Source organism: Stylophora pistillata, chromosome 9, assembly GCF_964205215.1.
Source record: "Stylophora pistillata chromosome 9, jaStyPist1.2, whole genome shotgun sequence".
NCBI classification, from domain to species: domain Eukaryota; kingdom Metazoa; phylum Cnidaria; class Anthozoa; order Scleractinia; family Pocilloporidae; genus Stylophora; species Stylophora pistillata.
The window spans coordinates 10,572,709-10,644,797 of record NC_142527.1 but is presented as its reverse complement, the minus strand read 5'-3'; the positions used below and the strand labels follow the sequence as shown (position 1 = coordinate 10,644,797).

Genomic DNA, 72,089 nt, shown 5'->3' with positions numbered 1-72,089 from the left:
TCGTAGCACAATAAATACATGAGAGTTGTTGATGTTTTCTTTTTTTAGACTGTCTTATTCTGCTTTTTGCGACTCCTTGCTTGCCGACATTGTCTAAACGTCCACTTTATGCAGTTTTTTCTTTGCGTGTGATCAAAGTCGGGAATCCCAAGCGGGCAAGATGGCTTACTTTGCTTACTCGAGTAGCCAGTCAGAACAGAAGATTCGCTTCATATTGCCAACGGGCACTGCTAGCTATATGATAAGAGTTGTTATAGAATGATTTAATGAATTTGTTTGTCTCTGGATGTAGACGTCCATTACGATAATGATTAACAGCAGCATGAAACGAAATCGAAATAAAGTCTGAAGCGGAGAGTTTGTATGTTACTGAAGGGTTCAGACATAGCAAACGTACCAGGGAAAACGATGTACGATGTAGTCATAAGTGTCTGGAACTTCAATCCGCCAACATTTGGTCTCATTCTTGCCATAAGTACCTGACTGAGGGTATACAAGCTCACCACTGGACGCTGTGATGTTTGTTACTCCATCGGGACAAACTATTATAAAGAGAAAGTGTAGCCGGGTTCAAATGTGGATTTCATTTCTCACCCAAATTTAAGGAACTCATGGTGCGTTAATCTTCGTCAATCTTGCTGAGTAGGCACTAATAGCCTGAAGTGCATTTCAATTTTCGAATAAGTAAGACAATTTCACAGACTCGAACCTCAGTGGTGTGAACGAATTGGAATTTCTTCAGCGGAACCCTTTACATACATGCTAGCCTATCAAGCGAATAAAATTTGGTTTTGAGGTCATAACCTTACAAGAATTTTAGACCTAATTTTTTTTTAAATCTAATGTAGATAGAAATTACACGTGCAGGCAATTTTTTTTTTGAATGGAACATCTCAAGTATTTAAATTTATCAAATACTGAAGGTCCTTTCAGTATTAAATGACGTCAAGTTGTGCATGCTTGAGTTGTAGACTAACTTTTGCTTGAACTTTGGACTTGCGATTAGTGCGTGAAACTTGTGAAGATCGTTTGATCCCAGACGATATAGTTTGAAGACTGTTTTTTCTTTTATAAATGATTAGTAGTTTCTATTTACTTCCGTAATAGCCAATCAGTTTGCGCGAAAAGCACTATTCGCCTATGTGGTATGTATTAATTACAGTTGTTTAACGCGTTGAGTACAAAACCGTTGATATTGGAATCAACAAGAACTATATTGAGAGCTGAATAGATTTACACTGATTTGTATATTATACTTGATTTATGAGTTTGAAACTTACTTGAATCACACTGTCCTTTGCCAAAGAATAGTAATAAAACTGAACCAAGAGAAAATTTATTAGCCACTAGACTGAAAAAAAGGCAAGATATAGCTATTTATTAAAAACTGGATCATTGAATAATGCAATTTAAGACATTTTATTGCCTTAGCCATTATGGTAGTATGAGCCAATATACCATAATCTAATATCCGTACATTGTAACATTCGGTTTCTTCTTACAAAATAAAGTCAAGAAGATTTGTCTAATATCTTGGGGGTGTTTTTTTTTTTTTTAAATAAAACAATTATTCCACCCGCGCTTGTTGGATATGAGATGATTATAGCCAACTCGGCGCTACGCGCCTCGTTGGCTATCTATCATCTCATATCCAACGCGCGCTTGTGGAATAATTGTTAAATAGCCTGGTTTATTTGTGACTTCTTAACGAAGAAGTAAGGATATCGCGAAAATAATGGGACATGATTTTATTTTGGCGAGAATGGATTGGGACAAGTCAAGACTTTGACCGCAAGAGAATAAATAAAGTGGAAAAAAACGAGATGAAATAAGACTGAGGATGAAACACAAATAAATTCGAAACTGAAAGTTCTTTCCTCAGTTGATGGAAAGTTTACAATTATGAGGTCTATATAATAGCCGCCCTAAGGCCCTTAGGTCGAAATTCCTCGGCTGAGCCCTTACCGTGTGACTGTCTAAAAACGAAGCACTCCTTTATGCACTGATTTCAACAGACGATAGACTTTCATGGGCTTTCACTTTCAAGATTCAGCTTATCAAAACATTACGAGCCAAAACGATATCGTTCACTTCAAATATCATGCTTGCGGCCTGGCAAGGTTGAGCAGGATTATCTCACAGGGCGTTCGCAAAGGGAAATCTACCAGCGATCCTTTTCACAGTAACACAAATATTTACAAAATAAAGATGAATGAAATGAAAATCAAAGTCAACCTGACTTGAAGCGAGGGAAGTGATACAGTTGCGTCGCTCTTTGGTAGAATGCGAATGTTTTAATACATGATGGATGGACAACTTACCTATGACAGAAGCAGCTGTAACCAATTGGTGGGAATTAAATACCTCCATTCTTTAACGCGTATGGTAAAGTTCCTTTTGTCTAAAACAGTAAAAGATCAGGATTCATTGAGTATATTTTGAAAAATGCCCGCTGCACAGTTTGTAAAATAACAGCGATCCTCTTACCTTTCCTTATAAAAATTAGTGGCATCTCAAAGGGTCATGGTAACAGGCCTAGGTCAGTGGGTTACAATGGAGCTTTAAAAATCGCGCGTAATTTAAGTTGTTTGGATCTGCACACGTAGCATTTATTTTATTGTCCTTAGACAATCGCCCTAGGTTAGAAGTGAATCTCAGCCTTGGTGAGCTTTAATGATCTTCGCTCATATAGACAAGCTTAACAGTCTAAAACATTCTATATGATTGCATCATCTTCTATTTTTAGATCAGTATCATTATGAATGAGCACATGACCAAGCATAATGAGGTAAACAACGGCGCATTCTGGAGTATTCTAGAAAGTCACTCCACAAATGGCAAAAGATATAGGAAAATGAAACCTGTATTCACACTAACGAGGCTTCTCAAGTTGTTTGCCATGAACTTCTCGGAGAACGTGTCGGACAAATTTTGCAAGGTAATATAATGTATTATAAACCCAGTAAAATGTTCTTGACTAGCCTTTATCTCAATTCTATTTCTACCGTATTTCTACAAACCTCTACGAGGTTTCTTTTGAAATTTGTTCATGACTTCGTGGTTAATCGTGTCAGTGCTTGAAGTGAGGTACATTTAATGAAGGGAAACATACTATGTACATCAACTGTATTGCTCGTTTCTTGATGAGTAGTCTGCCTGAAAGCGTATCTTTTCTCTGGTAAGCAAAACATTATAATCATTTTTCATTCTGATTAACAACTCCGTAGAAAGTTTTACAGAGTTTAAGTTTTTCACTGCTCATCAGCCGCTAGATTCGAGCACCAATAGGTCTTAATTGAGGTCCAAAAGAAGCAAACGCCTTGAATTGGTTTAGTTTGCTAAAATATGGTACTTTCTGGAGTCAGTGTACTATGCCAGTTGTGTGTTATTTTTAGTGGATGCTGTTCGGTGTTGTTGAGAAGGCAAAGCGCGGTACAACACTAATGATAATACTTCTTTCAAATCTGCTTGCGTAACTTGGCCCCAGAGGTCGAAATCGATATATTATTATTATTATTATTATTATTAGCTGGAATTTCAGTGCTGCATGTGTTTACCGTCTCTTACGGCGACGCACCTCAATTTAAGCACAAGCAGTGTTGAGTGTCGTCGCGATTTCTGTTCTTAGAAGACGCAAATTTGGCCGACTTCATGTTCAAGTTGTTTTACAGAAGACAGCTAAGAAAAGAACAGAGTTTTAAAACGCACATAAAATGCCGGCTAGTGTTCTGCCCTTTAGATCTTTTGTTTCATTTAAGTCCTCGTTGCCGTCGATGTCGTGGTTTGCCCAAGGTCGCTTTTAGCAGTGGTATGAAAAATCTAAGGAAATGAGTTACCTGTTCAGTAGCGTGCAACATGGAAGGAAATTGTAGCGGATCGCTTTCCGACCGTGCTGCTTACAACCACTGCAGCGAATAAGTTGGGAAGAATACTCTCGACTGTTTCTAAACGATAAGGTGCCTTAATGCTTGTGATTTTTATTCAATTGGAAACTTCAGTATTGGTTTGAGGTTAAAGGCCAGGCCAATATGAAAATCGCCAGACGTTTTTGAGTTTCTATAATCAGTATGTTTTACTCTATTTGCTCATCAATTGTATTTTTTTAACGTACATTTACTCCATTACCTTCTGACTGAGAAGATTCTTTGCGACTAAATAAATGGCTAAGCTATGAAAAAATAACGTAATGGGAAACACATTCCCAATACTTCAAATACTGGCATGGAGGCCTGACTAAACCACAGAAACTTAGTAGAAAATATTATCTTTCAGGGAGATGAGTACCACCAATATTTAAATGTTCTCTCTGATCAGCAAGGCGTCTTTTGAATTTGGCAATAGTCGATCTATTCAATGATCGCAATGTCGTACACTGCTCTCGGAAATATTGACACGATTCATTTTCTTATATTAGAATATCTAGATTCTAATGAAAAACAAGCTTAGTTGAATTACTTTGGCCTCGTTTTTCTCTTGTTAATAGAGGTGGAAGTGGTTTAATGAGAATTTTTCATGATATTAATATTTCAGACTTTAATCTTCGTTTCAGATTGATGTCACGTTCTTGACACTAATGACGATAGATTTTTCTTCTTCGTCAGAAAGGGGATTGCACTCTGAAGAGTCATTCTCAAATTTCCGATCTTCAAAGCTACTTGATTGGTCATGTCATAAGAATATTACAGAACCCTGTGGGGGGAGTATGTGAATTTTATATACCTAATCTTCCGACACCGCGCCTTCCCCCTCCCCTTTTAGTGATAGATAATGATCAGTCGCTAATTATGGAGTAATGATAGATGATTTTTATGCGTATGTTTTCTTCACCTCACCCTGTGAAACAAGCACCCTTTACGCTGAAGGGAAAAGGCTGAAATGTCTGAAATTCGTCATTTTCAGGAGTAATCAGAGTGTACACACAAATTGACATGTGGTCAGCCGAAAGACGTGAAAACTTTTCAAAACTTTGGAAAATAAAAAACACCTTTTTCGTTTTTCATGGGATTGTGTCATGGGATTGTCTTCTTGGCACAAATCAAAGTGGCATAAAAACTTGACGGATTTCCGTGAAATTTTTCTCATAGAACGATAAAGAAAACCGTCTGGGAAAGTTCTGTTTCTCGTGATTTATCTTCGCGTTTCGGTAAAACTTTGATAAGAAATTTGCGGCCGACTGAAATTAGAAGGCAACTAATATGAATACCGAAAAAATCTCGAAAGGATTTTAAAGATGAACCCTTTATGACTGAAGTTGTGCAGAAATTTCAACGGCACGATTGGATTTGATACCCGATTCATTCCTTCAAAGCGACTTCTTCCGTTTGGAAAATTTGTGCTTTCGATTATATGTATATAGATTTATGCGCAATATAAATTATAAAGTATTATTAATAAAGTATTATTAGTTGATTTACGACAAGATCAATCTACAAAGAAACAACTTGAAAAGATAGCGCATCCTATAACCTTTCCGATGATTCGTAGTTTATGGTCGTGGTACTTCAAATTGCGCGTTCAATACTTTTCTTTTATTGCAAAGGACAATAGCTAGCGTTTCCTCAAAAAGGCGAACAAATGAAGAACGTGAGAGGATACACGAGAACTGAGGCGACGCGAAGTCTGGTTGATTGGCTAAGTCGATTGGCTCATTTAGGTAATTTCTTTGTGTAACGAGACGTCAATTTACTTTTTATACTAGATTATGCAGCACCATAATAGTTATATTGTATGCGGTTTGAAGAATCTCGATGAAGCAAACGCCCTTAGCATAATTAAATTTACTTTTGACGTGCTTATTGGGACATGTCTTCCTCAGGTTGGTAAAACAGGTCATTATTTCCTTAACATGTACTTAACTCAAATAATACCTTCAGCGCATCATGTTTTTCAATGTGAACTAATATTTTCTGCTTCTATTCTTCTCAGGATCTCGAGGGTCTTAAACTCATTCAAATCAAAGCGAGCAATACAGTTGATGTAAGTTGTTTAACCCTTTTCCAGCGGGCAAAGAACCTTACAATTAAGCCATACAAAACTTAAGCTCACTTTGTTCGTCGTTATATGAAGTATCCCTTACAATATTTGCGATCTCGAGACACCGTGGGCTCAGACTTTGGGGTCACGTGACCTAGATCACCCGCTCGTGTTTGGATGCGTTCAAATCGATTCGTTTTCTCGCGTTTATAAGTGTTTTTCGAGCCATTTTCCATCTACAGAAGCCCTCAGGACAGCATCATTAAGCTGGAATGTGAATAGAGGCAAGCCTCTGAAAGAAAACAGAGGTGATAGGTGGTTTCATGTAGACTGGACCCCCAAAATGCTTTCATGCAAGCTTGGCCACAGGCGGCCCAAGCTCTCTTTGAGAACCACACAAGGAACACAATTTATAAGGATTTGTATGGGATTTTCTACAAGATATCCACAGAGATAGTTAAAAGTGAAAATATTAAATAAAAATAGCTTACCTTGTTCCATACGTGTGTTGTTTGCTACTGGTGTCGTTATTTTAACGGTTTCACTTGATTTAAGCGATTATTTTGAATCCTGGTTTTCAACCACATAGAGAGAAGACAAGGCCAAACACTTCTGCCCGGACAGCCTGCCGAACGAAGTATAAAATCCCAAGCTAAAATGTACCCACGGCCACAAATCCACCGCAGAATTCAAGGGCAAAGGTTGATCTTTCATTTGTATTCTCTAACCACACAATCTCAGTCCAGCGATCGGCACCAGGCGGCTTGTTGTGTCCTCAGTGAAGCGATAAAACGATGGTACACGTCCGCGTACATTTCAATCACGACACAAGGACCGTTGAAATCGGCTTGGTAACCTCGTCATGTCGGCAAATCATGACTCGCGGGGGTACTAGACCTCAACAACATCCTCTGGGATGACATACTGGCCTCGTCCCACACAATTATTTCGAGGCCTTTGATTCGGTCTCGAACTACGGAATTTTCAGCCGAGCGATCAATCAATTGTCGCCAAGGTAATTCTGCCGTGGATAAGCCATAAAACGAATGAACAGTTGACGCAACGCTGCTATCATACACTTGACAAGCAATGCCGCTCGAACATATCACACCGATTTTCTTTCCCGCACGTTTCGCCTTTCCAATAAATGCTTTTACGACCTCGCTTTTACCAACGCCAGCCTGGCCAGTGATCAATAAATTGTGACCTTCAAACGCAAAGTCCACTTTTTGACTCTGGTCCACATACAACTTTAGATTTTCTAGCACCGATCAGATGCCAGAACGACTGCGACCGTTTGGAACTAGTCTTGTAAGACAATGTCCCCAGGGGCTCTTCTGCCCTGAACTTGAAATCGACTCACAGCCCCTGGGTCTCCGAGGATGCGAGTTCACAAGTCGGAAGTCGTGTGGATGGCCACCAGGACCTACCAAGGCTTTTTGGGCCAGTTTTGAGTGGCAAAAGTCTCGATCGATGTGATATTTTGCTGGTAGGACTGGGTGGCCCGACACGATTCTGATAATTTGTTAAAATGGAAATGCGAGGTGTTGCCTTCTCGAGTTGTGGTGGAATTTCCCAGAATTCTTTTCGGTCACAAACGAGGCAAAGGTTGTGTTTGCGACACCAACTTTCGTCAAAAGGAAGAACAAGGACTAGCGGATAAAGTGAGAAGGCATTTTCCAGCCGAACAGCAAGATCTGGCCCTGAGGTATGTTTTGAATGCAAAATTTTGATTTCTTGAGCAAGTTTTGATCTTAAAAGATGGACACATTTTCAGTGTTGCTCTTGGAGCAGAATGCTAGATTTTTGGGATTTGTTGTTATATGAACGGTTCACTGCAATGGAAATCGGGAATCATTGTGGGTGTTTAAGGCTGCATTAGGTGTCACATCACACAGCCTTGCAATGTACACACTTACATAATGTTGTCTCTTAATTTCAACAAGAAGCAAATAACAATAGTAGTGTGTGTTTTTACACCCATGTATGCTTATGTCTGCCTGGCTTGCTGGAAAAGGGTTAAGGGTTAGGGTTAGGGTAGCGAGCACGAGAAAATCTAGTAAGAGATGTACCGTAGTTTCTCGGTTGCAAGTCGCACTCGGTTGCAAGGCGCACTCGGTTGCAAGTCGCACTCGGTTGCAAGTCGCACTCGGTTGCAAGGCGCACTCGGTTGCAAGGTGCACTCGGTTGCAAGTCGCACTCGGTTGCAAGGCGCACTCGGTTGCAAGTCGCACTCGGTTGCAAGTCGCACTCGGTTGCAAGGCACACTCGGTTGCAAGTCGCACTCGGTTGCAAGGCGCACTCGGTTGCAAGTCGCACTTGGTTGCAAGTCGCACTCGGTTGCAAGGCGCACTCGGTTGCCAGGCGCTCTCGGTTATAGGACGCACCCCAAACTTAGCAACTTAGCCAAGCCAAGTTCTCAAACTGAAAATTACACGAAAATACTCGGTTGTAAGACGCACCAAAAGGTTGAGAGTTGAAACAAGGATGGATGGGACTGAGAACGTTTCATGGTTGTTCTGGCGGTAAAAGCAAATGGCGAAAAACTCCCACGGAAAGTCATATTCAAAGGTGTTCGACATCTAAATATCAACGTGCCACCGAGGATGCAATGTTCAGTGCGCAAAAAAAAAAAACAACTGGATGTACGAAGAAGGTAGGTTTTACCTACACATTGTTTATTCAGATAAGGAACTTTTTGAGCGAGCGACACAAATACGATTCTAGGAATTTGAAACGAGGTTCGAACGATTGTTTTGTTGTGATAGATATCATGTTACCGAGCACGTGCTGTTAAGCAAATATGCAAATTTTCGTTTGTCTGCTTTTCTACGGAAGTTGATAAGCGTTCTAAAAGCAGTGTTCCTTTCTAATTTGTAGGAATAATTATAAAGGAGTGGATTCTACGCAATCTTCGCTACACCGCAGACCAAATAGCTCTGCTCGCGAGGGATTCGTTTCGTGGTCATTTGACGGAGGCCGTATAAAAAACGGTTCTTTCAGAACCACCACAACGGCTCTTCTCAGAGCTACCCCGGTTCTTTTTAGAACCATCAGATCTAAAAAAGTCAATGACCAACAATTAATGTCCTTTTCATGTCTTTTTAACAGTAAGTTCTGCTAAAAGTGTGGTCTTAAGATTTTGTTACGCAAAAATACTTGGCGATATGACGCACCCCAATTTCAGCACTAACTTTCCAGCCAAAGACAGAATTTGCTTGAAAAACCCGGGCGCCTTGTAACCGAGAAAATACTTAAGTAAACGATTGATATGAAAACAAAAAAGTTATGTAATTTTTTAACAATATCTGAGAGACTCGAAATCGCGAGAAATCAGGGCCATTTTCGGCTTCACTTTGGCCGCAACTGCATGAAAAAAATCCGTTTACGTTTTATGTTAGAAAATCAAAATTGATACCTTGCATGATTTCGACAAATAGCCGTGAACTTGCCACTAAAAGCGAAAGCTGAAAGAATCGAGCGTCGCTCATATATTCCCATTCTCATTCATGGTGAAGTTTCTCCTTTTAACAACAGCAATAGATCGGAGCTAACTGCGCATAATTTCAAGATGACAAATGTTTAAATACCTAAATCCGGTCTGTAAGGTGAAACTGCGCGTCAAGCTGAGACAATGTTCTCATCACTGATTGGCTGAGAATTTATGAGGAATCTTCCTCATGGATTAAATTGGAATGTGCGCCACTTTTATTATGAAACGACCATTTATGGTCTGGATATACAACATATCGAAAGCCTACTTAAAGCAAGGTCACTGCGGAACATAACCTTTGATAAGCATTGTTAAAATTCAAAATTGTTTAAAATTCAACCGACAAAATAGCGTAATAAATATAACAAAATCCTCAGTGTGTTTCAAGTTCGCAATATGCTTTGTCTGTCACCTAGAAAATTGCTTAAAGACGGTAAGAAACCTCTGAATTATAATTGCTTAGGTTAGACAAAGATCTTGGGATAAAACGATAAAAAATGTGTGGTTTAAGTGTAGAGGTGATAAACGTGGATAAAAAAAAGATAATTAACAATTATTCCACGAACGCGCGTTGGATATGAGATGATAGATAGCCAACGAGGCGCGTAGCGCCGAGTTGGCTATAATCATCTCATATCCAACAAGCGCGAGTGGAATAATTGTTTTATTAAAAACGCCCTTAAGAAATTATTATTTTGTAAGAAGAAACTGGATTTTTTAGCTCCCTTTTGATTTTAAGCTGACGCGTACGCTTACCATATTTGTAGATTATGGTATATTGGCTGATATACCATAATGGCTAAGCCAATAAAAAGTCTTGAATTGCATTATCCAATGATCCAGTTTTTAATAATGAAGGTTATCAGAATTGGTCCATAATAGCCCTTAAGAAAATTACTAGCCGGAATAAATGCCTCACGAAACTCAACATTATCGTTTTTGTAATCCTCACTGTCCTCAAGGTCAAATATTTCAAAGTCTATCTGGACCTGCCTTCCTTCAGGAACAATGAAGAACTATTGTTCTTTGTAATCTGAAGGGTAATTCTGGATGTCAACCTTCGGTGTGCCAAACGTAATGGTTTCGCCGTCAGATGCATTCAAGAAGTTTTCCTTACCTTCTGCAAAGTAAATTTAGATTTTACTGCCTGAGGGGGAAATTGTCAGCACACCGCTACCAAGTTCTCTCTTGTTTGACCTACCTGTGCTTCGCTGGGACCTTACGGTTCTTTAAATTCTTGTGTAATAAAAACATATCTTATTAAACGTTTTGTTTTGTGGTATCGCTGAGCATTTTTGCGAGTTATGTCATAGTTTGACGAGCCCGTAGGGCGAGTCAAAATACAATCATGAGTAAAGATACTCAGCGGTATTACACAACAAAATGTTTATTAAGAGATTTATCATCCAACACGCCAAACTGTTATTTCAGTGCGGGCGAATTACGCGAATATTTATTTACAGGGATTGCGGACAGATGTATGCGAATCGGGATGCCGATGGAATTGCCAGTCAGTTTTCGTTTTCTCTGTCGTGTTGCTATTTCTATTTTCTTCAATAGATGGTAACATTTCATTGTCGTCTTACTGCTTTTCTTCGTTCGATTAATCTAATAAACTTGGATCAATATTCGCCAGCCATTCCAACTCTTCGTCTTCAGAACAATTTAAATTGTCTGCCATTTTTTTCGTAACTTCAATTCAATTCATAGCTAGCGCGATGCGACAAATCCTGTCCAACCGGTTGTCTGGAGTACAAATACCGCGAGATATTTGTACTCGTTTTGTGCATTATTTGCACTCAACGAAGCACAGGTGGATAATGATGCAAAACATATCTTTAAGTGTCGGTATGGTTGGAGTTATACGATAACCAGTTCTGTAGACGCACCAGTGGTCCACGTAGATCACGCTGTGGTTTAAGTTATACTTTAGAGGTATACTTTAGAGCCGGGTGAAAAGAATTGACTGCGGTTATGAATTGAGTAAGCTCCTCTCTGGTAGAGGAGGTAGCGCCGATACAATCGTCGATGTAGCGACCGTAGAGTTCCGGTTTGGGGTCAGTGGATTGGCTAAAAAATTGGTGTTCAACAAAACCTACGAAAAGATTGGCATAGCTGGGTCTCATTTTGGTACCCATGGCTACGCCGTTGGTTTGTTTGAAAAAGGTTGTCCCCGAATGAAAAACAATCAAGTGTGAGTACTAGTTCAGCTAAGCGAAGTAGGGTTTCAGATTTGGGTTCCTTAACAGTACGTTGATCAAAAAAATGTTTGGGAAATTTCCGACAATTCTTTATCCTTTTTAGATATCAAAGTTTCAATTGAAGGCAACGGTTTATCCACTAGTGTGTATTACAAACCTACAGACTCACATAGTTACTTGTTGTATTCATACAACAACAAACATATGAAACATATGTATGAACTGCGGTTATGAAACGTATATGTGCACGATCCTTCGCAGTTAAGCACTATTTGAGCAATAGTGAAAATCAGACCTGAAAAAAATTTCAGGCCTGTACGGGATTCGAACCACTGACCTCTGCGATACTAGTGCAGCGCTCTACCAATTGAGCTAACAAGCCAACTGGGAGCAGGCCATCAAATTAATTCGACATAAACCCGTAGATGATAAATCAAACAACAACAAACATATGAAACATATGTATGAACTGCGGTTATGAAACGTATATGTGCACGATCCTTCGCAGTAAAGCACTATTTGAGCAATAACAATTTCTCCATTCGCTCTGACGAAGGGCTAACGCTCGAAACGTCAGCTTTTTTATTCGTTACGGTGGCCAATTTACAATTTTAACTTAGTTGATATAACCAATTATTAATTTACTCTTGCTTTAGCTCATCCAACTGATTCGAAAGTGAGTAAAAAAAAACTCAGTCTAATATATCACGTTGAGGCTTGGTGGTAAAATGTCTGCATTGAATTTCACGAAATAAGGGAGCAAGGGTTTTTTAGCGTGGTTTTCTTTTTTCTGTTGGGTCTTTCCTTTCTTCTGATGAGTAATATAACCTGTGCGATGGGACATTTTAAGATCAAGGGATACAAAGGCCAATCAGTTGTTCCTCTACACCTCTCCCTAAACTAAGTCTCGACCTGATGCACTCACCCCAGCTTTCTAGACTCACTTCGAAATGTGTTTAATGTATGCCATCAGGGCCTGGTTGTTCAAAGGAAAGATAACACTATCCAACGATTAAATCGCTATCCGACAGATAAGTGACTGAAGAACACGTAGCATTATCCATCGGATAAAGTTTTATCCCGTGGATAGCGCTATCCAACATTCGAACAACCGGGGAAAGATCTTTGGAGCCAGCTCTAGAGCTATCTATTCAAACATTATGGTGTGTTTAGTTGCTTGTTCGTGTCATGGATGGTCTTTTGTTTCTCTTCTTGTTATGTTGGTTTGGAGAGGTTTTTCTTACCCTGTCCGGAGGCAGCAATGAAGGTTAGATTATATACTTTGTAATGTGCAGCATCGTCCGACACAAAGCGAAAGAAGACAGTTGATCCAGAAACAGTATTTTGCCATGATTCATCAAACTAAGCCACGCCGAAGACATACTCATGTACGAAGTTGTAACTGTAACGTACACAGAGTTTATCTGCCTCTTGTAAACTACTTTCAGAAGGGCTATATTGGACATAGTCACATTCACAACTAGCCGAGCAGCTTTCAATGTCCAGGCTGGGAAAAGAAAGAATAAAGAATCAAATCATTGTTCTTTATCTAGCAACAACGCAACATGAAAGCAGAGTGAAGATAAATGTACTGCGGGAGTTCTCGATCCATTTGCAGTCTAATAGAACCAAGTTGTTATACTCTTGATTTTCTTTCTCCTGTATGGTGGTTGATTGTCAGCTGGGTTCAAATAATGTATGATGCTACTCTCTGGACCTGTTCCCTTTCCCCCCAACTTCCACTTTTTTTTCTGCGTAGAACAAGGCAAATCAGCTTGCTTCCTACTTAGGCGAGTATTCAATGAATTTGAATTTATTTACGGTGTTTGTGCCAGGAAAGCTTGCTCCTCATGGGCTGACTGATTAAGATTACTATTACTGTTACGATTATTAACATTGTTCTTAATTTTATTTCAACCTGACATGTAATATGCAACCTGGCAGCTAAGCCAGGTACTTCATGCGTTATAACACTCTCGTAAATACTTTGATTATAGAAATGACTCCTTTATTTGATGTATCTTAAAATGAAGTAGACGTAAGAAGCTGGAGGTGTATTACAATGCTTCCTGCTTTGATTTTTTTCCTTTTACAGCGATCATGCTGTTTATTAATATGCAAAGTATAAGGTTGAATATAGATGATTGAATCATCGTTTTACGGCGCCACAAATCATGTTTCGAACCCTAAGAATCAAGTGCTTCTTAGAACTAATGAAAGGGTTCTTTTTTTTTCCGAGGTTGTCCTTGGACTTTGTGTTTTTTCGCATTCAGATGTTTGTTACGACAGTAGTTAATAAAGTCACGCCTTAAGCTCTTAGCCTCAGAGGTGACATGTTATTGAAAGGCGTAAAAATAAAAACGTACCTGTAGAAACGAAAAAAAGAAAAAAAAAAAAAATGCCGTCGTTAGCATCGGGTACCGTAATGCTCCAAAATTTAGTCTCATTCTTTCCATAAGTCCCTGACTCAGAATACTTGAGGCTACGACTGATAGCTGTGATGTTTGTTATACCATTGGGATATGCTGAAGTGAAGACAAAGGTTGTGTTTACATATTGACTACATTTATCTCCCAAGTTGAGGAGACAAATCTCTTCCATAGGTGTATATTATTTCCTTGTATACCAATTGGCATATTCATTTCGAGATCGGTAAGTTGGATCGTTGCTTCTCGATTTTGTTCTTGTTAATAATAACTTTAGGCGCGATGAAAAATAAGTACACCCGCCGCCGCAGAAAGTAGTCGTTGAGATATCGATTGCTGACACGTAAGCGAGTGACAAATTGTCATATCTGTTCATTGCAACCAGCCCTTTAAAGCTTTAAAGCTTCACCTGTCTATTTCTTGAAACTAAATCGCTCCTTCGGAACAGGTAAATTTCTGTCTTTGGAACAGAATCAAAGACAGAAAAAAACCAAAAACAAAATAGAAAATTTGTAAGGCGAGCAAACTGCAGCTGCATTCTGTAAACGGATTGTTCTCTTTATCCTGCACATCGTTCAACGATACAATCACTATTCACGGCTGAAATATCCGACTCAGAAATTATATTCTTGTACGCAAAGTGTAGGCTTTCCTATTTTGCGATACAGAAAATATTGAGAAAGGAATGCATCCTGGTTAAGCGTGGCACCTATACAAGAGTATGAAATGGACAAAATTGGTATGAATTCATCGCATTCTTTTTTGGCAATTGCTGTCAGTAATAATAGGTGACTTTAGGCACTTTTTGTCACGCTTTTGAAGAAGACGAACTCCCTTGGTCAGTAATAGACTTAATTGAATCACTTGCCCCTTTTCCAATGAAAAGCGCCAGAACTACAATGAGCTAATATGACATTAAAAGATTATATGACACAAGAAGTCGAGAAAACCAAAGTACAACTTGTCCGGAGAATGGTAAATGGAGTATTGAGACAGACGTTATACCTAATTTATGCTTCTTTTAATTTGTATTCTTGTGATCGCATGTGTTTTCCTCACCTCGCCACGTGAAACAAACAACCGTTTGTTCAAAAGTGAGCAAATTCGTCATTGGCGTCTAAACACTGGACAAGGGGTTCGTCCTATTCGAGCTTAACCTGGTTTCGTTTTTTTTTTTCATTTTAGCAAGATCTCTGGCGTCTTCAACTGAACGTGATTTGGGATACCGCTAGTCCTCTTGAATGGCAGTTTATTTCACCCAGCACCTCCCCCAGTGGCATTTTGCAGTTTGTTTTGCAGAGAGTGTATGGAGGCATTAACACTCCCGGACACTCTGAGAGCAAAGTGTCTTACCCAAGAACCCGGCCAGAGCTCGAAAATAAACCTCTTGACATAGAATCTTTGCCACGGCGTCTTTTAACATATTGTTACCATAAGACTGGGGAACCCAAAATAGGTGAGGTAGCCCACCTGTTTGTATTATCTCTTATTTTATCTTGATCACGTTTCCATGATAGGTTGGTTAACCCTCCTATGCGGATTTTCCAAGTCTGCCCATTAAGGTAAACCTATCGGCTGAACTTTGGAGTAGCTTAAACACCTGGTAAAAAGTGCTTCTTTTTGCTTGAGAAACCAAAACCACCTTAAGCCTGTCACATGTTCAAGTGTGAATATCATTAGTTTCGCTTTAGACGTTGATCGTTTATGGCAAGGGGTAACAACGAATATGTGTGAAAATACGCGCCAACAGAAACACGTCCATAATAATCCAGCAGAATACGACGGAAAAAAAGGCTACGAAACCGGAGCACAAAGAGTCTCTCTTCTCTTTTAAATAATTTAGTTCTTAAAGCACGCACGAAAAAGCTTGGGGTCGGCATGAACCTCGAGCGAAGGCGATATGTGATTGCTACAAAAACCGAGCAGAAGAAATATCTGGTGGTTACTGAATCATCGAATCATCATAGCAACAAACATACGAGGAAGCAGACGTGTATCCAGGTAAAAAGGTAAAGCCTACTTACGAGCCATGTGGCCCATCGGGCCGGCGCTTAACTCCGTTTTCCGTTGCACGAAGCGGCTAGGAGTAATTCTCCCTCCCCCCCCCCCTGGATGGGATGCTAGTCCATCGCGGGGTTACCCCGCTTGATAAACCCCAATTGATTGCAATTCCAAATCTGCTTTAACACGGCTTCATTTGAGTTCACACAAAAATAAAAAAAATTCAATAAATTTTAATTGTCCGCAGTTAATTTAGATTAAAGATTAAAAGATACTAAGTATTTCACACTATTGACGTGCTGTAATAGCGTTATCCCAGAAATTAAATCAAAGGAATAAGTTGAACTGGATCACACACCCACTAGAACAAAAAGAATCATTCCGCCTGTTCTTTCTAAGTTAATCCTCACCCTTTGGCATGGAGTATGCTGTTTCATTGAAATATTTCCTTCAAGAAAATAATTTCGCTTTGTTCATAGTTATTTAAAAAGCATTAGTTATGATATGTTGGTGTCAGATAAGTTCTGAGTAGTCGAGTTAATTAGAGCCCCTGCTGCTTAAACTACAGGTAAATAGTGCTAAAACATAAGCGTTTTCAACAGCTGTAGATACATTTTATATACGGTTTTGAAAAAAGTGTTCACACCTTTCACTTTTTACAATTTTTCGCTCGCAGTTAAACACATGGTTGTATCATGCACACTAACAGAACAATTGTGACCCTCCGTGGCAAAATTTGTACTGAAGTGAACATACGGGTGCAGCAAAATGACACTCTAAACAATAGGCAGTGGATGAAATGACACGGCGGCTTTTGGGCGACTTTTTTTTTATTATTTTAAGGCTCACGGATTATATTTAAACGTCAAATCCGTGAGCCTCAATTATAAACGCAAGGTCATGTGCATGCAGGATTCTTGCACTATGCTGTTCAAACTCCTGGACGAAGTCTGTGCGATCACGCCAAACCGGTCGGAGATAATGAATCAGGTTGACAAAATCTGGTGCTGTCTTTTTACAAAATTATTCAAAAAATTCTCAGAGTCTCGCAAACTTCGAAGGCGATATGGGACTAAACACGAATTACACCAAATCTTCAAACTAAGGCCGCATAAAGAACTCAGGAGTAATAAGGCGAAATGTAAAATCCCTTTTAATGATCGTGACGTGAAACTCTTCATCCTCCTAACAACCAAAAGTTATTGGCGAAAAGATTTCCCTATAGCCTTATACTATTCTGAAAGCGACATTAATCGCCAAAAAAACAACGTTGCAATCACTGCTAAGAACAGCCTACTGTTACAGATATTTCGGACCATTTTAAGAAATTTCCAAACGTTTCAGACCGTTGCGAAAGACCACTGAGAGACAAAAAAGGCTTAGTTCTCAGAAAAACAAGTACAAAGCGAAGAAAAGAATTCAATTTTGACTTGTGTGATACCGATTGGTGTTTCGTTAATGAATTTGAAGATGCAAATTTAGCTAACGACCCATTTGTAGAAAAATACAAAGGAATCTTTGACATTTGTTTTCCTTTTAAGAACGTAAAAGAAAAAGAGTTGACTAAAATTACAAAGCCTTGGATCTTAAGGGATTATTCAAATCAACAAATCAAAAGAACAAGTTGTACAAACGATAATAATAATAATAATAATTGTTTTATTAAAAACGTTAAATTAAATGATTAAATTTAATTAAATGTTTAGCTCCCTTTTAATTTTAAGCTGACACGTACGCTTACCATATTTGTAGATTATGGTATATTGGCTGATATACCATAATGGCTAAGCCAATAAAAAGTCTTGAATTGCATTATCCAATGATCTAGTTTTTAAAAATAATAATAATAAAAATAGTTATATAGTGTGCACATCAAAAGCTCCTCGTGGCGCTTTACAATACTATAAAATAATAAAATAACCTAATGCACATAAATAAAATTCAATCAAACAGAAGAGAATTACTAGTTACAAATTTTGAAAAGAGAAAAGTCTTGATGTTCTTTTTAAAAATAGTTACGGAGCTAGATTTACGAATTGAAAAAGGAATACTGTTCCACAACTTAGTGCGCACACAGGAAAAGCTCTGTCCCCATAGGTCTTTGTCTTTGACACAGCTTGTACAAGATAGTCCATAGAGCTAGAAAGTAAATATCTTGATGATAACTTGATCTTGAGTAGATCAGAAACATATGATGGACAGAGGCCATTGACAGACTTGTACACCAGCAACAGAAGCTTGAACACAGTACAATAAGATATAGGAAGCCAGTAATACTGCACCACTATGGGAGTGACGTCATCAAATTTGCCCTTGCAAGTGACAGATCGAGCAGCTGTATTCTGTATTTTCTGTATTTTATGAAGTTGATGCTTAGGTAAGCCATAGTACAGATGATTACAATAGCCAATACGCGAAGTAATAAAAGCATGTATAACCTTTGAGACGTATTCTGAACAGATTTCTTAGGTGAAAGAATGAAGTTTTGCAGAGATTTTTAATTTGATCATCAAAAGTTATGTTGTTGTCAAATAGAATACCAAGGTTGGTAACTGACTTAGCAATGGAGATATTTTCATTTCCAAGAATAATGCGATCAAGCGAGACTTTATTTCAGAATTTAGAATGAATTAAGGATACATCGGTCCTGATTTAATTTCAAGTCATTATCTTGCATCCAGCGGCAAATATCAGTCACGCAGGCAACTATACGCTCGATAACCAAATCCACGTCACTGGTATGAAAAGACAAATACAGCTGGGTGTCATCAGCATAGAGGCGGTAATTAAGATTGTATTTATAGATTATTTCCGAGATAGGGGATGTGTATACTAGATAGAGTACAGGTCCGAGTACAGAATCTTGAGGAACACCAACTAACAAGTCGCGCACAGAGGATTGAGATTGATGAGAATGTCAACAAAATGAGTGTGTTCACAGAGGTATGAACTGAACCAATTCAGAAAAGTGCCTTTAATACCGAAACGATTTTCAAGTCTCGCCAAGTCTTGCTACCTTTCTGTGACAAACCGCCTCCCGGTTAGCTCAATGGATAGAGCGCTGGACTGTTGTTCGGGAGGTCGAGGGTTCGAGCCCCGGCCGGACCAACAATCAGGGTCTTAAAATAATTGAGAAGAATTTGCTACCTTTCTGTGACATCAAGAAATGGTTAGATATTCTAGTCTTCTCGGATAGGGACGAATAAATGGAGGTCCCGTCTCCTGCAGGGTTGGGGTAGGAGACGTTAATTTCCCACACACGAGATTACTGGGTGACGGATGTCCTCCCCTGGGGTGGAATAGGTGGGTTAATAGAGGGCCACAGGATTATTAGTTTAACTACTGTCACGTGCTACCCTCTTGAAATAAAGTGTCTGTCTCTCTCTCTCTCTCAATAAAAAGGTGTGGTTTACAGTGTCAAACGCAGCAGACAGGTTCAGGAGAATCAGGATCACATTCTTGCCTTTATCAAGAGATAACATTAGAATTAGATTTCTTTAACAAAGGTTTCACCATAGCAGTCTTGAGATCCCTCGGCATTTCACCAGTAGGAGCTCTTGCTCAAATGATAAACTAAATAGTTACAAAACATACAAGAGGCATCAGTCTCAGTCATGAGTGAATAAGTGAATGGTATTTTTCCAAACAGATGAGATCGTTAGACGGAGCCTGAGGATATTATACTATACTACAAGAAAATAATGCGTCAAAATCGCCTTCCCTAAAGGATTTTAACTTTTAAAGATTGGTTCCCCCCGTCCAAAGTCATGTTCATATGCCCTGCCCAAGTGCCCGATTTTAATGGGGTCTCAGAGGGGTTAACTGTTAGTTGTAAAACGGCTAATATCGGCATACTGTGACTACAGGATTTTCCTATGATCTTATCAATGTTTGTGTTAACATGCGCGCTATGATGATTCAGAGCTGATCTTATTCAACCATTTGTTTGTCTTTTAATACAAAATGTTGTGCTCCATTTTTCCCAATGGTTTTAAAATATTTTAAAACAGTTTTATTTGAATTTTCCTTGCCTTGGAACAAAAGGAAACAAAATAACAAAGCTTAATAATTAAATCGCACAAAAAACTACTCTCGGTGCATGATTATAACAAGTTGACCTTTTTCACGATCAGAGCTGAGAGGAACAGCAGCATCAATGGACAGCTAGCAGACGGTCGTCCTTGTCCTAGAACAATGAAAAAAAAAAATAAAGACTTCAAGACAATTTTTCAACCATTCATTTTCACGGCTAGTTGAATAGGTTAAGTACAATAGTTAACCCTTTCTCTCAATAACAACAAAAAAATTCATTACATTCGGCGACTGGTTTTGAAAAATTTTGCTCTACCGGCGAAGGAGTTAAATGTAAAATAACTTCAGTTCCGCGTTGCGATAGAGAAACTTATCTCAGCGTGTTTTTATAACACACCTGCTTTAAAGGAAGCTCTGAATCCCTTGTACACTGTGGTAGAGTTTCCATCACTCATGAACTGAACCCAAACCATGTTCCCTTGACTCTGTATCGAATTCGGCTTTGTATTTCCACACAGGCGATTGGTCAGAATTGGACCGTTTTTGCCAGATATTGTTTTAGGATCACCAACCTCGATGGATGCCTCACGGAACTCAACATAGTCATGTTTGCAATCCTTGCTGTACTCCAGTTCAAATGTGTCGAAGTCTATCTGAACCTGCCGACCCTTAGGAACAATTAAAAACCATTGTTCTGCGTAATTTGAGGGATAGTTCTTGACGCCAACTTTTGGTGTGCCAAACTCAATAGTTTCATCTTCGGTTGCATTTAGAAAGTTTTCTACACCCGCTGCAAAATAAAAGGGGTATTTTGCTTCCACTAAATATCCTAATAAATTTGTCTCTAATCTCGAGACGATTTAGCCATTAACATGCAACACTTAATGAGGACGCAATTGGGGGAGAATCTTCCTGAGAATCGGGCCCAAGGGTGATAGCGGCAAAGGAACTGAATGTGGGGTGCTTTTACTTCGAATCAAGTTCTACCCGAAAAGTTATCATTGTGAAATAGTGCATCATAAGAACAACTTTATGTCAGCAATAGTTATCATGGAAAGGTTACCTTTCAGCCTTTATCTTTTGCTCTCGACCCAGTTTCCCTGCTTACAAAGAAGCATTTTTGATGAACACCATTATCTCTAGAGCAAGCTCTAAGGCCCTCTTTTAAAAAGAAATTGAGAGTTTGTTCACTTGTTTGATCGACGACCTTTTTAACGCTTCCTTGTCTGATTTCTGCATAGTTATTACTTACTTAGGAAAGAATAGGCTAGGAAGGTTAAGTTAAAACCCTTGCAATGTGTGGTGTCATCTGATACGAATCGAAAGAAGAGCGCCGATCCAGGAACACCGCCGAGTAGCAAAGCTCCCCAATCAACGTTGAATAGATATCCTAAGGCTTGTAAATAGTTGTAATTGTATTGTCCACAATTTTCTTCTTCGAGGCGTAAACCTTTATAACATGAACTATATTGGTCACTGTCTGTTTAATTCTAAACTTACCTGTCTGGGACGTGGCTATGAAGTTGAAGTTAAATCCTTTGTAATGTGCGGTATCATCAGACACAAAACGAAAGTAGAGTGTCGATCCAGGAATATCGTTCCACATATCCTGAACGTTGAAGAGATATCCTTGTAAATAATTATAACTGCGTCGTCCACATGATTTTCCCCTTCCCTGTTGTATATCTTGGTAAGAGAAACCAAAGTGGACATAGTCGCATCCACAACCAGAGCATGCTTCTATGTCGAGGCTGGAGAAAAAAAAAAGGAAGCATAAAAATTCTGCTTCATCCTTTCACAAACCTAAGTAAAAGGCAAACTGGAGACAAATGCAACAAAGGGTCACAGTATGTTTTTTTTCAAGCGCAAATCAATATGAAACAATCGTTACTTTTTTTCTGTGATAGTGTGGCCTGTTATATACAAGCTGACACAAGTTACTTTCCTGTGCGTTGCATGACGCCAAACCGGTCTAAATCCAAAATGTTTCTTTACCATTTAAAATTAAGTTTCAATTTTTTTTCTTTTGTTTTTTTTTTTGTTGGGCCTAACATGTTCCACCCCAGCGTTGATCAATTTATGATACGATTAAAAATGATCACAATCCTCATTACTAATGTTATCATTTTTCTTGTTATATTAAAAGAAAAAAACTCACGTCTCTTAAAGATTGTGTTGGGGGGTTTTACCACTCGCTTGGACGAATTAACGGAAGGTACCAAGACTCTGTAATTTTCTTCTTTATTCTCTACTCTTCTATTGTTGCTACTACCTTCTACTACCGCGGCTATTTCTCTTCCCACTTCAGCAAGGAGTGCCCTCGCGTTTAATGTAAAAATCACAGACATGTTTGGGTTAGCTGACCGTGGGAATTTCCAAAACGGGATATTCAGTGTGGGTAAAACTCAAGGTCGGTTTTACCAACCCAATTATGACCACTTATGAAACTAATTATCCTCAACAACAACAAGCGATTAAAATGTCTAGCACGACAAGAAGGAGATCCGTGAACTTAGCCAAGTTCAAGCACACACTAAAATAAATGATCGAAACTATAAATTTATCAAAATAACACGAAGGCGTAAAAAGGCGAGACTCAATGAAACAAAAGGTAAACCTAAAAATACTCGAAATAGCAATCCTTTAAAATACTCTACAACAATTGCACCAGGCATCTAACATATTTCAAAAAAATTGTTAAGAAGTTTAATCGTTCAAATTGTTATTTTATGTACTATCAACAATTATAACCATTATTATTTCCTCAAATGTGCGTAGTGCATTAGCTGCTTTATTTTTCCCGAACTACTCTATTGAATTGTTATTGGACAGTGTCACCAGACAGTTAAAGCATCGGAGGTTTATTCTCTTCAAAGAATGTCCCTACCAGAAATGTTTTCTCAGAGAAATGAATTTTTTTTCGGATACTCAAAGCTTGTGATTAATTGGTAAAAGGACTTCATGTGATTCAGTCTGTAATCATACTCGTGATAGACAAACCGGACTCCCGCTTTGCAGTCGTCTGATTTTGTATTATCACTCATATGACCTGGACTCCACTCGGTCGTGTTATATACGTACACCTTTCCTGGATTCGTAAGCTTTGGAAAACATTTAACCGGAGACACCATACACATTTCGAACAAAAAAAGGTACAACTTAAAGAGGCCTCAAGATCTTTATTTTATTTTATTATATTTTTTTTCCACGCTGTGTTTAGGAATTTCAGGTTGGAGATAGATTACTGATTTTGCTGTCGTGAATCACTTTCTGGTCCTTTCAAGGGAAAGATACTCGACGTGTCTTAGAGGGTTTAAAAGGTCATTTCCTGTGTTATGATTGAAGGAAAACATCCATTTTGTAGGTTTCTATTTTTACGTTAGTGATAAACAACAGCATAAAATCAACTCACGGCATCCCCTCTAAGCCATAAAATTTGCGTGCTATGGAAAGCTACAGAAATGAAAAATGTAATCATACCTTAAGAAACGAAGGGAAATGCCAGCATAAGTGTCGGGAACCGTAATGCTCCAACATTTGGTCTCGTTCTTTCCATAAGTCCCTGACTCAGGATACTTGAAGCTACTGCTGGTAGATGTGATGTTTTTCATACCATTGGGACATGCTGAAGTGAAGACAAAGGTTGTGTTTACATATTGACTACATTTATCACCCAAATTGAGGAGACAAGCCCCTTCTATCGGTGTGTATTATTCATCGCATACTAACTGACATATTCATGTCGAGATCAGTAAGATGGAACGTTACCTCTCGATTTTGTTCTTGTTAATGATAACTTTAAGTGCGAGGAAAATAAGTGAACCCGCCGCCGCAGAAAGTAGTCGTTGAGATATCGATTGTCAGTCACACGTAAGCGAGTGACAAATTGCCATATCTGTTCCTAGCATTAAGCGCTTAAAAGCTTCACCTATGTAAGAGTTTCAAATGAAATATTTAAAGTGGGTTGTGCTCTCACGCTCTCGAATATGCACAAAATTTATCCGACTGATTAATCGCAATCTTCTTGGCAATAGCTTATAGTTGTGTTATGTATGAACAGATTTAACAGTATTTAACTTTAGGCACCCTTTGCCACGTCCTAGAAGAAGGTGAACCCCCTTAGTCAGTAACCAGACTTACTTGAGTCACTTGCCCCATTTCCAATGAAAATCGTCAGAACTACAATGAGATTAAATGTGAAAAATTAGAGGTGGAGAAAAACCAAAGCACACCTTGTCTGGGTAATGGTAAATCCATCATACCCTATAAATTCTCTTCCACGCCATAATCATGGGGTAACAAGACAGATGTTATGCCTAATTTATGCCTCTTTAAATTTGTACTTTTATCACATGTTTTCCTCACCTCACTATGTGAAACAAACCACTTTTTGTTTGAGATCAAGGCGCAAAACTTTGAGCAATTTCGTCATTGGCGTCTAAACACGGGACAAGGGTTCGTCCGGCTCGAGCTTTACCTTGTTTCGATTTTTTTTTTTTTTTCATTTTAGCAAAATCTCTGGTGTCTTCAACGAGATTAGGGATACCGCTAGTCCTCATGAATAGCAGTTTATTTCATCAAGCGTCTCCTCCTTCTAACAACCAAACCTCCCCCAGTAGCATTATGCAGTTTGTTTTGCAGAGAGTGTATGGAGGCATTAACACTCCCGGACACTGAGAACAAAGAGTCTTAGCGAAGAACACAAGAAAATAGCCCAGCCAGAGCTCGATCACAAAAGATGATCGAAGATGATGGTTTAGATGGCTTAGCGATGCCGCCTGTACAATAGGATCGTGTCCCGTATGGCGGTCTAATCAGTTCTTTGTCAACCTGCGCATTTATACCGTGGGGGAAGGAGAGGAGAGCACTGTTTGATTCTCAAGAGTCGTAAAAATTCGCTCCCTCATGTGCACCGACGTTAAAAAGTTGAAATGACTGAAATTCTCGTTAATGACTATGTTAGTAATATGACTCGTTCAAATGAACTTTTTTACGTCGCCGTTCTAGGGTACCTGAATCACAACATTCGAAAAACATAAAAGAATTTTTTTTTTCATATAATGTAAAAAAAAATACTTCCCGCAAGATGACAAGAAGAATATGTTACACACCGACTGCTGGTCTAGGTTTTAACACGAAATGGCTGCTTTCCGTTTAAATTATAGATAATCTTTTCAGCGGAAATGTGAAAAAAGCTTGTTTGCTCATTCGAAAATACCACAGTATAAGTTCCGTTTACGTAAGGGGAGCAAAATTTGAATATTGAGTTTATGCGTAAGTGTGAGTATTATTAATTTCGCGTTAGATTTTGATCGTTCACCACAAGTGATGACGAACAAGCGCGAAAATGCGTCCCCACAGAAACGTGTCAATAGTTAGATTAAGCACCGCGAAAACGGCGAACACTGAACGTCGGCTAGCCGTTAGTCGTTTGCCGTTCCGTCCGCGATGTTCGTCTGTTTAAGCTTCCCGACGACAGTCACACGGCAGAACAAATGTTCTCGGTCGCCATTCACTGCGACTAGAAATAATGAATGCAAAGAAGTAATGTATGTTCTTTGAACTCTATTAGCTTTACAAGCAGTTCATATACAAGTAAGATGATAAACGAAGCTTAGCTTTAAAATGCAAGCGATCAAATTGTAGAAGTAGTCGGTAAAAATGGGCTGCAAATCCTCACGTTTTCGCATTCCCTACAAACGGGAAAAATTGTCTTCCTCGAGCAGAAACGGCGGCCGGCAAACGGCAAACGGAGGAAATGTCAGGTCACGCGACCCTCTGCCTTTCGCGGGAAAAAAATACGTGGTGCTTAATCTCTCTATTAATGGTTCAGAATCCGGCAAAAACTTGAAATAAAGCTACCAGAATCACTGGTCGTTATCAAAATAAAAATCAAGCCGCTCAATAACAAACACATGAAGAAGCAAACATGTATACATGCGTTTCAATTAGTTCTTGAACAACGCATACGAAAAACTTGGAGTCGGGCGAACTTTGTAAGCCATATCTAGTTACTATATCTGATTGAACGCAAACGACGCCGAAGGTTTAAATTAATTGCAGAGAGCTAAATATTGTTATGATATAAGCTTTTTCAAGAGATGTATAGACAGTTTATTGACGGATTGGACTAAAGTGTTTACATCTTTCAAGTTGTCTGTATCGGCTCGATGTAAGGAAACAATATTTTTGGGAACAGGTGAATTTCAAAGCGGAATGAATTACATTGTAAAAGGGCAAGAAGAAAAATTTTCCTGAAAAGCATATTAATTGTCAACATTTCCCAATTCAACAAAAACAGTTTCTACAGTAACTAGAGCCAAATATGCTAGCTTTCCGTAAAGTCTTTTCATAAATAAAAGTTAAGGTTGGATTGCACGCCACGAGTTAGGCCAAAAAAAAAAAAAAATTAGTGACTTCATAATGATATTAAAAAGATTAAACTGTTCATTTTTGAATTCAGAATAAGGTTTATTTCAAGCAAAAACTCCAACACTCTGCAATATTCTTTGAACAGAGTGCAATTTCTATTTACACAAGCAAAAGTTTCTTACCGTGAACAGTTAGAGCTAAAACGAGGTGATGTCGTCCAACCATTTTCTTTCAATAAGAAATATGAGAATTTTATTTTCGTCGCTAAGAGAGAACTTCATCCAAACGCGAAGTGCTACCGAAGGCATTAATGCTTACACAGCTTTTGCGGGTCGTTGAGATTGTTGCTAAGCGACAGGCAAAATATTGAAACACAAACCCGTGTAAAAGCCAATGGCAAACTGTTGTTTTTGAGTTCAAATTTGGTTTAACACGGCTTTATTTAAGCAGCAAATAGGTGTCCGGTGTACTAAACATATAAGGGGAAATTTTTAATTGACAATGGTTTATCCAAGCTTCAAACCACTGACTTAGTGTAATAGCATAATCGTAAAATATTACTTCAAAGGAAGGAAATGAATAGATCAGAATAGGCCGCCTGCATGAACAAATAAAATTACTGGACATGTTCTGCTTAAATTAGTGTTCACTCTTTGAAATTTGACGATTAGCTTTAGCGCTAACCTCTCAATATTTTACAACTGCTTTAAATAAAACTAAAATCAAAGTATTGAATAACAACAGTCCATCAAAACAGTGGAAACGGGGATTCAATCAGAACACCAATGCCGTAAACGCTTTAAGGGGGTGGAGAGGGTGGCTAATGTATTTCCACGACTTTTGGATGGAGAGTTCATCGAAGAGTTATCAAAGGGGGAAAGGACTAAAAAGGAGCTAAACAAAAACACAGTGAAAGCCAGATCACGGACTACAGTTTCCTCTGAATTCTCGATTAGCTTAAATACCTTACAAAAAGTACTTACTTTTGGTTGAAAAACCAAAACCATCTTAAGCCTGTCAAGTGAAAACGCCACCTAACCCAAATGGATAACGATAGCACTTAGTGACAGTTTACAGAGCTGTACGTATCATACATTTCGCATCATCATATTGCCCTGTAGGTTAACTTTTAACGTTTTGTTTTGGCGCGGTGGCCTCATGGTGGGTGCGCTTGACTCCGGATCGAGTGGTCCGGGTTCGAGCCCCGGCCGGGACATTGTGTTGTGTTCTTAGGTAAGACACTTTACTCTCACAGTGCCTCTCTTCACCCAGGTGTATAATTGGGTACCGGCAATTTAATGTTGGGGGTAACCCTGCGATGGACTAGCATCCCATCCAGAGGGGAGTAAAAGTACTCCTAGCCGCTTCATGCTACAGAAACCGTAGTTAAGCACCGGCCTAATGGGCCACTGGGCTCGTAAACAGACTTTACTTTTTTTACCTTCAGGGGAGGGGAAGGAAGGAATATGTTAACTTCGACCGCTCAACTAAGGTTTTCACGCGAAATTACCGCTTGCCTTTGAAATCCTAAATAATCGTTTTAGCGAAAATTTAGCAGAGAGTTTGTTTGTTATTTCAAAGGATAACAAGTTTATGTTTACCCATGTGAAACAAAATTTGAATTTCAAGTTTATGCTTGTAGACTCCGGCCAGGAGATGATTTAAAGGAGAAATTTATTCCTCGTTCACGGTCAAAGAGTAAATTAAACGCCTCTGATTATGTAGAAGGTGACGATGAAAATGATAAAAGTATTGGTTCGACTAAAAGGAAACATTACGGCTATAATTATAACAGATCTAAGAAAATTGACAAACAAAATGAAAACGAAAAAAGGACTAACGACTTCCAGATATTTTCTCCTATTGACGTGAACAGGCCGAGTAAAATAATCGATGATTTAAAACAAGAACTTGCCGTAACAAAGGCTAACACTGATATATTATACACTGAAAAAATGAGAACTTAAAAAGTGTAATCAAACGAGTCAATGAAGATTAAGGGTTAAAGTTGAAATCAAGAGTAACGTACTCACGTGAGAAGTCACGCACGTTTCAATCTTACAATGTTCAAGTGTGAATATTATTATATTACTTTCGCTTTAGATGTTGATCGTTTACGGCAAGGGATAACGAATATGTGCGAAAATACGCGCTAACAGAATCACGTCCTTAATGATCCAGAGTCTGGCGGAAAAAAGATCTTAAAAACCCGTGCACAAAGAAACTTCTGAACCTCATTAAATCATCAAGTCTCACTTGCGACAAAACACGAAGAGGCAAATGTGTAGACGTGCTTTTCAGTTAGCTCAATTAGTCTTGAAGAACACACGCAAAAAACTTGCAGTCACTTGAACCTCGATCGAAGGCGAGATGTAATTGCTACATGTACAAAACCCGAGCACAAAAAATCTCTGGTATTTACTGAATCATAGAATCACCTTGGAAACAGGAAGATGTGTATGCATTGTAAGTCAAAACAATACCGAAGAAATATGCGCCAGCTGAAACACCTTTTATTAACGACTTGGATCGTTCACGGTACTAGGGATTATGAATATGTGCGATTCATCTACTGACTAGCATCGTGTGAGGTTTATGTCGCGTGACGGAAACCCGACACGACGGTTCACAACAGGCTAGTCAGTACATGAATCGCTGGCGTTAATATGCCCCTGACTCCCCTCCCACATGAGGCATTTGTAATCAGGCACTGTTTAGCATCATCCAATCAGCGTGTGGCAAACATCGTGACGGTTGCTCCTTGGCACACGAAATCGGGGCCGCGGATGCTGATCGCTTCGAAAGCTGCATTTCTCGAAAATGTTTTGGCGGTTAGCGCTTGGATTTTTAATTGGATCTTCGATTGAATGCGGCGAGAAGAAGCGTCAACCTTTCAGTTTATCTGGTTTTCGATTTGGAAGCCGGACGATTCTTATTTCTGGGTGAAAATCGTCTTTGCACTAGAGCGGTCGAAAATGAGCTTTCCACCCTTGTCTCCTTCTTATAACGTATAGTAACAGTCGACGCAAAACCCACCAAATCGCTCAAATTCGCCATTTAGAGCCACAGAAACGACAATACACAGCAAGTGAGGTAGGTTTACATTTATTTTGAGCTTTAACTCAGACATTTCATGATATAAGTTTACGATAATAAGACTCTTCAATAGTCTCCCATACATTCCTTTATATTTCGAATAAACAACCTGACTCGTCGCTTGTCTGGGCCCCCTGTGATTAGATATAGTAACATCTGCAATAATTTCAGGGAACACACTTCGACCAGCTCAGTTTAACCGCCGGTTGTTTGTTTGCTTGATTTGAAGGGTGTCCCCTAGCTTTTTTTTACACAAGGTCAGTCTTGTTGACGATCAGATGTCCACGAAAATAGATCGTTTGAGGTCGATATAATTTTTATCGATCTGAGTTTTCCCAAAATCGATAAAGCATTCGTTCACTTACCGAGCAGACCGATTGATGATGAATTTCTTCAGAGTCCTGGTCGATATCATTTTAAATAGAACCGAAAGCTTATTTTTGAATACGCTTTTTTCAGACTGTCCTGTTTGACAGTCCTTTGGCACAAAGTCAAAAAAGAGATATGGTCATCCATGAGCTGAAACGAAAGGATCGATATAGCTGGCAGAAGCCATGACGCCCTGACAGCCTAAGGCACTCAACTTCCGTTTTGATAAATGTGAAGCACGTATATCTAGGTTTATTGTAATATTTTCTTTGTTCCAAAATAAAAATCGCACACACCTCAAATTTACACGATAGTGATAGCATGTGTGTCCTCAACCTTCCCAAATAAGTCACCGCAGCTCGACTTTAAAATTGTAATTTCTCCCACACATTTCAACCGACGCCAGTCATACTGCTTTTGACGCAATATATCACTGGGTCTCAAGGGTAATAGATGTTAGAAACGTGGGGCTTGCTTAGTTTTTTAAAGATTAGACCATTAACGGCCAAAAAAAAGCTATAAAAACCCAAGCACAAAGAATCTCTGGTCTTTACCCAATCGACAAATCAACCTAGCAACAAAGACACGAGGAAGCAAACTTGCACTCGTGCTTTTCAATTAGTTCTTGGAGAACGCACCCAAATATCTTGCTGTCACGTCAATCTCGAGGTGATATGTGGTTGCTACAAAAACCGAGCTCAAAAAATATCTGGTCGTTACTGAATCATCGAATCATCTTAGAAACAAACACACAAAGAAGCAGACGCTTATGCATTATTAGTGAAAACGATACCACAAGGCTAAGTTGTCTATATCAGCCCCATTCTAAAATTGGTTTAGGAAAAACGCGACTATCAAATCAGAAAGACTTATAATGTGAAAGGACTGGAAGAACGATTCTCGAGGGAAGCATTTTATTTGGTAACATTTATTTAATTATTTATCACAGGAATTTGACATTAACTAAAGCCAATTAAGCTAGCTGTCCGTAATGTGTTTTCATGATTAATTAAAAGTTAGGTAAATTTGACGCTGCAAACTATGACTGGGATAAAACATGAGCGATTAAATAATGAAAGTAAAAAGTTTCATTATCCCTTTAGGAGTGTAGAATGACGTTTTGTTACATGAGTAAGTTAAAAGGAAATACTCAACGGCATTCATTGTAGGGTTTGTAACATTTGATTACATGTACACAAGCAAGCAATACCTTACCTGGGAGAGTTAGAGTCAAAATGAATTGAATTCGTCCAACCATTCTTTTTCGAATTGAAATCTTTACCGTTGATTTTTGTCGTCAAGAGAAGACTGCAGTCACATGCAGCGTCACACGTACGGTACCCTGTCTGCCAAGAGAAGAGCTTTGACAGCTGACGTCGAGTCGTTGAAATTGTTGCTAAGCAACGCTCAAAAACATTGAAACAAGCAACGTGTAAATGTCAATGGCAAACTGGTTTGTTTTAGCCTCTGTACAGCCGCCCCCTACAAAGCAGTCAATTTCTGTCAGCGATTGATATGCTCATAAGACTGGCCAGCATAGTTTGCGAAGGATTTCAACTGCAATTTCCAGGATTCTTTTAGGTGGTTTTATAGCTTTAGAATCATCCAACAAAAGACAGTTATTACCTTTCTTGTAAACTGATTTTTGTTCAATTTCACGCAGGTTGTAGCATTTACGACAAATGAACGACAAGTTTATTACGCTTTACTCCACGGTATCAGCACATTTTGCTATGTACCACGTACACTAAGCCGATTGGGTATGGGCCGATCGGCACTCCAGTTGCAAGGAGTTCAAATATGAAGGATAATCAATGCGCGGAGCTCGTTCAGTTAAACGTGATGTTTGTGCCTCTGATCGCGGTATGTAACTCTAGAATTGCGATCTTGACCCAATTTTGACCCGATGTTTCCCAGTGCCACTAATTTTTTTCTTTTAGAGTATCTTAGTACATGGAACCTCAATTTAACAAAGTGCTAAGGGACTGGGTAAATTGGTCTGTTATATCGAGGGTTCGTTATATCAAGGTTCCGTGGCATACATTTTACCGTAACTTAAGCGGGCTGAACTAAAGTATCGTTCGTTATACCACAGGCGGCCCAATAGGCCCTTTGCAGCTAGAGGTCATGTGCTTGGATACTGCTTAGCAACACAAAACTGGAGAGCAAGCGCTGCAGTAAACAAATCTCTTTAGCGGTCAAGCATATCTGGCTTTAGACAATAGTTTTCTGATCATTACGCTCAATCCTTTTGCAATATCTACAAAACTGTAAGATATTTACTAAATCTCTCATTTGGACTCGATTTTTGGATGGAAAGCAGGATATTTTTCTCGAAATCGTGAAAAAACTGTCACTAACAACCCGCTCGACGGCTAAGAAACATGGCAGCCTCGCAAGGTATGTACTTCAAAAAATAGACTTTTTTCTGCTTTTTTGAGTTATTGGACTTCTTAAGTCTATGAAAATAAAATATTGGATCGAAAATAGCAACTGAGTGGAATTTTACGGCATTTTACGCCCAATTTCTTACGATATTATGAGAGTAATTATGCATCTTACATTGAGACTAAACACATGCTAAAATTCACTGTAGATTTCTAAACTACCAACGAGCCATCAGACCCGAAGAAGAAATCTTCGTACCATTGTTGTGTTCCCTTGTGTAACGTGGATTCTAGATATCATCCTGAATTAAAGTTCCACCACTTACCTGGCCAAGCAAAGGATGACCAAATGCCCATGGCTAGGTTGTAGTCCAGCCAGAAAAGTTTATGATCTTGATGCAGTAAATAATGGTCAGAATCCATTTGGCTTATTAGAAATAAAAGTTGTCAAAGAAGGTGAAACTTCATTTGACAATGTCAGACATCTAACTAAGGACCAGAACACTAACCAGTACAAACTGAAGACAACAGACATTTATTACTACCAGATTCAGTGCCAGCTTGGACTCACAGGATTGGAACGCTGGGATTTTTTTTAGTTACATTGATGACAATTTGCTTTTTTGCTCTAGAATTAATTTTGATCCAGTGTTCTTCCAGGAAGCAAAGGACAAAGTGGATAGTTTTTCCTTCAATTACTTTTTACATTAAGACTGTTCACAATGTATGGCAGAGGGAATAGGGCAGCTTAATTAAATTTTAATTGACAACAAATTAGCTGATCATCATTTATCATCTTCAAAGATTAAAACCCCCACACCAAGAAAGTCTAAAAACTTCGCAACTCCCAATTTTAATATAAATATGTTCCTGTTTCCCTATGGATTTTTTTTTACATATTTTTGATCGCACTGATTTTTACTGCACCCTTCCATCATACATGATGAATATTGACTTTTCAAACAAAACACAGGTTGCTCTGTACTTTATACTTCTCAGATATTCCAATTTATTATATCCATTTTGAAATCACCATCAAATCCTGTAAATTGATTAGTTCAAATTGTATGATTCAAGCACGAATCCCACTATTTTCAGTCTGAATCGCATCTTTTTGTTAGCAAAACAAAATTCCACACTACATTTAGACGACCAATCATGTTGCAGGATTTTACACAGTTTGCCAATCAGATTAGAGGAAATAATGCACACAAAATGAAATATTTTCCAAATTTTATTTCCTGTTTGACATTGGTACTACTCTTTAAAGTGAACAAAGTGGAGCTTCATTTACATAAATCCAGAAAATGTTCAGTGTCGTACAATTTCGGTCTGATATCAAACTTTTGATTTCCTATCACACTCCTACTGCGCCATCGTGTGATTTTGTTCACTTGTGTTTGATATCAGATCAAGTTGCACTCCACTAAGTTCAATGACCATCAGTTATTTTTTTTGTTTAGGTAAAGTATAAACAAACCTAATAAAATATAAATAACACAATAACTTCACTATGGCTCATTGTTACTATTAGATAAGATTAGCGGGCTCTGGAAATTTGTAAGAAGGCAGGCTATAGTCCATGACTGATTGACTGAACCCAATGTAGTCAATTGCACATCAGAACCAAAAAAGTGGTATCCTTTGACCCTCCTCATTGCTCTTTCAACATGTATTCTCAAACATGCTATTGTCTTTGTTTTCTGAACATCTTGGGCAGAGATTTGTTCCAGACTTTCTAGAAACTGAGGGATATTTAGCTCCACTCCCTTCTCCCTCAGCAAATCTTCAATGTCAAACCCTTTTTCGGCCATGACCGAGTCCCCAGGCTCTAACAAATCTAGAATTCCACTGCACCTTGTGATTCCCTTATCACTTATCCCTCCAGTGTAGAGGCTAGAAACAAAACTAATAGTTCCATAAGGGGTACTACCTATTAAGCCTTTTAGTGTAGTATTACTTTTATAAGTAGAATGAAGCTGTGACTGAAGTAGCAGTGAGGTAGGTGTTTGCACAAAAATCTCAGTACAATCTAATATAACACGCATGCTTGCATAAAACCTTTTGAAACCTTCTGGCATATAGCTATTGACATCTTCCCTTGATGGCCAGATCACTTGACTCCCAAGAAAAAAGTTAGTCTCTGTGATCACTTTTCTGCAAACTGGTGATCTGTGTATCTGAAACCTATTTGCTAAGTCCTGCTCAAATAAACCAAGCTTGAGTTGCACACAAAACATAAACAACTCATCTACAAGAAGCATATTTCTTGAACCTGGTCTACCAACTCTTTCACCGGAAGCATAACAATATGCCATTTGTGCAGCAAACGCATAGTTACTCTCATAATATCGTAAGAAATCGGGCGTAAAATGCGGTAAAATTCCACTTGGTTGCTATTTTCGATATGATATTTTATTTTCATAGACTTTATAATTCCAATAACTAAAAAAAAGCAGAAAAAAGTATATTTTTTGAAGTACATACCTTGCGAAGCTGCCATGTTTCTTAGCCGTCGAGCGGATTGTCGGAGACAGTTTTTTCACGATTTCGAGAAAGATGTGGTGCTTTCCATCCAAAAATCGAGTCAAAACGAGAGATTTAGTAAATATCTTACAGTTTTTGTAAATATTGCAAAAGGATTGAGTGTAATGAACAGAAAACTATTGTCTAAAGCCAGATATGCTTGACCTCTTACAGAGTTTGTTTTCTGGAGCGCTTGCTCTCCAGTTTTGTGTTGCTATGCAGTATCCAAGTACGTGACCTCTAGCTGCAAAAAGCCTATTGTACTGTGTGTGCTTTTTGGGGTCTAAAGTCCATTAACGGCAATACCTAACATATTAAGATGGAATTTTAAGCGTAAGCCGTTACAAAGAAAATAATAATAATAATAATAATAATAATAAAAAAATTCGAATAAGTAAAGATTTGGTAAAACATTTGACAATGAAAAACTGCGATAAAATATTATAAAGCATGACACGACGTTTCGACGTTTCCAGAACGTCATTATCAAGTAAACTAAAATAATAAAATCGAGCATATATATAATGAAGCGGTGAATAAATTACAAAACGTTGAAAGTCAAAGAAAGAGTTTAGCCCTAATGGAATCGCTCTGGGTGTTTAAATTGGGCCTTATTGTTCTTATGTACAACATTTCATAAACAAGACAATCCCATTTCGTGCCGCATTTTTTAAGCATTCTAAACTGGCTCTCATTGAGTAAGTCAATGTTCCCATGGGCATCTCTCAGGTGGCGACCAATGGCAGAGTATCGATGATCAGCAATGCGCGAGCGTCAGTATTCCTTTCAAAGATCAAATCTCAGTGAACATTGTCAAAAGACAAATGCGCGATCTCAGTTCAAAAATTGGCATTGATGTACAACCAGTCTACACCAGTAAGAAACTTGAGCAGGACCTAAAGCTTAAAGAAATCAAGCCACGCATCTTAAATCAGCATAGTGTTGTTTACTGTTTTAAATGTGATTTGTGTGATTCAAATTACGTCGGATATACGACGCGCCATCTGTTTCAACGCATTGCTGATCATCGATACTCTGCCATTGGTCGCCACCTGAGAGATGCCCATGGGAACATTGACTTACTCAATGAGAGCCAGTTTAAAATGCTTAAAAAATGCGGCACGAAATGGGATTGTCTTGTTTATGAAATGTTGTACATAAGAACAATAAGGCCCAATTTAAACACCCAGAGCGATTCCATTAGGGCTAAACTCTTTCTTTGACTCTCAACGTTTTGTAATTTATTCACCGCTTCATTATATAAATGCTCGATTTTATTATTTTAGTTTACTTGATAATGACGTTCTGGAAACGTCAAAACGTCGTGTCATGCTTTATAATATTTTATCGCAGTTTTTCATTGTCAAAAAAAAAATTAAAAAAAAAAAAATAAAAGCGAGGAATAAAACGTGTGAAGTCTCCTTACCATTTTTCCGTAGCCGCTTTGTTGCCAACGGTCATGTTAACGCTGTTTTGGCGACTTTCTTTATAACACGTGCGGTGTCACCAGTCACTGAACTGTACATAAAAAAACCCAGGCTTCAGTCTTTTTATATACAGTTGTCTGTTAACACCACACGCATTACAAAGAAAGTCGCCAAAACAACGTTAAAAGGATCGTAAATGACAAAGCAGCTACGGAAAAAGGTAAGAAGTCTTCATGCGATATATTACTCGTTTTTGTTATCCTTTTTAGTTTTTTCTTTATTTTTTTTTTTATAATTTTTCCTTTTATACAGTTGACTGGAAACACCGCACGCGTTACAACCCAAAGAAAGTCACCAAAACAGCGTTATAACGACCGTTGGCAACAAAGCGGCTACGGAAAAAAGGTAATAAGACTTCACACGTTTTATTTCTCGCTTATATAATCCTTTTTAACTTTTTCTTATTTTTTTTTATAATTTTTCCCTTTTTAACGGCCTACGCTTACGCTTACAATTCGACCCTTATATGTTAGGTACTTTAGACCCAAAATCACACACAGTACGCTTGGGCTACTTGTGGTTATACCGAGGACCGCATTATATAGAGGTTCGTTAAATCGAGCTTTCACTGTACACTGTAGTTCGACATTCGCACTCGACAGTCGAGTTCTCTCCTTTGGTGATTTCTGGATAATAGCCACTAGTACACTATGTTTTCAGTTCTTGCCGTGACACTATGAATACAGCAGCCGGAAAGCGATAAACATCCCGCAATTATTTCAAGATTGCGCGCGATTTAAAGCAGAAGTTTACTGGCAGAAATATCTTAATTAGTGTGATCGGTGCATCATAAGACTCGGGGAAATTTTTTTTTATATGAAGCGGGTGTGTAGATGGTATCCATATGGGAAACTTTGAGTGGTCACATGACGCAAGCGCAGTGAGGGTCATAAAACTTTGCGCATCCGCATTGTTCCATTCTTTGCAATCTTGACAATCACATGTGTCTGGTTTTAGAGATTTCTTGTAATAATATTTTTCAAATGCCAAAAAAGCTTTGTAGAGATGTTACATTATAAGCATACCTACACATGTAAGGTTGTTTGATTGCATTCTTTGTCCACTTCAGAAAACATTCTACACTCAAAATTATAAAAAAAGGTGGGGGGGGGGCAGCTTTAGTGAGAGCGAGAGCTATTACTAATACGATGCCCCTCATCAGACGAATTTGGAAGTCCCCCTCTTTGTTGTACTTTTTTCCTTGCTCTCCCCCTAATTTTTTTCTACCCGTTCCTCTGACCCAAAATTAGTGAACGGTCTCCAAAACAGTTTTAACTTGCTCTAAATCGTTGTGTCATCCAAGATGACGAGCTTATAACTTAAATCTTCCAGAAGGTTTAAGAAATATTATGAGTCGCTTAAGGCGGACCTAAAATCTTTCAGTAGCTTTAATGATGTATTTAAGGTTACTTAAAGTGGTCCTAATTCTTTTGGTGGATTTAAGGCGGCTTAAACTAGACCAAAATCTTTGAGCATATTCAATAATATATTTAAGGACACTTAAACTTGACCAAAATCTTTCATTGGCTTTAATGCACATCTAATTGGAACTTAAACCTAGTTAAATAAAGGTATCTTTTTAAGTCAAGTTTAAGTTCATGAAACCCGACTTAAATTTTCATTTGGATTTTATGCCGTTTAATATTGCTGAAATGTCCCTTAAATATGGCATTTCACCCAGTGCTTTCTTTACATAAAGACTGAAATCTAAAATGTTTTGATTCGTTTCATTTCATTAGCATGTGAAAGGAATCACGAAAAGGCTTTCACAAATGCAGACGCCCTAGGCCCCCTCCGCCAACAGAGGAGGATGGATCTGGTGGATTTGGAAAGTAAATTTACAGCTGTACATGCAGAGATAGCTATATAACCCTGTTGATGGGTATAGCTTTTAGAGATGTGGTAAATGCCATGTTAACCATTAAAATAAAGGGCGATAAACACAATCAAAGGGCATTCTTCTTATCGAAAAACGTCTATTAATGGAAATATATAAATTGAGTCCTATTTACACGACCCAAATTTAGCTCAGATCCTTTTTCTATACACACTACAAGCATAACAATGAAACTAAAATCGCAAATTGAAAGCGAGAGAGGAGTTGTAACAGACTTGGTCGCACTTGTTGAGATTTGGCAGGTTGTTCTTTCACGTGATCATAATCAAGGTTGAGACGAAAAAAAGCAATAGTGGGTCGGTAACAGATAATCTCTCTTGTCCTCCAAACGAAATGATAAAAACGATGTAATGAGAATAACAAACGAATCCTCCTGCGGCTTGTTTCCCGCATTTCGATGTAATTTGTGGGCTAAAACTGAACGGGCACTGAGCTGAACAGAAACCTAACCTAAGCAAAGTAGACGTGAAAAGTAATGATTAAATACATCGTGGTGGCTACTGTTAGACTGATCTATTATAGCAGTTAGTAGTGTCGTCAATAACGCCACCTAACTACCTCAAGTGAAAAAGCGCTAGGCTACCGCGTGGGTGCGAAGAATCCCGCTGAAGACCTAACCAACACTCAATTGCAAGATCTTAATAACCTAGGAAATTGTGCCGCAAAATTAAAGAGGTTATGTTATTCGCTTTTTCGTCATTACATCAAGTGTTTATACTCGAAGACAAGTGAACTATACCTGAGCGATCTTGATGAGCATATGGCTGGAGCTTCAATGGGAGTTCCAACTTCTGTCACGCCCGGGTTTTTAATGCGTTGGGTATTTGATGCTAGTAAGTCATGGGGTATCTATTTTTAAGTGAACAGTATACAAGATAAGCCATATCCTTAGTGTGAATATATTTCTGGTTCGCCTAATACACACGTAGCCTTTTGGCTCTAGTAAACAGTAGTAGACGCTGTAAATATAGAAGAAGTTGTAGGAAAAGTGGCTAATCAGGAGATACACGTAGAAAAAGACAGCAACAAATTGTTGGAGCCTTCCGCTAGGTGTAGCACGCTTAGCTTTTCCTCTTAATGATGTCTCAAAAAATTAAAAACCTACCTGCTATACACTGACTTATCATTCGTTATGGTAATTTTGTCTAATTTTATTACGTAACAGTTCTTTACAGATTTTATAATTTAGAAGACGACGCTCTGTTATGTCCTTGCTTTGCTCTTGCAACTTTTTTTAGTAATGCAGTAAATGGTTTGAACCCGGGGGTAACATGTGAAGGTGTAGTCTGATCGTCCGGGTGAGTGTAGTCCTGAGAAGGACTGTTGTCGGTGGCAGTGACTGACGTTTCGACAACCTGTGCGGAAGTCATCATCAGAGTCAAGTGATGATGAGTCACTTGACTCTGATGATGACTTCCGCACAGGTTGTCGAAACGTCAGTCACTGCCACCGACAACAGTCCTTCTCAGGACTACACTCACCCGGACGATCAGACTACACCTTCACATTTTTTTAGTAATATTCAAGAGTTTTTACATTATAATGCGTTATTCAAAATGAAAGCGTATTTATTCATTTATTTAATCAATATCTAAACAGGGACATCACATAGCTAGTTTAAAGAGAGCCCAGCGAAACGAAATTTGACAGTACAAAGTTTACACATAAAATTGACAGACAAAGGTAAAACTCATTGAACAAAATATATACAAAGTCTACATAACTAATTAGATCTGTTTAAAAACCTCTTACACTCAGTTTAAAAGTTTCAAGGCTTTCCAGCGATCTTATTGCTTTGGGCAGATTATTAAAAGGAATACGAATCAAATCCCTATGGCTGGTATTATATGTATGATATTTCTTAGCTTGAGTAAAATCACTTAATAAGCAGGAGGGTGCTAAGCCGTTCATAGATTTGAAGACCAGCATGCATTTAAGGTAGTCTCTACGAGACTGAAGGCTAGGCCAACCAAGAATACGAGCAACATCTGTTTCACTCACAGCCCTATTTAAGATGATACTCGCCGCATGCCTATTGAGCTTATCAAGACACCCTTTAGATACAGTCCCACAACTATCCCATAAAACTGAGCAATAGTCAAAAAGGGGGAGTATCATTGCGTTATACAAAGTGATACAGGATGATTGAGGCAAGATCTTTCGTGCTCTACGGAACATTCCTAATCTAGACGAAATCTTCTTTCCTAAGTAATTAACGCGGGACTTCCAAGAAGGTGTTGGATCCATAAAAACCCCTAGGTATTTAAACTTTTCTAATCTCTCTAAGTCACGGCCGTTAGATGAAATGGAGAACGATTTAGAGGCAAGCCTTTGATGGGTACCCACAAGCATTATTTTAGATTTGGTAGAGTTGAGTATTAGGTAATTAGCACTAAGCCACTGAGTAACACTATCTAAATCAGGTGACAGATTGGACTCAATGATGTTAACATTGCCACAAGCAAAGTAAAGTAGCGTATCATCAGCATATAGCTCAACATTGCAGTATCTAACGGCATGAGATATTTCATTAATATATATTAGTATTATTTCAGAGTTGTGCAAAGAGTTTCCAGCAATCTGATTGGTCGAGCGGTTCCTTATATGACGCTATATAAACCGCTCCACGCGGTTTATATAAAATGTTAAAATGAAATGTTAACAAATGTTACTAAAAAATGTTATGATTTTAGAAATTTCTTTGTTGTTCAGCTCTGAAATTATACAAAACAATTATTCATAAAACAATTATAGTTGGTATTTAAACCTAGTAGGGGACTTATGTCCTATTGTTTATATACCGGTACTTTGTACAAATCCTTAAATAATAATAATGAATAAATATATATTCGCCTCAGGTTCGGTGAATATTCAGGTCGAATAATCCCCTCGACTTCGTCTCAGGGATTATTCGACGATATTCACCTCGCCTTCGGCGAATAATTGTTAATTATAAAGAGCAAGGGCCCTAAAACGCTATCCTGGGGGACTCCAAAATCAATTTTCTGAGGCTCTGAGACTATCCCATTACCACAAACACTTTGAGAACGATTGGTTAAGTACGAGAAAAACCATTGCCAGGCAGAGGTAGAAAAACCAAAAGACTGCACCAACTTATCTAAAAGAAGGTTGTGGTCTAGAGTGTCAAAAGCCTTGCTAAGATCTAAGAATACTAGTCTAGTCAACAATCTTTTATCGATATTCTGTAAAAGAGTACTAGTTACATGTGTCAAACAGGTTGAAGCATAGAATGAAAACAATTCAACAAGAAGACTTTCATCATTCTTGGACACTCTTGACGGGATTAGAACAAGTTGTTCTTTGACGTGGCTATCATCAAAGCTGAGACGAAAAGAAACGTCATGGGTTGTTGACAAACGATCTTCCTGGTCCTACAAAGTTAAAAAAGGTATGTGAGGCATTGTGAGCAAAAGGTATTTATCATTTATGTATACGTTTTGCTACAGCTATTGTACCATTTAATTGTTATTAGGGACCAGCCATTTCCTGGGGGGGAAGGGAGACGGAGAATTTTGGAGAGTACCAAATAATTTTTAGGGAAAACGAAGAGTGGAATCAGTTTTAGCTAACAGAGTATCAAGGGGGAGTTATGAAAAATTGACTTCTAAGTAAGTGCCAATGGGGGGTGGGAGATAATAAGAATAATAAAGAGCCTTAGGGGGAAATCAGGTAAATTGTATTGTGACACAACCAAAATTCTCTGACCCCTATCCCCACCTCCCTCCAGGTGAAAATAATGACTAGTGCTCTATCACAATTTGATGTAATCTTTCGTCTTAAAGTGAACAAGCACAGGGGGAAAAAACTCTAATCTCATATCGGCCATTTTTAGATTGGGTTCTTTTGTGCATTGCGTCATTGCGTCGTATGGCACTTTATGTTTGATGATGAGTGTAGCAAAGTATGACGTCATAAGATTTAAAATGGTGACTGTGTGCAGTTATATATATATATATATATATATATATATATATATATATATATATATGTTTTTTTTTAATGCTAAAAATCAGTGATGATTTTATACAAACCTGCTTTAAAGGAAGCTTTGAATCCTTTGTAAACCGTGGTAGAGTTGCTGTGACCTTTGAACTGAACCCAGACAATATTTTCTTTACTCTGCATCGAACTTGGCTTGGTATTTCCAAACAGCCGTTTGGTCAGTATTGGAGCGAATTGGCCATGGATAGATTCATAGATATAACCTTTTGAAACAAATGCCTCACAGAACTCAACATAGTCATTTTTGCAGTCTTTGCTATCCTCCAGATCAAATGTTTCGAAATCTATCTGGACCTGCCTTCCCTCAGGAACAATTAAAAACCACTGCTCTTTGTAATTTGAAGGGTAATTCTGGGCGCCTGCCTTTGGTGTGCCAAATGTGATGGTTTCGCCTCCGGATGTATTGAGAAAGTTTTGGCGACCCTCTGAAAAGTAAATGCAATTTTCTTTTTATGTTTATGAAACCAAAAGAAAGCACCTTTTTCCATTGCCTTGTTTGCACGTTTACTTGCTTGCTTTTGCATTGGTCTTGTTTTGTAATAGATAGACAGATAGATTCTTATTTACGAAACAATAAGCTGAAAGCTACTGGCTTGTTGAGTCGTTTGTCTTTTAAGCAAGACTAAGTTAAATAAGAATTCTTTATATCACTGAAAACGTAAAGTATTGTAAGAGATCAAATTGATCACGGTTAACAAATTTTAGAGACAGATACACAGTCGAACATTATATCAAGAAAATTCTCAAGCATTTACCCGCCACCCTATGGTCACTTAAGTTGGAAGCCACAGCCAAGTTGTCGTGGTAAATAACAAGAGGTCTAAGCAATGAGCATTGACTTGTGAGTGAATGCCTCATATATCTGGAATCGAAGCTCGGTATAAAAAGAAAGTCCTGCTCTCAAATAACATAGTTCAAAGAGCGGTTTTGTCGCATAGTCTTGGATAGTGCAATAGGTGACGATTCTGCATGGGCCGAGGACATCTAAGGAAAAAAGTAGGCCACCTAGTTCACCTATGGATATCATTAGAAGCCACACACTTCAATTTTGTTTTTATAAATGTTTGTGCATTTACTCCTTACCTGGGCTTAAACCAGCAATAAAGCTGAGATTGAAACCTTTGTAATGTTCACTGTCACCTACGAAACGCATGTAGGCAATCGATCCAGAAACAAGATACTGAAAACCCCCTCTCAGATACTCATAGAGATACTGAGACGCAAAGTTGTAGCTGTGTCGTGGACAAATTTTACCGTATCGCTAGTCAAAACCATTGTAGGTGAGATTTATTTTAAGACTGTCGCATTCACAATCCTTGCATCTTTCTATGTCCATGCTACCAAAACAAAAAACACAAACAGTCAGAATATGGTTTGTCTTTTCATTAAGCGATAGATACACAGAAAATCATATAATTCCTAAAAGCTTTTAGGAAGGCACCGAATCAAGAACAAATTAGGGAACAATGGGGGAGAAAATTTAAATGAAAAACTGTGTTGGTTACCAACTGTTAGTTCCTAATGGCAGTCATACTGTTCTACAGAGAATTTTAAAAGCGTTTGCCGATATTCGAAGCAAACTGAGGGATTTGGGGTTATGTTGGTGTTCATTTAAAGGAGAATGGAGAAATACTGTTAGAGTGAAAACGGTAAGAGATGAAGTATAGATAAGTCAATAAATTCAATAATAAGCGTTCGTTACTCCTTGGGAGAAAAGTTGCATAATGAAAAAGAGGTTGTTGTTTGTTAGTTGAAGGCGAAATGGCTTCACAAAAATGAAATGTTTCTGGCGTATATGCACCACGTCAAGAGCTCCAAGGTAGGTTCGTCGCATTTGCATCAGTCCAAATGTGGGCAATCCTACCTCTTGCATCAATAAACTAACCCGTAAAACATATGAGGCTGCCAAACTTTATCTTACATAATTGGATGGAGAGAAGATAAAAAAGAAAGTTCGTACTTTCCAGAGTCTTTTAACGGTTTGTTCTGGAAATTTTTGGCAGTCTCTCACTGGTAAACTAACCTGAAAATTTGAAAACCAACGTATTCATATGTGTCAGGAACTTCAATTTTCCAGCAATTGATCTCATTCGCGCCATAATTACCTGACGGGGGATATATGAGGCTACCACTAGATGCTGTGATGTTTGTTATACCATTGGGACAAACTATCACAAAAAAATGTGGAAAAGCAAATTATTCCCACTAGTTTTTCTTATTAATCCTTGCGTGTTCTTTCTTCATTTTCTTCATTTGTTTCAACTGGTCAACCGTACTTGTAATGGAAAGAAATTTTCTTTAAACAGGTTTAAACTAAACCATTTAAGCAGTCTTTGAGCTGGAAGACTGGCAAGTAGAGTGAATTCCTGTAACTCGTTTCTTATATGCTAATGAGACGCATAATATTCTCGTGCCTTGTTTGGGCACGCACGAGTGATTCACGCTGGAATATGTTCAGTGGACTGTTCAAAACAAGTGGTTAAAGCAATCAGCCAAGAACAAGTAAAGATCATTCTGTGAAGACAAAAGGTCATGGAGGTGTATGCGAACGTGTAGGGCTCTCAAATAAACTTGCCTTATTGCTTATAGTTACCACCACCTGAAGTGGGAATTTTCATGTGGAAAATTCAGTAATGAAGATGTATTTAAATAAATGTTCGCAACTGTTCTTTATTGTTCTACTCCCAAACATTCAGCAACAAACTCATCAGCACATAACAAATGGATTGTACGAATTCACTCAAATGTTAGATTTCTCTAAAAAATCTCCACAAGCGAAACAATCACGGAATCTTAACGAGATTATCACGAAGTGCTATGAACCTTAACATGGGATTCCTTTGTCACGTCATTGAACATTAATCGTTTAGCTATTAAAAATAGTTTGCGCACAGAATACATAAATACATACATAGGTTAGTTGACCACTCCCCATGGGGGCTTTTCAGGGCCAATTCCCACCCATCCCAGCCCAGGGGAGGACATCCACGATACAGTAATCTCGTGGGTGGGAAATTAACGTCTCCTACCCCTAACCCTGCAGGAGACGGGGCCCACGGTTTATTCGTCCTTATCCGGGAAGACTAGAATATCGATCCATTTCTTGATTATAGAAAGGTAGCAATTTCTCCTCACTTATTTTAAGACCATGAGTATTGGTCCGGCCGGGGCTCGAACCCTCGACCTCCCGCACAACACAATCGGGCGCTCTAACCAATTGAGCTAACCAGGAGACATGTTCCTTCTCTTAAGAGGAGCGCCAGAACTGCAACAAGACAGAACAGTAGCGACATTTAAAACAAAATGTTTACCGGAAAGGCTCAAGGGGTTTAAAAAAATTCTACTGTCTGCTTTCCACAATTCGTGCAACAAAGTGAAAATTAAAAAGTTTGTTCGCACAAAGTTGTGGCCAAAAAAATTGAGTCTTCTTTGTTGACTTGAATGGTTACTCGACAACTACAACAGCCACAAGCTAAGGACCTCACTAATGGGTCTTGCCACATATCAGATGCCTCTTATACTCTGGGATAAATAGTATCGAGCTGGGAATCTGTCTAAATATATTAAGAAGAGTAGCAAAGATGGTAAATTGTGAACTTGGTTGAGGAACGATGTTTGCATTTGAGAATGAGAAGAAATATCTGTCATCTGTTCATTTTTTCTCATGGCTAGCCTTCCTCCTTCGTGAAGAGGTTAACAAAGACTGTGGCACTAACCGCTAGCACTGAACCCCCCCACCGACTACAGATCCACCGCAGCCTTATGTCAAAGGTCTCCTCCAACAACTTCGACAATGTCTACAACAACAAGCCATACGCACTGTTTTCAAGTCATAGACTACGCTAAGATCACACCTAATGCGCCCAAGAAATGCTGTTAACCCTGTTGAGTAGTCTACGGGATTCTCCGTGAGTGCGGAAAGGTTCACAACAGCGAAACTGGCAGACCCGTGTAGGAGAGAAACATACAAGGAATAGAGGGATATCTGACTTGCTAAGACACAGACCTCCGCCGTCTCAGAGCATGCGCACAACATCGGACACCGCCCACTCTGGGACGAAGTAAGATGTATTGATCGCGATCCCTATTTCTTCACAAGCAGGATGAAAGAGGCAATTCACGTAAGACTTCGTACTAACAACATCAACAGGGACAGTGGAATTGATATCCAAGAAGCCTGGATGCCGACCATCGAAAAACGCAACAGCGAGAGAGCCGTGCGGCAGCGAAACACAGAGGGAACCTGATCTGAAAGATACACCGATCACAGTCGTAGAATTCCATCCAATCACAGCTGAGCACAACATCGCATAGATGACGCGTACTCTGTCGACCTCATCGCCTGGAAGACTAGCAGTATGCAGTCGAAACGTTGCGTTCCATATCGTGACACAAACAATTACATTTTTCTTTTAAGATTTTTGCATTTGTTTTGAATAAGACTGATATTTTGAAAAAAGTGGGTTATCATGTCGAGTTCAAAGTCTACCTAGTTTCCAAGCCCCTCCTTCATGTAGTGTTTTCAATTTTTGCAAAAGTGGCTGAATGCCTCGCCTCTGTTTCCGAGAAAGAATGAACGTTTTTATCGAGAACAAAGATTTCAAAAACACTAGGAGCACAACAAAATAAAAGTGTTAAACTTCTGAATGATTATTTGAGAAAGAGAAACGTGGAGGAAGCACAAGATAAAAGCACTTTGGCCAGTGTTCTGAAGAAGTTTTACGCCAGCGCTAGAAAAAGTAATGGCAGCCCTACTCGAAAAGTTCTATGACCTCCTTACGATTTGAACTTAACAGGCATTTGAAGACAAAAGGGACTGACTTTCTCAGTGACCCAGAGTTCGATAGCAAATATGCGTTAAGTATTAACATTGAACTCGTTTGCTAGATTTCAGTTGCTAAGGTTTGTAAAGAATCAACAATGAACAGGATTGGTTCGGTTTGTGTGCGTGGTCTAAGGTACTTGTGAAGGTTTACACGAGTTTGAAAGTATGATAAAATGTTCAGTGTCGAATAAGTTCTTTAAAGTGACAGAAGAATCTTTTCCATATCATTTTTTAGTTGAATAACAAAGGTTTTGATTTGTAAAGCTATTTGAAAGTTTAAATGTGTATGACAGTTTCGTAAGAATTATTGTCACTTGATTTTCAGACATGATTTATAGAAAAAAAAGATGGCGTTATATGGGGCAAGCTAGCCTGACCCATGAAATCAGCGCCTAAGGGGATTATGGACAGGCCCAAAAAGACCCCTAAAGAGGCCTGAATAATTATTCCCCTCAGACCTCTAGGAGAAATAAATAAATCAAGCACATTGACACCTAATAACTTAAATTTTAAATTCTCTTCCAAATACATTTGAAACCAGTTGAGGGGCCACAATCAGCGAACTGGCAAGTGGCCGATTCATAAGGTTGACTTGTAATTTTTTTTCCGTTTGACGTCAATGCAAATTTATAGCAAATAAACAGCTTTGCTCAATTAGCAAATAAGAGTGTATTAAATTCAAAGGTATCTATTTCTATTATCAATAAATGTAGTGGGAAAATGAAGGCAACAGACTGTTTCGCACCGTGTTTACTTGTATTTGCATTAATAGTAAATATGTCTCTTTTGTACAAAAAGTAAATGCGTGAAAAAAGTGTGTGGAATTTTCAGCTTCACCTTAGTACCAAATACACCGTAAACTTTATGCAAATATCATAGTTACGTAACATTTGCACGTAAATTCGTTGAGAACATATGCTTGAGTTTACCTTCATTTACGGCTAGTGCAAATTTAGTTCAAATTTAAAGCCTTAAGTTTGCTCCAACTTTGACAAATCTTATAAAATCTATTTTTGGCCTAATGGAGAAAAAAAAAGGTGAAACTCAAGATATAAAGCGATATATCGTCATATATTCATCTTTTTAGCAACTTGAGATTTTTTAAGAATTTATTTGAGATTTATGTTCGGTTGATCGACCAGAGTTCATTCGTTTGCACGTGCTGTGGATTCCACGGAAACCGAAAAAGGACACCACAACTCGAAGGCCCCATTCACAAGAATCAAACTACCCTAACGCTTAGAAATAAATAAGAACATAAATTTCATTTTTTTTTCTGCATCTTCTACAGTGCTATGGACAATTTTCCCTAAATAAAAAAGAAAAAAACCCGGTTTTCTGTTTAAACGCTTGAAATAGGTGAACGGGACAGGTCTTGATGTAGTTGAAGGGTTCAGTTTTAATGCAGTTGTGTCAGCGAATATTTCAGTTCAAACCGTGGCTAGGTTTATTATCTGCTGAAATCGATACAAATTTGAAACAAATACCTGCAGCGCTCTAACTTGGAAGTTTCCTCTTTGGACAATTACGAAGATATAGTTCATTAACGTGACTGCAACCTGTAAGCTGGGCTTTTAGATCGCGCCAGTAAGGTAATCCATGACACCTTTTATTTACTCACCAAAAGCTTTTGCAAGCAAGAGGAATTGTTTTCGATGCATGATAACTATTTTCTTGTACACTCTATTCTTCAGCTAGATACAGATGTCAGATCACTGTTGCCAACCTTATATGTAAATCGATATATTGTCGAGAATATTTAAGAGACCAATTTCACCTCTTACATCAAAACTTCCGGCCTTGGTTTCCATGGGAATATCGAACCATATCGAACCATAAGGCCCTTGAAAATAATGACTGAAACTTCAGTGAGACAGCCACAGCACGCCAAAACGTAACGCACTTCATTTATTTCATTATTTTCAAGGGCCTTATGGTTCGATATGGTTGGATGTTCCCATGGAAACTAAGGCCGGAAACTTTGACGTAAGACTGAGGTGCAATTGGATTTTTAAATACTCCAACAAGTATCGATTTATGTTCGGTTGAAAACGGTGATCTATAATAGAAATAAGTACCTTTGCATTTAATACACTCTTACTTGCTAATTGAGCAAAGCTGTTTATTTGTTATAAATTTGCATTGACGTCCAACGTAAAAATGAAAAAAGCCAACCCTATTAATCAGCCATTTGCCAGTCCTCTGATCGTGGCCACTTAACTGGGTTCAACTATATTTGGAATAGAATTTAAAATTGAATATTAATATAAATTTAAATGTCCTTGATTCATTTACCCGCTTTGTTAGAGGTCTGAGAAGACTAATAATTTAGGCCACATTAATATTTGCGCCTTTTTGGCTTTTCAGTAGTCCCCTTAGGCGCTATTACATTCTCCAATGCAAACATCTTTCGCCAACCAAGTTCACAATTTATCACCTCTGCTAGTCTCCTTGATCTATTTAGACAGATGGCTCTCTCGATACTGCTTGGTTACCCAGCGGTATTATAGGCACCCGATATGTGGCCAGGCCCATTAGTCAGGTCTTCATAGCTGTTGTAGGTGTCGAGTAACGATGTGAGGTTGGTATCGACAAAGGAGACCCAGACTTTTTTTGGCCTCAACTTTGTGTAAACAAATATCGGTCATGTTTCTTAATTTTCACTTTGTTGCGCAAATTATGAAAGCAGACAGAAAAAGTATGTTTCATACCCTTCAGCCTTTCCGGTGAATATTGTGTTTTAATATCGCTACTCTTCTTTCCTGTTGCAGTTCTGGCGCTCTTCCTAAAAGAAGGAGCATGTGATTCAAGTAAGTTCTGTGCGCAAACTTTTTTCAATAGCTAAAACGATACGTGTTAAACAATGTAAAGAAATCCCCTGTTAAGTTCTTTAGCACTTCGTGATAATCTCGTTAAGATTTCGCGTGTGAATTCGTATCATCCTTTCGTTCTGTGCTAGTAAGCTTGTTACTAAATGCTAAGAAGAAGAACATAATAGAACAATTGTGAACATTACTCAAAGAAAATTTTATCTCCTCGAGGAGTGCAGTTGGCCGGTAAAAAACGCTGGAAAAAAATGAAGAAAGAACACAGAAGGATTAGTGAACAAAATCGGTGGGAATGATTCTCTGTTTCCATAATTTTTTTGTGACAGTTTGTCCCAACGGTATAACAAACATCATGGTATCTAGCGTCATATATCCCACCTCAGGTGATTATGGCGTGAACAAGACCCAGTGCTGGGAAATTGAAGTTCCTGACACATACGCAAAAATTGATTTGCGATATTACAGGTTAGTTTACCGTTTGGAAACCCCAAGAAATTTACTAAACAAAGATTCAAAAGATTCTGAAAAGTACACAGTTTTTTCGATTTCCTCTCCATTTAATATCGTGAGATGAAGTTTGGTAGCCTCGCATGTTTTAAGGGTTAGATTATTGATGCAAGAAGCCGGAGGAATGTGCACATTTGGACTGATTTAAAAGCGACGAACCTTCCTTGGAACTCTTGACGTGGTGATACGCCCAAAACATTTCATTTTTTGTTGACGTATTTCACCTCCGACTGACCGGCAAGAATGTCGTTTCGTTTAGGTACCTTTTCTCCTAGGAGCAACCAACGCTTTTTATTGAACTTGTTGATTTATAAATACCATTTTTACTCTAACAGTATTTCTCGATTCTCCACTAACTAAACAGAAACAGGCACAACCCCAAATCTCGCGGTTTGCTTCGCTTTTAAAATTCTTTCAGCAGAATGTTTTTACTGCCATTAGCAACCAATAGTTGGTGTTGCGGCGACTGCGGCGCTCGCTGTATAGAAATCAATACACAGTGCACAGGTATTCGACTCTGGTCGTTCTTGTTCGTTTTACTTGAACCATACGGATATTTTAAAACGCAACCAAACTTGTATAACGGTGAAAACCATGATAAAAGGCAAACGAGAGCGGCAGTAAGAAAGAAACCTTGGGAAACAAGCAAAGACTACAACTAAAACATGATAAAAGAACGGCAAACACTCACAATCTGTGCTCCTTAAAGCGAACGACCATGTGCTACAATTAACATGATACATTTATGAACTTAAGCCTGTCGTGTAAGTGTCACGAAAGGTCAACGGACAAAAAAAAACCAGGGATCTCAAATATTAAATGGCGATCAAAACAGTTTGTAAAGAAAACAGTCTTCTATTTAATGTTGCTCCCCTGTTGTTCCCTAATTTGTTCTCGACTCTGTCCCTTCCTTGTAACTCTGGGATTCACATGAGTTGCTGTGTATCTATTGCTTGATGAGAATAAAAAGTGGATTTTATCTGTTTCTGTTTTTTTTGTTAGGTACGATATACAAATTAAAGATGCAACGATTGTGAATGCGACAGTCTTAAGATAAGTAGCACCTACAATGGTTTAGGCCAGCAATCCGATAACGATTGTGGACGATACAGTTACAACTACTATAAGTATGATTATCGCTGAACGGAGCGGTGAGATTTCTCGAACAGTGCCAGAATCGATTGCCTACATTCGTTTCGTATCGAATGACACTGAACATTACAAAGGTTTCAATATCAGCTTTATTGCCGTAAGGAGTAAATGCACAAGCATTCATACAAAAGAAATCAAAGGCTTTAGCTTTTTATCATGTCCTCAGGTGAACTCGGTGGCCTACTTTTTTCCTTAGCTGTCGTCAGCCCTTAGTGAATCGTCACCTAATGTACTATCCAAGATTATGCGACAAAACTGCCTTTCTAATTTTGTTATTCGAGAACAAGATTGTCTCTTTATACCGAAGTTCGATTCCTGATATAAGAGACATTCCCTTACAAGTCGAAGCTCATCTCTAAGGACTCTTGTTATCTACCACGACAAGTTGGCAGTGGCTTCAAACTTAAATAATCATTTTCAGCGAGAATTTTTTAGATATAATGTTCGTTTTGGTTTCAATAAATTCTTATTTAGCTCAGTTTACTTTAAGAGACACACGACCCCACAAGGAAATAGATTTTTGTCTCGTAATTAAAATTCTGTCTATCTATCTATTACAAACAAGACCAATCCAAAAGCAAGCGAACATGAACATAAATGTAGAGACTAGGCAATGGAAAAAGAGTGGTTTCTTTTGGTTTTTAAGCACAAAAGAAAACTGTATTTACTTTGCAGAGGGTGACGCAAGCTTTCTCAATGCATCTGAAGACAAAACCATAACATTTGGCACTCCGAAGGCAGGTGCCCAGAATTACCCATTAAATTACAAAGCGCAGTGGCTTTGAATTGTACCCGATGGGAAGGCAGGTCCAGATAGACTTCGAAACGTTTGATCCGGAGGATAGTGAAAACTGCAAAAATGACTATGTCGAGTTCCGTGAGGCATACATTGATGGTATCACATTTGTAGGTGGCTTTTAAGGTCCAATGCTGACCAAACGACTGTGTGGAAAGACAAAGCCAAGTACGATACAAAGTAAAGAAAGCATCGTCTGGGTTCAGTTCAAAAGTGACAGCAACTCTACCACGGTTTACAAGGGATTCAAAGCTTCCTTTAAAGGAGGTTTGCATTAAATCACCGCTGATTGTTATCATTATTATTATTATAGCGCAGTATATACACATCTGGGTGCCGATCCTTCTCACTCAGGCTAGGCGTTGACCGTGGCTAGCCTAAGTCTTATTCCATACTTAGTTACATGAAATTGCTAATCTACTATAAAAGGAAAAAGTCATATAAAATCAATAATCTAAATAAATAATGCATCATAAAAACCTATACGAGTCCTTAAGTAGCTCGCTGGCGGGCATGTGCAAGAGTTCTAAGCTAACTAAGAACCTTAAAGGTTCTGGCAATGTTCAAACTGGCACTGAGGACAGCTTTCTGCAAATGACGAAGGACTTCTCTCCCTCTCTTTGCACCTAACAATAGTCTAACACTCCTTCCAACATTCTTAGAGTATCCCCCTGAGACATCTACAATTAAGTTGACTTGACGTATCTCGAATCCAGGGTATTGCTGTTTTAGCTGCCAGCGTACAGCAGCGTACTTTTGTGTCTTTTCCTGGTCTTTCTGGTGACGGTTTTCTGTCCAAGGGCAACTCATTTCTAGCAATATATTATTATTATTATTATTAATATATTATTATTATTAATATATTATTATTATTATTATTATTATTATTACTTTTTTGCTATATAATATCTAGGGGAGACCTATACATCAATTGAGGTAAATAATTTGTTTTTGGAATTTACGAAGACCTCTGTTACTCATTTCTCTTGTTTTCTTACTACTTAATTGGCAATCAATTATTCATAGGCCCCATTTACACTATAGTGTGGACGACCGATCTCCCCTCCGTTCCCCCATAAAATCATGTAATCCCCGCTAAAATCCTCGGTCCCCCTTTCCTCCAGGCGACAAACAATGACTGATCCCTAAAAAAAGTAAAATAGCACACGAGTTGCAGTAAAGTATGTACATAAATAACATCAACCTTGTTCTGGATTGTTTAATTTGTAGGAAAAAGAAGATTGTCTGTCAGCAACCCATCTACACTCCTTTTCGTCTCAGCTTTGATGACGATTGCGTCAAAGAAAAGCTTTTTCTAATCGCATCAAGTATGTTTGAGTGTGACCCAAGTCTTGTTCGTTCAATTGATTTCATTTTACGCTTTAAATTTATAAAATTTCTAAAGGGCTTCTTTCTTATACAAGTAGACAAAACTACCTAAACGATGAGTCAGTGTATGGTGCCTAGGTTACTTAATTTTTTAGGACGTCGTCAGGAGGAAACGCTAAGCATACCACGCATAGAAGAAGGCTCCGAAAATCTGTTACAACCTTTTTATTCTAAGACATTGAGACTTATGAAGGTGTGGTCTGGTCGTCTGGGTGAGTGTAGTCCTGAGAAGGACTGTTGTCGGTGGTAGTGACTGACGTTTCGACAACCTGTGCGGAAGTCATAATCAGAGTCAAGTGAATGATTGCTGTCAGTAGAATGTTCTTACTCCAGTTCGTGTAAAATGATCGGTTGGTTTTGCCGTGATGTTATTGGCTGTAAGACTCAAGTGACGTAAGTCGGTCGTGATTGGTCTGTTTCGATCTGTCGGTAAAGTTAGGTCGTTCTTTTTCGGTCGTTTGTGATGTTTATGTCGCGAATGAGTCGTTTGTATGGAGCGGGTAGTTGTTGACATCTGTTTAGGGGAGTCTGTTATAAGTTAGTAAACCAGCTTTCCAGAGTCAGTCGTTGAAAATAGTCAGTGCTGTAGGTTAGGCATTGCGCAGAGTCCCAGTCAATGTTGTGGACATCAACAAAAATTGACACGACTGCTACGCGACAAAGAAGAGAAACGAAGGAAACCGGACGACAACTGGGTAAGTAACATTTCTTCTCGTTCCTTAGACAAGACTGAAACTCAGGTACTATCATACGGTCTAAAGCACTCAGTAACACCTAAACGTATACCGACCGAGGCTATTGTATCTAGTGTTGAGGCGGCTCTGTCTCGGCAACGAGAGCTATCTGAGCCGACCAAGGATAGCATCAGAAGCAGAATTGCCTCCACTATACAATCAACGTCACTACATGACAGCAACTTGACCAAAGACGAACAACGCGCACTGAAACGACTGAGAAACGACGAGAACATAGTCATCCTACCCGCCGACAAAGGACGAGTTACTGTTGTAATGGACAAAACTGTCTATGACAACAAAATGGACGCACTAGTTAACGACAAACGAACCTACGAAGAACTCAAACGTGACCCAACTCCTGCACTTCAACGTAAACTAAACAGTAAACTACTGACACTCAAGAAAACGAACGCCTTTGACACCCAACGGTACTATCGACTGAGGTGCTCGGTATCACAGCCACCGAAACTGTACGGTTTGCCGAAACTACACCAACCTGGTTTCCCGATGCGACCTATTGTTTCTTTCAGTGGCTCTCCCACATATCAACTATCCAAGTACTTGACGACAATACTACAACCGCTAACCGACAAATCCAGACATAAACTACAATCCACTGAAGACTTCATTAACGCTACCAAGACTGCTCAGATACCTGACGACTACAAACTAGTGTCATTTGATGTGAAATCACTGTTTACAAGTATTCCACTTCAATTGGCATTACAATGTACTGAGACTGCAACCCGACAATCTACCGACCCACTACCGCTACCGACAGACGACATCATGGACTTGCTAAACATTTGCCTAACGTCTACTTACTTTCAGTACAACGGTAAACACTACAAACAGCTACACCGTACTTCCATGGGGTCTCCAGTTTCTGTTGTTATAGCAGAAATTGTGATGCAAAACATCGAGGAACGCGCCCTTTCGACTTGCCGACAAACGATACCGCTTTGATTACGTTACGTTGACGGCACATTCACCGCCGTTCGACACGACGAATTCAACGCATTTCACCACCAACTTAACGAACAAAACACTGACATACAGTTTATCAGAGAAGTCGAAGAAAATGGCAAACTTCCTTTTCTAGACTGCCTGGTAAGCCACAACGACAACTCATTACAGACGACAGTTTACAGGAAACCGACACACACCGACAGATTACTAGACGAGTCATCCTACAACCCTACATCACGCAAAGCCACAACTATCAGAACTCTAACACGACGCGCACAACTAGTATGCGACTCGACAGACAGCTTATCCGACGAGATCAAATACCTTCACCGTGTTTTTACGAAGAAAAACTACAACAACGACTTCATCCGACGAAACACTCACCGACCCACCACCACTACCGAAACAAACGACACCGCAACCCCTACGACTACAGCAACCATACCGTACATAAAAGGCGTGTCTGAAAACATCTCGCGCATCTTACTACCCTTCAATATCCACGTCGCCCACAAACCCATCACCACACTACGTCAGTTACTAACCAACGTTAAAGACAAAGACGAACCGAGGAACAGACAGGGAACAATTTATAAGATCAATTGTTCGGACTGCCAAGCCTCCTACATCGGTGAGACTGGCAGAAACCTCACAACAAGACTGACTGAACACAGAAGGGCGACGAGGAAAGGTGATGTCAGCAATCACATTGCTGAACACCATCGACTTACCAACCACAACATTGACTGGGACTCTACGCAATGCCTAACCTACAGCACTGACTATTTTCAACGACTGACTCTGGAAAGCTGGTTTACTAACTTATAACAGACTCCCCTAAACAGATGTCAACAACTACCCGCTCCATAGAAACGACTCATTCACAACACAAACATCACAAACGACCGAAAAAGAACGACCTAACTTTACCGACAGATCGAAACAGATCAATCACGACCGACTTACGTCACTTGAGTCTTACAGCCAATAACATCACGGCAAAACCAACCGATCATTTTACACGAACTGGAATAAGAACATTCCACTGACAACAATCATTCACTTGACTCTGATGATGACTTCCGCACAGGTTGTCGAAACGTCAGTCACTACCACCGACAACAGTCCTTCTCAGGACGACACTCACCCGGACGATCAGACTACACCTTTACATGTTAACCCCGGGTTCAAGCCATTTACTGCAAACTGAGACTTAATTGTGTACTCTAATCGATCACTTCTCCAAGAACACTTCTACATTTACATCGTCAATTATTGTCTATTATAGTTCACCACTAAATTTTCTCCGGTTCTTATTGGTTTAAATCGATCACGTGACGCGATAGTGTGCATCCGTGGAGAGACACTATCAGCCTATAGTGCCCGCCCGTGGAAAATACCCGGATGGATAGTGCCCATCCGCGGAAAATACCTGGATTGATAGTACTCATCCGTGAAAAGTTTTGAATAGTTTGACGGCCGCGAAGTTAGGCAGATCGAAAAAACAGCGACTTTTCAATTTTGACAGGTATAACGTATTATTTAGCCAGTGAACGGTTGCGAATTATTGACATTTGTGAGAAGCTGTAGGCGCGGAAGAAAATTTAGTGGCGGACAATAAAAACAATAGAGGGTTTATGTCTCGGAACTATCGGTCTGATAGTTGGCCCTTGGAAATTTGATGTTCTTAAAACTAGCATATTTGCCCGAGATATGCCAAAATATGCCAAATATTTGCCCTCGAAGCTTCGCTTCTCGGGCAAATATTTGTTTTAAGAACATTAAATTTCCGCGGGGCAACTTTCAGCCGATAGTTCCTCGACAGAAACACTCTATTGTTTAACTAGAGCCACAAGGCCACGGGTGTATTGGTTAAGCTAGTAAACTTGTTCTCTTGTATTGTCTTTAAAACGGTAAATATAAGACATCTCTCGTGTCTTTGAATATAGAGAGAATTTACGATTCCAAATTTTTCATTAATTCCTATTGGAAAGTTAAGAGCTGGTCTGTATTAAAAAAAGTTGGGAAATAAAAAACTTCAACCTCCATTCTAATTTTGTAAGCAGTTATCCAAAAAAGGAGAATACATGAATATATCCTTTTAGAGGTTGCGTCATTCCTGTTACCATGGCAACAATGGGTGTCTGCTTTCTTCTGAAGGTCTCCTTATCAAAGAAAAAAGACTACATTATTAGAATTTATCTTTGATATGTCTAGATTTATCTGATATTTTTCAATTATTACACTCAAGTACCTTAAGGGTTTAATTGTTTCTTTGGATGATGCAGTTAAAAGTACATCCAGGGTTCAGGGGCGGGAGGGGAAGTGACAAGTTCTGGGACAGAAAAACAATGGAAGATGAGTGGGGAAAAAGACGAGGTCTGGGACCGTGAAAAGATCATCTTACAAGTTGCAAAGCTACTAATTCGTAGGCTTGTCAGCGGGCTCCCCAAGCCACACGGGCCGCTCAAATCCTTCACGTACGAGTTTAGTCTTTCAAATAATTCGTATCGTTGTTTCTGTAGAACGTATTGAAAATTTTATCGTGGCAAAACTGTGTATCATGGATACGCACTTTCTTTGGACTATTAGTTAGTCGGGCGACCGACCCCTGGTTTACCATCGGGTTTCTCCACAAAACTCCGTCACATGCAATGGGGAATACTGCAGACACGTAATAATAAAGGCGCAACATTTTTTCACGATTTCAAAAATGGCGGATATGTCGAATGTGTTAACAATTTGTGTCATCTTTTCTACACTCAAACATACAAACCCACACACCGTTCGCGGTAGACCCACTCTAAAAGATGACGCGTGTAATGAGCGTAGATTTCGAACCGGTCGTTCCGCGAACTCAAAATAGTAAAATAGTCAGATGATTTTGCGAAGGTCCCTCTGGAATCAAACCAGAAATCAAATGAGTTATTAGTGAACACTAAACAATGATATGGATGAGGACAGAGTGACAGGAGAACATTTGCTGATAAATACAAGGTGCCTCATGATCAAACTCTGGGAAACGACAACAAAGATGCCATGTTGGACTTTCATCAGTGAGGATAAACGTAATTGTTATATTTATGTGTCCTCTATCGTGATTGTTAAGCTTACATTTTGTTATGCTTTTACTCAAACAGAGTATATTATCCGCTGTTATTTTTCTGTTCGTTCCATTAGTTATGTCGCTTTTGTGCGAATATTAAATTCACGATTTTGTTATGCAGGAATGTTTGTTTGGTACCAAATAATGCGGTGTCAAATGAATGTGATGACGTTTGATTTGGACAAAGTAGCGCCATGCATAGAACAAAAGTGTGACGAATCAACGTTGTGTGTACAACAAAATGATGTTGCAAAAGAAATAAAATATGCAAGAGAATTCAGATTTCATCATGCAGTGTTTGTTAATCGTTATGATATTAACAGTGGTGAGTACCAGGTGCGAAGACGATTCGATCGTGAGCATAGCAGAATGCCAGTAAAAAAACTAGAAAAGCTTTCACGTAAAAACAAATAAATGAAGAAACTGATGTGCGGGGGAATTCTTAAAAACATTCCTATCTCATCAAAAATGTATTGCTTCATCAAATGCAGAGTTAGAAAAAGGAGCAGTAATGACAGTATTAAGTTTGTACAAAGATGAGAAAGAAATGGCATTCTAAACAGTCAACACAATCGAAAATTGTTGAGTTGTAGAGACTCTGAGCAAATATCTATCTTTGTATAGCTGTAATATATTAACAAGTGTGTACAAGAATGCAAGCCACAGATGTCATTGTGCTACACTGAAAGTGTGCAATGACATTGAAACAAATTGTGGGTCACCTATACATGGTATTGATCCTATTCTAACAATCAAGGCACCATATAGTCAGGGTGATATTATGTACTTTGATGAAAATGCTGGAAAACAATGTGTTGCTATGAGTTTGATTGCTTTGATTTATAATAAGATAAAAGGAGTATATACCTGATACAAATTTTGGAGATGGGTAATCAATTGTATTCAACACTGTCTTGATGTACATGGTAGTTGTATTTATTGCAAACAGAATTACTGTCAATGATTGCTTTGTCTGAGAAAAATTACCAGCTTAAGTAAAGTGAAAGCTACACTGGTAATCTACATTATTGTGATTCAATAATTGAGGAATATCAGTACTGTATGTCTACAGAAAGGGCTTTTGAATCACTCATGTCACAAAGTACTCTTCATTTATTCTGACAATAGAATGTAAACAGCGTCAGTATCTATTGCACTGATAATGGGAGTTATAAGATATTTGATTCTCATACAAGAGACGAATATGGTAGAAGCCATCCCTCAGGTACATGTGTACTATTAGAATTACCATCTATTCAGGGCTTAGTACAGTATTTCCAGACTATAGACTCCCTCAATGACAATTATGAACTCAGAGGAGTGCAGATAAGTACATATGAAATAGCTGCAGTGAAGAGTTTGAGAGAAGAACACAACTGCTCTTGTAAACAATACTCTGCTGTAGGGCTTTATGCAATGTGTTACTCAGTAGCAAAGTCTTGTAGTTATTAGAATTCCATAACCCTATGTTGCATAGCTGACTGAGGAAATAAATGATATCGTAACATGGGCATCAACAGGTATCTAAAAAGGGCAGATTTATACACGAGTCTTAATATATGGGGAGCTGACATATCAGTCCAAGTTAAAGCTCATAGCTATGGGATGTTGTCCAGTGGTTTAAACAATACAAAAAAGAAAGTTGGAAAACTTAATTTTTAACAACTACAGGGGAAATCCAGGGTTTTTATTGTGGCTTGCAAGTTACTGTTAGGTATTACTTGTATTTTTCAACAAACAGTCAGACAAAGTACATGTTCTCCTTGACCTATGAAGATACTTATGAACTTGCAATACAACAAATAAAAATAAGTGGTATACCATCATTAGTGCAAGCTATTACTAACATTATTTCAAAGAAACTCAAAACAGGTATTATTCACTACGAAATGCAATTTTTGTCTTGCACATCTAACATGGACCCTCATCAAATCAGACACATGCAAAAGTACAGACGAAAATATAGTTATGATAATTTGGAACCCGCTCCAAAAATGAAAAGACTGCATCAGATATATTTTAGAAACAAAATCAAATTCAAAGTTAGACAACAGCACAAGAGTGTGACAATCCCAACTATTGATATCTGCATTAATTAATTCAGAGAGAAAATCAGGGAAGGTCCTTACTGGTATGCTGTGTATACAATGTTTTCACGATAAAATATACTTCCTTGCTTTCAGACCATTACGATTATCATTTTATAATATATCTTTTTTAACACACGCATCAATGATGTACTTATCACCCTTGGGAATGGGGGACTCCTTAAATAAAAAGGACTGGGGTGCTCGTTGTACCTTTTAGGGTTAAAAAAGGTGGGCTTGGTACCCCTTAGGCTGTTTAGCCTCAAAAGGTCCACAGCAGCAGCTTCTGTGATACCTTTAAGGGTATTGCACCAAAAATATGTGACGGTGCGTTGTTGTAGAATTGGTGTCTTTCAAAGATGAAAAGAAACTTTATGCTACGCCCACAAACCAGGACCTTGGTATCTGTTAGTATTTCTTTTAGAACCTCTGCCCACCACGAATGGTCAACTCTCATAACAGCACATCTACCTGTAGCTCGACTTACGATCTTGAATCGTCTTGTTGATTTTACTTTGGCGAAACCCGTTCAAGGATGTAAGGAAGTTTCAAAAACAAATCGGAGTTTAGATGAGAAATGTCTTAGTTGAGAAGTGCAAAGTTACGGTTCAAAGTTCCAAGCGTCGATAAAAATCATACAAACACTTCCACGAAGTTTCCTGGCCATCGAGGGGAGTAATTTCAACTTGTCAAACCCTTCATCTTCCTGGGCTAGTTATTTAAGTGTCGGAAAGATTGAGTTTCCGCCAATTTTTTCTGTCGATTTTGACGAATGTACTATATGGCTTAAAATCAGCTTAAAAACTTCGAATAGAAGGGTTAATTTCTAACGATCTAGAAACTATGGTGCTGCGTCGGTGGGGGTAATAAGGTTATTGGGGTTTTATCAACTGAGTTGATAATGTAAATTGGCCACCTTAAAGATGTTTAAAAGCTGACGTTTCGGGCGTCAGAGCGACGAAAGGTTAACGCTCGAAACTACATCTTTTAAACTCATTACGAATGTCACCTGCTTTCCGAACAAGTAAAAAACATCCCGTTCCTCTCCTCACATGTTTGGTTTCAAAACAGTCATTAAATTATATACTGCCACTTTACTAAATTACCGAAATACGAAACGACGCTAACCTGAATATGGGACTAAACCGTTCAAAAACAACTGAAACTAATACCCACAGAACGTTTTAAGCAGATCTAGTGAATGCGTCTACATGGAAAATTTTAGAGCTATGCGATCAGTGACATTTAAGCTTTTACTAACCGTAAGTGTAAATTTTGATTTAACGATTTGTATCGTAGCCAGAAAATGTATTTATCCGTCAGCAAAGCGTTTCACCGTCATTGTTTCAAAAATAGTACTCTGTTCGTGCATTAAGAGCGAGTAAGAAAGTCCTTGAAAAATCCTTTAATTTACTGATTTAGTTTTGCGAGTGTCACAGTGCAAAGGCTTACCTAACATCTCGCGACAGAAATCAGCCGAGCTAACACCAATGCAAACAACTTAGCAAGTTTTGATCCCGACCTTAAATTCGATACAACGTGGGAAGCGACCTAGATCCTTAATAAATAACCAGCTAGGCAAAGTTCCCAAATTTCCAAAGTCAACCGCCATGGTTTTCTCTGTAAACACGTAGTCTCCGTCTGTAATGGAGCTATCCGCTGACAATTTTCAATAAGATATCTTTGTAATTTGTGGGTTAATAACAGACTTAATGCACCATGGAGTCGGTAAACAAGTGTTTTTGGATTTAAGAAGTAAATGATTCTGCTGGATACCAATTTTGCATGAGAAAAACTATTAATTTAAAAATAAGGCCGTCTTTCGCTTTGTTGTTCAGTTCCTCTTTTCCTCTTTGCTTATTGGAAACCGTGTGTATCAAATTACTTACATTCAGTTGTATCGGCCACATTTCATGATCATATCTACTAAGAGATATGTTTTCATGCTTGAATATTTCCAAAAACCTAGACAAAATTTCGCAATCTGTTTTAAAATCATTCCTTCTTTACCTCGGTTAGTGAAAGGATGAGAGCGTTTCACTCTAAAGAGCAAATCTTAATAGTCACGCGAGTAACAATGGCTTTCTCGCGACATTTTAAGTCACTTTATACAACAACAGCATGCCAGAATCTAACGCACTACATCTTGAAACATAAATCGAAACTTAAAATGTCTTCTCAAAAAACAGATTTTGCTTTATTGTGGAGCTCCGCTATAACAGACGTTTGGTGAGAGCGCTACACACCTGCGAGAAAGCCATTTTTACTGGCTGAATATTCAAATGAGCTCTCCAGAGTGAAACGTTAGCACCCTGTCATTCACTACCCTGCTGGCAGAGGCGTTTATTTGTTAACTTCCCCTACGGTCCACGTAAAAATAAAGTCCTCTACGCTCGGCCTGTTAAATCTTCTTCGAGCATGCGCCTGGGAATTATCCAAGTTTGCGGATAATCTGACTTGCAAAACCGGTCAGAACCTGTTTTAAACTCGTTTTTATGCGCACGCATCCTATTTAGCTATATAGCAAAACCAAGTGTGAGCCCACAATCCCGGTTATTGGCCGAGTACTACCGGGAACTAATTTGTTTCCAAGCAATAGGCCGCCCATGCTCGAAGAAGATTTAACAGGCCGAGCGCAGAAGACTTTATTTTTGCGTGGACCGTAGGGGAAGTTAACAAATAAACGCCTCTGCCAGCAGGGTAGTCATTCACCGAAGCAGTAGCAATAAAATTAAAACAAAGTGCGAAGTTTTGGCTAAGTTTTTGGAAATGTTCAAACATGAAAACATGTCTCTTTGTTGATATGATCATGAAATGTGGCCGATACAATTGAAATGTAAGTAATTTGATATGCTCGGTTTTCAATAAGCGAAGAGGAAAAAAGGAAGTGAACAACAGAGCGAAACCCCATCTAATTATTCAATTCTACTGTCGATCATGCATATCAGAACACAGCAGGGGCTGAAACTTATTTGAGACTTATTATTTAAACAATGAGAACAAGGGAAGACATTTTCTTATTAAACGACAGCTCTTAATGACGGTTAGATGAAGAAGTCAATTATGTCACGATCACTTAGGGAATTTTCAACACCGAAAAATATCAAACCCGATTTGAAGACGAGAAGTTACAGAAGAAGCAATAGATATGAAAGAAAAAAATTTAGGCTATGTTTTTTTCTAAGCACATAAATCTTCAAACCTCGCTCCTTTGAGATCATGCAGTCGCTTACACAAGTGAGAACAAATGTTTATAATTTACCATAAGCAAAATTGGCATCCAGTAGGATCAATTACTTCTTAAATTCGAAAACACTTGTTTACCGTTTCCAAGGTACATATATGTATGTTATTAACCATCATCGAAACGATGTTCTCACAACTTGCAAAGACATCTCACTAGAAGTGTCAGTGGATAGCTCAATCACAGACGAGGACTACGTGAAGAAAAACATGGTGGTTGATTTAGGAAATTGGGGAACTTTGCCTAGCTGGCCATGGTTATTTTTGTAAGGATTCGAAGACGCATCCCGATCTGTAACGAACTTCAGGCCGGATCAAAACTTGTTATGTTCTTTGCGTTGGTGTTGGCTCGGCTGATTTTTGTCCCGAGATGCTAATTAGGCCTATGCATTGTGACACTCGCGAAACTAAATTAGTAAATAAGAGATTTTTTAAGGATTTTCCTTGTCGTTCTTTATATAGAAACAGAGAACTGTTTTTGAAATAATGACGAACCCTCCATTTCACATGATGGCCAGTGAACCTCATGGAAGTGCTTTGTAGCCGTAACTTTACGCTTCTTAACGAAGACATTTCCTATCTGAACTCAGATTTGTTTTTGAAAGTTCCTCCCATCCTCGAACAGGCTTCGCCAAAGTAAAATCAACAAATGGTCAATAGAAAAGAGCGTATCCATCATAAAAAGTTTTGCTACGATGAGATTTTGTAGACAAAGTGTGAAAAAGGGAAGAATAACTCCTCTAGATTTCCACAAGACTTTATTCTTGATGATCTCCGTACAAATTCAAGACTTTCGCAAGAGTTTCCGGCGGATTTCCAACTGAACTTTCCTTCTTTCATTGAGTTATTTTTCGAGTCTACCATAACGTGCGAAGTAAAAATCCTAGGTCAAATGTCAATCAAGTCATCGGGTTCCGATTGGATAACTAGACAACAGTACAAATCACGTGCGACTGAGTAACGAAATCTATAAGTAACAAAATCTATTTTCAACACAAAGAACGGTACGAATTGTTTGAAAGACCAACTTCGTACGTAGAGGATTTGAGCGGCCCAGTGGCTTAGGGAGCACGCTGACAAGCCTGCGAATTAATTGCTTTGCAAATTGTGAGATGATCGTTTCTCGGTCCCAGACCCCGCCTCTTCCCCCACTTCCCCTTCCTCCTCCTTTCATCGTTTCTCGGTTCCAGACCTCGTCACTCTCCCCCCTCCCCCCCCAACCCTGGATATACTCTTAAAAATAGTTGTAACTGCATCGTTCACAGTATTTTATTTCGAAACCATTTAGGCTCCCAACGTCAAAGCCTCTATGGTTTACGAAGGGACATCAAACCCTTAAGGTCCTTGAGTGTAATAACTGAAAAATATCTGATAAATCTAGATGCATCAAAAGCAAAACCGTGAATTATGCAGTTTTTTTCGTTTGTTAGGAAGACCTTTTCATTTTTACCCCTTTGATACCTAACTGCATGCAAAATTTGAGTGGAGGTTGAAGTTTTTTATTTCCCAAGTTGTTTTCACAGAGACCAATTCTAAGCTTTCCAAATAAGAATTAATAAAAAATTAGGAATCGTACATTTTCTCTATACATGTATTCAAAGACGCGAGAGATAGCTTATATTTTCCGTTTTAATGCCGATACGAGAGAACAAGTTTACTAGCTTAATTTATGCACACGTGGCCTCATGGCTCTAGTATACAGTAGAATCACATCATTGAATAAAATCTCGCATTCTGATTAGTTAAAGAAGCGAGGTTTTTAGCGTGGAATTGCGAGTTGAAAACGAGGCTAAGTGATATTATTTGGAATCTACGTATACATAACAAATATAAGTAAAGCTCTTCTCTCTTTATTTTTATTTTCATCCAACGAAAATTAATTACTTGACTCGCGAATTCTGCATTGAATTGGATGCGAAAAACGATATCAGTTTTCGCGTGTAATTCAAAGCGGAATTCCCTTGTCAAGTAATGAATTTTCTTATAGTAGACGTTGTAAATATAAAAGTGGTTGTTGGAGAAGTGATCGATTAGAAGACAAAAACGGGTGTTTCTGAGAATAAAAAGGCAGCAACAGATTGTTGGAGCCTTCCACTAAGCTAAACGTAGTATGCTTAGCTTTTCCTCCGAACGATGTCCCAAAAACTTAAGTAACCTTGGCGCCATACACTGACTTATCATTCGTTTAGTTATTTTTGCCTGCTATTTGTGTTACTTAGCAGCCCTTTGGAGATTTTAGAAACTTAGAAGTCGATGTTTTTTATGTCCTTACTTTGCTCTTGAAAGTTTCTTAGTTCTATTCAATTGTTGCACCTATATTGAGCAAGATAGTCAAATTGAAAACGTGGAATGAAAACTGTTCAACAAACAAGACTTTGATCACACTCAAACACACTTGATTGAATTAGAACAAGTTTTTCTTTGACGCGACTATCGTCAAAGCTGAGACAAAAAGAAGCGTCGATGGGTTGCTGACAGACAATCTTCCTTGTCCTACAAATGAAACAATCCAGAACAAGGTTGTTATTATTTATGTAGACACTTTGCTGCAGCTTGTGCGCCATTTTACTTTTGATAGGGACTAGCCATTAGTTGTCGCCTGAGGGAAAGTGGGACCGAGTATTTTGGCGGGGATCACATGGTTTTGAGGTGGAACGGAGGAGAGATCAGTCGTAATCAACAGAGCGTAAAAGGGAGCCCACCAAAATTAATTGCCACTTGAGCACCAATGGGGGAAGAGATAGTAAGAATACCAAAGAGCATCAGATAAATTTTATCGCGACACAACCATGCAGAATTCTCTGACCCCCACCCTCCCCCCCCCCTCCCTCCAGGTGAAACATAATGACTGGTGCCTCACCACATTTTAATGTCATATTTCGAATGAAAGTGAACAAGCACTGGAAAAAAGATTTAAACTGATATCGGCCATTTTAAAACTGGATTCTTTTGTGCACTGCGTCAATGCATTGTATGTAACTTTCTGGTTGCTACTCCTATAAGACTCGTGCGAACAAAATAGACCTTGTTTGATGACGATGAATGTAGCAACGTATGACGTCATAGCATTTAAGAGGGCGGCTATCTGGAAATTTAAACGTTATTATCGCTTTATGTCATTATACATGTTAGTCCTTTATTTCTACATCACCAGAAATCGGGGACATTTCGAGCCCGTTACGAAATGTGAGTGGTATATCGTATTACAGACAATTCAATATGGCGGTGGGGGAAGTGACGTGAACACGTAACTTTCTATTTTCGTAAAACCCCACTAGAGAAAGGCCTGGTACTTTACTTTCCCAGGAAGCCAAAGGAGACGTCAAAACAAGGAAAATGGCGGCCAGATTGCGCAGTTGCCGGGACTTGTATCTTTCGTGTTCTTCCTTCCTATAATTGGGGTATTTAATAATGGCGTATTGGGCTGATGAGCTCTGTGAAAATACGAAGAGTCTCCTGGCTCAAGGAAAATTTATGGGCCAACATATTCGACCGTTTACGAGCGATTTAGTTGAGCAAACTTCTGCAGAATGTATATCGAACTACGTAGTCACAAGGTTGTTCTCACGACGAAAGAATTGTAACACCTAGTCGAAGCAGATTTTAAGAGTTTGTAACGGAAAATAGAGTCAGAATTATGAGTTTACTCGTATACCTTGGGAAAAGGTAGGCTTGAATTTGAGTATTTCTTTTTCGTAGCGATGGACGCTTTAACTAATGCAGGCTGCATTTCCAAGTACGCAGCGAAAGAATATCCCATTCTTAGACAGCTATTTTGAAAAAACAATCTTTTCCCATACATTTTCTTATACTGTTTCGGAGCCATTTCGCTTGTAACATGAGAACCGCCTCCGCCATATTGTCCCAAATTTCTGGCAATGATTTGTTTTTTTATCTTTAGTAATCTTCACAGTCGAAGGCATTCTTATCGGCTTAATGGCAACTCGCCCTATCAGCGAGGTTTACTTTTAGATAATAGGGACCTTAAGCAACCACGACGGCGACGGCAACGAGGACGTGGAAAAACAAGAGATCTAATTGGCAAAACAATAGCTCAGCACGTGCATTTTGAAACTTTGTACATTTCTTAGCCGTCCTATGTAGAACAACAACGTGTAATCGCCAAAATTTGCGTCGTCTGCGAACCGAAACCGCGACGGCAAATTATTTTAATTTCCATTTGGAACTCAACGCTACTTTTATACGTCATGCTGAAGTTGAGCTGTGGCGCCGTATGAGACAGTAAGCTTATGTAGCCATTTTTGAAATTCTAACTAAGAGTAGAAATTCATTTTTTAATCGAAGTCTTCCTTGGCGTTGCCGTCCTGACTGCTAAAGGTCCCTAATTTAATGGAATATGTCGTCTTAAGCATAACATCTGCAAATGGTTAGACTGTTAAGGCTTTCGGATAATGGCTATAAGCCTTGGGCCACATTTCCCGTACCATTTATACTTTAAAGCTTGCAGAGGAGAGTAAAGAGCCAACACATTAGCTGGAAAGAGAGGGGTGGTCTGCTCATGGATTGTAATGTTTACATGGTACAGAGGAAGACAAGGAGAAATTAGTAACGGAGACTTTCTGAAATTTACAAAAGCAATGTATCTATCTCAAATTAAGCATAGGTTGGTCTCCCCTAGATATATATATATATATATAACTGCAGACAGTGCACACTGTTTCGACCTATGTGGGTCTCATCAGTGCAGGTATATATATATATATATATATATATATATATAACAAAAAATTATAATGATAAAAGTCAGTGGTGATTTAATACAAACCTGCTTTAAAGGAAGCCTTGAATCCCTTATAAACCGTGGTAGAGTTGCTGTCACTTTTGAACTGAACCCAGACAATGTTTTCTTTACTCTGTATGGAACTTGGCTTGGTCTTTCCACACAGGTGTTTGGTCAGTATTGGACCGTACTGGCCATTTATATTTTTGGGATTACCAACCGTAACATATGCTTCACGGAATTCAACATAGTCATTTTCGCAGTCTTCACTATCCTCCAGATCAAACGTGTCAAAGTCTATCTGGACCTGCCTTCCCTCGGGTACGATTAAAAACCACTGCTCTTTGTAATCTGCAGGGTAATTCTGGGCGCCAGCCTTTGGTGTGCCAAATGTAATGGTTTCGTCTTCGGATGCATTTAGATAGTTTGCGCCACCGTCTGGAAAGTAAATACAGTTGTCTTTCCACGCTTAAAAACCGTACCAAGAGAAAGCCATTTTTTTATTGCCTTGTATGCACGTTTACCTTCATGTTTGCTTGATTTTGTTTTGGTCTTGTTTTGTAATGGATAGATGGACAGATAGAGTCTTAATTAGGCGACAAAATATTAAATCTATTTGCTTGTGGGTTCGTGTGTCTATGAAGTAATTAAGGCTTAACTAAACAAGAATTTTTTTAAATCAAAACCTGAAGTATTGTAAGGGATCAAATTGACCATGATGACCAATTCCAGAAACAGTTAGATGATCCTACACATCTAAAAAATTATTCAGCATCTATCTGCTACCCTATGATTATTGTAATTAAAGTTGGAAGCCTCTGTCGACTTCTCATGGTAGATAAAAAGAGTCCTTAAAGATGAAATAATTTGAGTATATCAACAAAGTTGAAATGGTAAACTGAATTGGCCACCGTTACGATTATAAAAGCTGACGTTTCGAGCGTTAGCCCTTCGTCGGACCTCAGTGTAAAGAATCAGTCTTGTTCTCGAATAACAAAGTGAAAAAGGCTTTTTGTCTCATTTGATAGCGTATTTGGTGACGATTCACCATGGGTTGACGACATCTTTGGAAAAAAGTAGGCTCCCAAGTTCACCTAAGGATATCATTCGAAGCCACACCTTTCAATTTTGTTTGTATAAATGTTTGTGCATTTTCTCCTTACCTGCGCTTGAACCAGCGATAAAGGTGAGATTGAAACCTTTGTAATGTCCAGTATCATCCGACACGAAACGAATATAGGCAATTGATCCTGAAACATCAGACAGAAGCCCACCACTCCAATCGACGAAAAAGAGATACTCGTACAAATAGTTGTTACTATAGCGTCCACATTCTTTACCGTATCGCTGGTCTAAACCATTGTAGGTGCTATTTATTTTAATACTGTCGCATTCACAATCCTTGCACCTTTCTATGTCACGGCTACAAAAAAAAAAAAAAGAAAAACGCAAAAATAGATAAAATTCGCTTTCTAGCGATAGATGCATAGGCCATTGCAGAAACTTGAGAGGACTGGGAAAGAGTGTGGTTGTTTTCCGTTTGTTTGAAAAACTAAGATATTCAAATGAAAGATCAACTAAATTTGGGAGTCTTAAGTAAGAATAGAAGTATTTAGAGGAGGAAAATGGCAAAATGACAGCTTTTCAAATATCACTTAAAATAGTGAGTTTGTACGGATTGGGTAGACAGGAAAAAAAATTTTAAGGGTTTGTATGGAATTTTTGCAACTTTTGCAAGGTTCCAACTTGGACACTTTTCCGCTGAAAACTCTCAAACTTGGCTGGGTAGCTTTTCATTCAGTAACAATTCAGTTGAAATGTTTAGATTTTCAATGTAATCAATATAAGAAACTCGTCCCAGTCCTCTCACGTTTCTGCAATGGCCTCTAGCGACTCATGTCAATCTTTAACTTACGAGGAAGGGACCGAGTAGAGTTAACAAATGGTAAACACCACAGCGTACACTATTGAGTTATGGATGCACGCGGGAGGTTGCTAAGCACGAAAGAAGCGTAAGAGTCGCTCTCGGCTATCGCCTCGAGCGACTCTAGCTTCTTGAGTGCTTAGCAAACCTCCCAAGTACATCCATAACTCAATACATACATACATACATACATACATACATACATACATACATAAACTTTATTTATCCTCGGATTCTAGATTAGCTTATAAGCTAGTATCTCCGATCCTAATTACTACTTTAGTGTACGCTGTGGTGTTTACCATTTGTTTTATAACATAACATTGATACATTGTAGCTAAAGAGTTCCCTTTTATTTAGCAAATCTCACGCGACCAGAAAAAACAACATCGCGTAAAAATAGTCTTTGCATTTGCTCACGTCAGCAGCGTACACCCATGGGCAAATGGGGGACGCTACATTGACCAATCAGAGCGCGCGGTTTACTTTGGTTATGTTATAAAACAAATTAGGGAACAAAGGGGGAGAAAATTCAAATGGAAGACTGTGTTGTTCAACAACTGTTAGTTGCTAATGGCAGAAAAATTGAGAGGATTTTGAAAGCTTTCGGAGTAAACTGCTGGATTTGGGGTTGTGTTGGTGTTAATTGAGTGAAGAATGGAGAAATAATTTTCGAGTGAAATCGGTAAAAGATAAAATATAGATAACTCAATAAATTCAACGAGAAGCGCTAGTTACTCCTTGGGGAAAAGGTGCTTAAAGGATAAGACGTTGTTTTTTGCCAGTTTGCGGCGTATGCATCGCGTCAAGAGTCTCAAAGGAGGTTCGTTGCATCTGCATCAGACACTGTAATTCAGATCCCTTCAAACTGAATTCATTGCACTTAACTTGGAGACATCTTCTTAACATAAAGAACAAGTAACAATCCATAGCTGATCAACTGTCTAAAGTTATTCTTTAAAGGCTGGTAGGAGTTAATAAAAAAACAATCTTTCGCGCCACAAAGATCGAAATAGTCTGTTTATCTCCAGGCAATTATATTGTAATCAGAGAATGTTTAGAAATACATTTGATAATAAAAATTAACGGTAAAAAACTACGACGTTTCGAAGTCTGCATGACCTCATTATCAAGTAAAATGTTAAAACTGATGTAAAATTGTAGCTCAGAGATTATATACAAATAAAATGTGATAACTTCATTAGAATAATGAGCGTTCATTGTTATTGGTGTTTAGCATGTCAGATCGTGCAGTATATGTTTAAATAAATACTTTTGCACGTATTGAGTCAGACTGCGTGTTTAGCTTTGGTTTTCGTTCGCGAATGAATAACATTTCGTGAATTAGGCAGTCCATTTTCCCGCGGCATTTCATGAGAACGGAAAACATTTCCTCTAGGCTAGTGGGCGCTACACTGTGGGCTTCTTTCAGATGCTTGCCAATGACAGAGGCTTTATGTTCTTCTATGCGTTGATGAAGATGGCGTGTGGTATAACCGATA

General features: G+C 38.7%; 3 protein-coding genes, 3 long non-coding RNA genes and 2 pseudogenes across 8 annotated transcripts in view; 4 read left to right on the top strand and 4 right to left on the bottom strand.

The window, feature by feature from the left end:
• LOC111342083 (bone morphogenetic protein 1-like) overlaps window positions 1-4,111 on the bottom strand; it is a 10,399-nt gene extending 6,288 nt beyond the window's left edge. Inside the window, exons 1-4 of the mRNA XM_088733378.1 lie at window positions 3,837-4,111; window positions 2,322-2,401; window positions 1,281-1,319; window positions 398-542 (exon numbers count right to left, since the gene is read on the bottom strand). Coding sequence (XP_088589504.1) covers window positions 398-542; window positions 1,281-1,319; window positions 2,322-2,370 — 233 coding nt within the window. The 5' untranslated portion in view covers window positions 2,371-2,401; window positions 3,837-4,111. The remainder of the gene's footprint in view (window positions 1-397; window positions 543-1,280; window positions 1,320-2,321; window positions 2,402-3,836) is intronic.
• Window positions 2,800-16,270, top strand: LOC148723245 (uncharacterized). Its single transcript, XR_015991761.1, has 4 exons — window positions 2,800-2,938; window positions 5,926-5,976; window positions 6,563-7,681; window positions 15,279-16,270. It is a non-coding gene; the product is annotated as an uncharacterized LOC148723245 (long non-coding RNA).
• A 3,436-nt stretch (window positions 16,271-19,706) lies between these two features.
• LOC111342086 (procollagen C-endopeptidase enhancer 2) lies at window positions 19,707-31,324 on the bottom strand. Its single transcript, XM_088733120.1, has 6 exons — window positions 31,179-31,324; window positions 24,267-24,305; window positions 23,607-23,751; window positions 21,627-21,877; window positions 20,524-20,916; window positions 19,707-20,280 (listed from the first exon to the last, which is right to left on the bottom strand). Exons 1-6 carry the CDS (start codon window positions 31,219-31,221, stop codon window positions 20,198-20,200), a joined length of 954 nt encoding a protein of 317 aa, XP_088589246.1. The 5' UTR covers window positions 31,222-31,324; the 3' UTR covers window positions 19,707-20,197.
• LOC148723243 (uncharacterized) lies at window positions 29,251-39,646 on the top strand. Of its 3 annotated transcripts, XR_015991674.1 has the most exons (4): window positions 29,251-29,591; window positions 31,627-31,826; window positions 36,616-36,708; window positions 38,103-39,646. It is a non-coding gene; the product is annotated as an uncharacterized LOC148723243 (long non-coding RNA). The 3 variants fall into 3 exon arrangements; XR_015991673.1 differs by lacking the exon at window positions 29,251-29,591 and having other exon boundaries at window positions 31,465-31,826; XR_015991675.1 differs by lacking the exons at window positions 29,251-29,591; window positions 31,627-31,826 and adding an exon at window positions 36,447-36,523.
• Window positions 31,833-33,861, top strand: LOC148723244 (uncharacterized). The gene is made up of 2 exons (XR_015991676.1): window positions 31,833-32,363; window positions 32,560-33,861. It is a non-coding gene; the product is annotated as an uncharacterized LOC148723244 (long non-coding RNA).
• A 2,615-nt stretch (window positions 39,647-42,261) lies between the features above and the next one.
• Window positions 42,262-46,590, bottom strand: LOC148723242 (bone morphogenetic protein 1-like; annotated as a pseudogene).
• A 5,268-nt stretch (window positions 46,591-51,858) lies between these two features.
• LOC148723241 (tolloid-like protein 2) lies at window positions 51,859-54,362 on the top strand (annotated as a pseudogene).
• Window positions 54,363-65,177: 10,815 nt separating this feature from the next.
• Window positions 65,178-72,089, bottom strand: part of LOC111342081 (procollagen C-endopeptidase enhancer 2) — a 9,801-nt gene continuing 2,889 nt past the window's right edge. The window contains exons 4-6 of the mRNA XM_022949119.2: window positions 69,827-70,086; window positions 68,709-69,101; window positions 65,178-66,415 (exon numbers count right to left, since the gene is read on the bottom strand). Of these exons, the coding sequence (XP_022804854.2) occupies window positions 66,327-66,415; window positions 68,709-69,101; window positions 69,827-70,086 (742 nt within the window). The 3' untranslated portion in view covers window positions 65,178-66,326. The remainder of the gene's footprint in view (window positions 66,416-68,708; window positions 69,102-69,826; window positions 70,087-72,089) is intronic.

Excerpts from the sequence above, each read along its gene's own strand:
- LOC111342086 (XM_088733120.1), bottom strand. The coding sequence starts at position 31,221 with ATGGTTGGACGAATTCAATTCATTTTGACTCTAACTCTCCCAG. Across the intron at positions 21,878-23,606 it reads ATTTCCCTTCGTTTCTTAAG|CCTCGACATAGAAGCATGCT; the intron begins GTATGATTACAT and ends TTTTTTCTCCAG. Across the intron at positions 20,281-20,523 it reads CAGAGCTTCCTTTAAAGCAG|GACAAGGACGACCGTCTGCT; the intron begins GTGTGTTATAAA and ends TCATTGTTCTAG.